Source organism: Dama dama, unplaced genomic scaffold (genome assembly GCF_033118175.1).
Source record: "Dama dama isolate Ldn47 unplaced genomic scaffold, ASM3311817v1 ptg000082l, whole genome shotgun sequence".
NCBI classification, from domain to species: Eukaryota; Metazoa; Chordata; class Mammalia; order Artiodactyla; family Cervidae; genus Dama; species Dama dama.
The window spans coordinates 2,052,943-2,120,824 of NW_026870900.1; positions in this window are offsets into that span (position 1 = coordinate 2,052,943).

The window sequence follows — 67,882 nt, forward strand, 5'->3', positions numbered from 1 at the left end:
GCCAGAAACCTCCTCTCCAAGGAGGCCTAAACCGAGGCCTAGGCCCAGGGGAAAGGCACCAGCGGGGATGAGCCTGGGGAGGCGCCCGGGCTTGTTTGGACCCAGTCCCCGCAGCCTGCCCCTTGGTGGGGCAGTACCCCCGGAGGCCAGGAAGGTCTGGGCAAGGCTGGCTAGGGGCAGGCGCCCTGCTGGGTCCTGCCCCTGGCCTCTGGGGCCTCTGAGCACAACCGGCCCTCTCCCACTGGAAGACCTCCCCGGCTCCCTCCAAAGGCCGGTTTGCAACACTCCCGCCCGCTGTTCCCGCCAGGCACGCACAATGCTTCCAAGCCCGGGAGAAAAGCGCTTCGGGGTGTTGCTCTCTCCCGGCCCTTGCCCCTGAGCCTGGGGGCCAGGCAGTGGGTTCTCACTCCCAGGCCACGGCAGAACCACATGCCCACGTCTGTTCCTGTCCCCTGCAGTGCCAGAGAGCTTGGGGGAGCCAGAGTCTGTCAGGCAGCTGCTGGGTTGGCCGCCTGTGTGGGAAGGGGCAGAGCCGCCCTAGGGGCAAGATGGGCCTCTTGCTCTCCCTGCTGCCCTGAGGCTGCTGGGCCAAAGACGTCTTGGGCATCCAGCCCCTTACTGGTCCCTTCCCTCTGACGAGGCCCTCTGAGCTCCAGCACCTTGCAGTGTGGAGACAGCCCCTGCCAGCAACCTCCTCTCCAAGGAGGCCTCAACCGAGGCCTAGGCCCAGGGGAAAGGCACCAGCGGGGATGAGCCAGGGGAGGCGCCCGAGCATGTCTGGACCCAGTCCCCGCAGCCTGCCCCTTGGTGGGGCAGTACCCCTGGAGGCCAGGAAGGTCTGGGCAAGGCTGGCCAGGGGCACGGGCCCTGCTGGGTCCGGCCCCTGGCCTGTGGGGCCTCTGAGCACATCCGGCCCTTTCCCGCTGGAAGACCTCCCTGGCTGCCTCCAAAGGCCGGTTTGCAAGCGCTCCCGCCCACTGTTCCCAGCAGGAGGGCACAATGCTCCCAAGCCCGGGAGAAAAGCACTTCGGGGTGGTGCTCTCACCGGGCCCTTGCCCCTGAGCCTGGGGGCCAGGCAGGGGGAACACACTCCCAGGCCAAGGCAGAACCACATGCACACCTCTGTTCCTGCCCCATGCACCGGCAGAGAGCTCAGGGGAGCCAGAGTCTGTCAGGCAGCTGCTGGGCTGGCCGCCTGTGTGGGAAGGGGCAGAGCCGACCTAGGGGCAAGTTGGGCCTCTTGCTCTCCCTGCTGCCCTGAGGCTGCTGGGCCAAAGAGGTCTTGGGCATCCAGCCCCTTGCTGGTCCCTTCCCTCTGACGAGGCCCTCTGAGCTCCAGCACCTTGCAGTGTGGAGACAGCCCCTGCCAGCAACCTCCTCTCCAAGGAGGCCTCAACCGAGGCCTAGGCCCAGGGGAAAGGCACCAGCGGGGATGAGACTGGGGAGGCGCCCGGGCATGTCTGGAGCCAGTCCCCGCAGCCTGCCCCTTGGTGGGGCTGTAACCCCGGAGGCAGGAAGGTCTAGGCAAGGCTGGCCAGGGGCAGGGGCCCTGCTGGGTCCTGCCCCTGGCCTGTGGGGCCTCTGAGCACAACCGGCCGTCTCCCACTGGAAGACCTACCCGGCTGCCTCCAAAGGCCGGTTTGCAAGCACTCCCGCACACTGTTCCCACCAAGCATGCAAAATGTTCCCAAGCCCGGGAGAAAAGCGCTTCGGGGTGGTGCTCTCTCCGGGCCCTTGCCCCTGAGCCTGGGGGCCAGGCAGGGGGAACACAATCCCAGGCCAAGGCAGAACGACATGCACACGTCTGTTCCTGCCCCCTACACTGGCAGAGAGCTCGGGGGAGCCAGAGACTGCCAGGCTGCTGCTGGGCTGGCTGCCTGTGTGGGACGGGGCAGAGCCGACCTAGGGGCAAGTTGGGCCTCTTGCTCTCCCTGCTGCCCTGAGCCTGCTGGGTCAAAGAGGTCTTGGGCATCCAGCCCTTTGCTGGTCCCTTCCCTCTGACGAGGCTCTCTGAGCTCCAGCACCTTGCAGTGTGGAGACAGCCCCTGCCAGCAACCTCCTCTCCAAGGAGGCCTCAACCGAGGCCTAGGCCCAGGGGAAAGGCACGAGCGGGGATGAGCCAGGGGAGGCGCCCGAGCATGTCTGGACCCAGTCCCCGCAGCCTGCCCCTTGGTGGGGCAGTACCCCCGGAGGCCAGGAAGGTCTGGGAAAGGCTGGCCAGGGGCACGGGCCCTGCTGCGTCCTGCCCCTGGCCTGTGGGGCCTCTGAGCACAACCGGCCCTCTCCCACTGGAAGACCTCCCCGGCTGCCTCCAAAGACCGGTTTGCAAGCACTCCCGCCCACTGTTCCCAGCAGGCGTGCACAATGCTCCCAAGCCCGGGAGAAAAGCGCTTCAGGGTGGTGCTCTCTCCGGGCTCTTGCCCCTGAGCCTGGGGGCATGGCATGGTGTCCACACTCCCAGGCCTAGGCAGAACCACATGCACACGTCTGATCTGCCCCCTGCACCGGCAGAGAGCTCGGCAGAGCCAGAGTCTGTCAGGCAGCTGCTGGGCTGGCCGCCTGTGTGGGAAGGGGCAGAGCCGACCTAGGGGCAAGTTGGGCCTCTTGCTCTCCCTGCTGCCCTGAGGCTGCTGGGCCAAAGAGGTCTTGGACATCCAGCCCCTTGCTGGTCCCTTCCCGCTGACGAGGCCCTCTGAGCTCCAGCACCTTGCAGTGTGGAGACAGACCCTGCCAGCAACCTCCTCTCCAAGGAGGCCTCAACCGAGGCCTAGGCCTAGGGGAAAGGCACCAACGGGGATGAGCCTGGGGAGGCGCCCGGCCATGTCTGGACCCAGTCCCCGCAGCCTGCCCCTTGGTGGGGCTGTACCCCCGGAGGCCAGGAAGGTCTGGGCAAGGCTGCCAGGGGCAGGGACACTGCTGGGTCCTGCCCCTGGCCTGTGGGGCCTCTGAGCACAACCGGCACTCTCCCGCTGGAAGACCTCCCCGGCTGCCTCCAAAGGCCGGTTTGCAAGCACTCCAGCCCGCTGTTCCCGCCAGGCCCGCACAATGCTCCCAAGCCCGGGAGAAAAGCGCTTCGGGCTGGTGCTCTCTCCGGGCCCTTGCCCCTGAGCCTGGGGGCCAGGCAGGGGGAACACACTCCCAGGCCAAGGCAGAACGACATGCACACGTCTGTTCCTGCCCCCTACTCCGGCAGAGAGCTCGGGGGAGCCAGAGACTGCCAGGCTCCTGCTGGGCTGGCTGCCTGTGTGGGACGGGGCAGAGCCGACCTAGGGGCAAGTTGGGCCTCTTGCTCTCCGTGCTGCCCTGAGGCTGCTGGGTCAAAGAGGTCTTGGGCATCCAGCCCTTTGCTGGTCCCTTCCCTCTGACGAGGCCCTCTGAGCTCCAGCACCTTGCAGTGTGGAGACAGCCCCTGCCAGCAACCTCCTCTCCAAAGAGGCCTAAACCGAGGCCTACGCCCAGGGGAAAGGCACCAGCGGGGATGATCCTGGGGAGGCGCACGGACATGTCTGGACCCAGTCCCCGCAGCCTGCCCCTTGGTGGGGCAGTACCCCCGGAGGCCAGGAAGGTCTGGGCAAGGCTGGCCAGGGGCAGGGGCCCTGCTGGGTCCTGCCCCTGGCCTGTGGGGCCTCTGAGCACAACCGGCCCTCTCCCACTGGAAGACCTCCCCGGCTGCCTCCAAAGTCCTGTTTGCAAACACTCCCGCCCGCTGTTCACGCCAGGCTCGCACAATGCTCCCAAGCCCGGGAGAAAAGCGCTTCGGGGTGGTGCTCTCTCCGGGCCCTTGCCCCTGAGCCTGGGGGCAAGGCAGGGGGAACACACTCCCAGGCCACGGCAGAACCACATGCCCACGTCTGTTCCTGTCACCTGCAGTGCCAGAGAGCTTGGGGGAGCCAGAGTCTGTCAGGCAGCTGCTGGGTTGGCCGCCTGTGTGGGAAGGGGCAGAGCCGACCTAGGGGCAAGTTGGGCCTCTTGCTCTCCCTGCTGCCCTGAGGCTGCTGGGCCAAAGAGGTCTTGGGCATTCAGCCCCTTGCGTGTCCCTTCCCTCTGATGAGGCCCTCTGAGCTCCAGCACCTTGCAGTGTGGAGACAGCCCCTGCCAGCAACCTCCTCTCCAAGGAGGCCTAATCCGAGGCCTAGGCCCAGGGGAAAGGCTCCAGCGGGGATGAGCCTGGGGAGGCGCCCGGGCATGTCTGGACCCAGTCCCCGCAGCCTGCCCCTTGGTGGGTCAGTACCCCCGGAGGCCAGGAAGGTCTGGGCAAGGCTGGCCAGGGGCACGGGCCCTGCTGGGTCTGGCCCCTGGCCTGTGGGGCCTCTGAGCACATCCGGCCCTCTCCCGCTGGAAGACCTCCCTGGCTGCCTCCAAAGGCCGGTTTGCAAGCGCTCCCGCCCACTGTTCCCAGCAGGCGCGCACAATGCTCCCAAGCCCGGGAGAAAAGCACTTCGGGGTGGTGCTCTCACCAGGCCCTTGCCCCTGAGCCTGGGGGCAATGCAGGGGGAACACACTCCCAGGCCAAGGCAGAACCACATGCACACGTCTGTTCCTGCCCCCTGCACCGGCAGAGAGCTCAGGGGAGCCAGAGTCTGTCAGGCAGCTGCTGGGCTGGCCGCCTGTGTGGGAAGGGGCAGAGCCGACCTAGGGGCAAGTTGGGCCTCTTGCTCTCCCTGCTGCCCTGAGGCTGCTGGGCCAAAGAGGTCTTGGGCATCCAGCCCCTTGCTGGTCCCTTCCCTCTGACGAGGCCCTCTGAGCTCCAGCACCTTGCAGTGTGGAGACGGCCCCTGCCAGCAACCTCCTCTCCAAGGAGGCCTCAACCGAGGCCTAGGCCCAGGGGAAAGGCACCAGCGGGGATGAGACTGGGGAGGCGCCCGGGCATGTCTGGACCCAGTCCCCGCAGCCTGCCCCTTGGTGGGGCTGTAACCCCGGAGGCAGGAAGGTCTGGGCAAGGCTGGCCAGGGGCAGGGGCCCTGCTGGGTCCTGCCCCTGGCCTGTGGGGCCTCTGAGCACAACCGGCCCTCTCCCACTGGAAGACCTCCCCGGCTGCCTCCAAAGGCCAGTTTGCAAGCACTCCCGCCCAGTGTTCCCACCAAGCACGCAAAATGTTCCCAAGCCCGGTAGAAAAGCGCTTCGGGGTGGTGCTCTCTCCGGGCCCTTGCCCCGGAGCCTGGGGGCCAGGCAGGGGGAACACACTCCCAGGCCAAGGCAGAACGACATGCACACGTCTGTTCCTGCCCCCTACACTGGCAGAGAGCTCGGGGGAGCCAGAGACTGCCAGGCTGCTGCTGGGCTGGATGCCTGTGTGGGACGGGGCAGAGCCGACCTAGGGGCAAGTTGGGCCTCTTGCTCTCCCTGCTGCCCTGAGGCTGCTGGGTCAATGAGGTCTTGGGCATCCAGCCCTTTGCTGGTCCCTTCCCTCTGACGAGGCCCTCTGAGCTCCAGCACCTTGCAGTGTGGAGACAGCCCCTGCCAGCAACCTCCTCTCCAAGGAGGCCTAAACTGAGGCCTAGGCCCAGGGGAAAGGCACCAGCGGGGATGAGCCTGGGGAGGCACCCGGGCATGTCTGGACCCAACCCCGCAGCCTGCCCCTTGGTGGGGCAGTACCCCCGGAGGCCAGGAAGGTCTGGGCAAGGCTGGCCAGGGGCAGGCGCCCTGCTGGGTCCTGCCCCTGGCCTCTGGGGCCTCTGAGCACAACCGGCCCTCTCCCACTGGAAGACATCCCCGGCTGCCTCCAAAGTCCTGTTTGCAAACACTCCCGCCCGCTGTTCACGCCAGGCTCGCACAATGCTCCCAAGCCCGGGAGAAAAGCGCTTCGGGGTGGTGTTCTCTCCGGGCCCTTGCCCCTGAGCCTGGGGGCAAGGCAGGGGGAACACACTCCCAGGCCACGGCAGAACCACATGCCCACGTTTGTTCCTGTACCCTGCACTGCCAGAGAGCTTGGGGGAGCCAGAGTCTGTCAGGCAGCTGCTGGGTTGGCCGCCTGTGTGGGAAGGGGCAGAGCCGCCCTAGGGGCAAGTTGGGCCTCTTGCTCTCCCTGCTGCCCTGAGGCTGCTAGGCCAAAGACGTCTTGGGCATCCAGCCCCTTACTGGTCCCTTCCCTCTGACGAGGCCCTCTGAGCTCCAGCACCTTGCAGTGTGGAGACAGCCCCTGCCAGCAACCTCCTCTCCAAGGAGGCCTCAACCGAGGCCTAGGCCCAGGGGAAAGGCACCAATGGGGATGAGCCTGGGGAGGCGCCCGGGCATGTCTGGACCCAGTCCCCGCAGCCTGCCCCTTGGTGGGGCTCTACGCCCGGAGGTATGATGGTCTGGGCAAGGCTGGCCAGGGGCAGGGGCCCTGCTAGGTCCTGCCCCTGGCCTGTGGGGCCTCTGAGCACAACCGGCCCTCTCCCACTGGAAGACTTCCCCGGCTGCCTCCAAAGGCCGGTTTGCAAGCACTCCTGCCCACTGTTCCCACCAGGCGCGCACAATGCTCCCAAGCCCGGGAGAAAAGCATTTTTGTGTGGTGCTCACTCCGGGCCCTTGGAAGACCTCCCTGGCTGCCTCCAATGCCGGTTTGCAAGCACTTCTGCCTGCTGTTCCCACCAGCCGCGCACAATGCTCCCTAGCCCGGGAGAAAAGCATTTTTGTGTGGTGCTCACTCCGGGCCCTTGGAAGACCTCCCTGGCTGCCTCCAATGCCGGTTTGCAAGCACTTCTGCCTGCTGTTCCCACCAGCCGCGCACAATGCTCCCTAGCCCGGGAGAAAAGCATTTTTGTGTGGTGCTCACTCCGGGCCCTTGGAAGACCTCCCTGGCTGCCTCCAAGCCCGGTTTGCAAGCACTTCTGCCTGCTGTTCCCGCCACACGCGCACAATGCTCCCAAGCCCGGGAGAAAAGCGTTTCGGGGTGGTGTTCTCTCTGGGCCCAAGAAAGACCTCCCGGGCTGCCCCCAAAGGCCGGTTTGCAAGCACTCCCACTCGCTGTTCCCGCCATCCGTGCAAATGCTCCAAGCCCAGGAGAAAAGCGCTTCGGGGTGGTGCTCTCTCCCGGCCCTTGGAAGACCTCCCCGGCTGCCTGCAAAGGCTGGTTTTCAAGAACTCCCTCCCTCTGTCCCGCCAGCCGCACACAATGCTCCCTATCACGGGAGAAAAGCGCTTCCGTGTGGTGATCTCTCCGGGCCCTTGGAAGACCTCCCCGGCTGCCTCCAAAGGCTGGTTTGCAAGCACTCATGCCCGCTGTTCCCGCCTGCCGCGCACAATGCTCCCAAGCCCGGGAGAAAAGCACTTCGGGGTGGTGCTCTCTCCCGGCCCTTGGAAGACCTCCCCGGCTGCCTGCAAAGGCTGGTTTTCAAGAACTCCCTCCCTCTGTCCCGCCAGCCGCACACAATGCTCCCTATCACGGGAGAAAAGCGCTTCGGTGTGGTGATCTCTCCGGGCCCTTGGAAGACCTCCCCGGCTGCCTCCAAAGGCCGGTTTGCAAGCACTCATGCCCGCTGTTCCCGCCCGCCGTGCACAATGCTCCCAAGCCCGGGAGAAAAGCGCTTCGGGGTGGTGCTCTCTCCCGGCCCTTGGAAGACCTCCCCGGCTGCCTCCAAAGGCTGGTTTTCAGGAACTCCCTCCTGCTGACCCGCCAGCTGCACACAATGCTCCCAAGCCCGGGAGAAAAGCATTTTGGGGTGGTGCTCTCTCCGGGCCCTTGGAAGACCTCCCCGGCTGCCTCCAAAGGCCGGTTTGCAAGCACTCATGTCCGCTGTTCCCGACAGCCGCGCACAATGCTCCCAATTCCGGGAGAAAAGTGCTTCGGGATGGTGCTCTCTCCGGGCCCTTGGAAGACCTCCCCCGCTGCCTCCAAAGCCCGGTTTGCAAGCACTCCCGCCCGCTGTTCCCGCCAGCCGCGCACAATGCTCCCAATTCCGGGAGAAAAGTGCTTCGGGGTGGTGCTCTCTCCGGGCCCTTGGAAGACCTCCCAGGCTGCCCCCAAAGGCCAGTTTGCAAGCACTCCCACTCGCTGTTCCCGCCAGCCACGCACAATCCTCCAAAACCCCGGAGAAAAGCGCTTCGGGGTGGTGTTCTCTCCGTGCCCATGGAAGACCTCCCGGGGTGCCCCCAAAGGCCGGTTTGGAAGCACTCCCACTCGCTGTTCCCGCCATCCGCGCAAATGTTCCAAGCCCGGGAGAAAAGCGCTTCTGGGTGGTGCTCTCTCCTGGCCCTTGGAAGACCTCCCCGGCTGCCTCCAAAGGCCGGTTTGCAAGCACTCCCGCCCGCTGTTCCCACCAGCCACGCACATTGCTCCCAAGCCCGGGAGAAAAGCATTTTGGGGTGGTGCTCACACAGGGCCCTGGAAGACCTCCCCGGCTGCCTCCAAAGGACGGTTTTCAAGCACTCCTGCCTGCTGTTCCCGCCACCCGCGCACAATGCTCCCAAGCCCGGGAGAAAAGCGCTTCGGGGTGGTGCTCTCTACAGGCACTTGGAAGACCTCCCCGGCTGCCTCCACAGGCCGGTTTGCAAGGACTCCTTCCTGCTGTTCCCGCCAGCCACGCACAATGCTCCCAAGCCCGGGAGAAAAGCATTTTGGGGTGGTGCTCACTCCGGGCCCTTGGAAGACCTCCCCGGCTGCCTCCAAAGGCCAGTTTGCAAGCACTCCTGCCTGCTGTTCCGCCAGCCGCGCACAATGCTCCCAAGCTGGGGAGAAAAGCGCTTCAGGGTGGTGCTCTCTCCGGGCACTTTCAAGACCTCCCCGGCTGCCTCCAAAGGTAGGTTTGTAAGTACTCATTCCCGCTGCTTCCGCCAGCCACGCACAATGCTCCCAAGCACGGGAGAAAAGCATTTTGGGGTGGTGATCAGTCCGGGCCCTTGGAAGACCTACCCGGCTGCCCCCAAAGGCCGGTTTGCAAGCACTCCCACTCGCTGTTCCCGCCAGCCACACACAATGTTTCAAAACCCCGGAGAAAAGCGCTTCGGGGTGGTGCTCTCTCCGGGCCCTTGGAAGACTTCTCTGGCTGCCTCCAAAGGCCGATTTGCAAGAATTCCCTCCCGCTGTTCCACCAGCCGCACACAATGCTCCAAAACCCGAGAGAAAAGCGCTTCGAGGTGGTGTTCTCTCCGGGCCCTTGGAAGACCTCCCCGGCTGCCTCCAAAGGCCGGTTTGCAAGCACTCCTGCCTGCTGTTCCCGCCACACGCGCACAATGCACCCAAGCCCGGGAGAAAAGCGCTTCGGGGTGGTGCTCTCTCCGGGCCTTTGGAAGACCTCCCCGGCTGCCTCCAAAGGCCGGTTTGCAAGGACTCCTTCCTGCTGTTCCCGCCAGCCACGCACAATGCTCCCAATCCCGGGAGAAAAGTGCTTCGGGATGGTGCTCTCTCCGGACCCTTGGAAGACCTCCCCGGCTACCTCCAAAGGAGGGTTTGCAAGTACTCATTCCCGCTGTTCCCGCCAGCTGCGCACAATGCTCCCAATCCCTGGAGAAAAGCATTTTGGGGTGGTGCTCTCTCCGGGCCCTTGGAAGACCACCCCGGCTGCCTCAAAAGGCCGGTTTGCAAGCACTCAGGCCCGCTGTTCCCGCCAGCCGCGGACAATGCTCCCTAGCCCGGGAGAAAAGCATTTTGGGGTGGTGCTCACTCCGGGCCCTTGAAAGACCTGCCCGGCTGCCTCCAAAGTCCGGTTTGCAAGAACTCATGCCCGCTGTTCCCGCCAGCCGCGCACAATGCTCCCAAGACCGGGAGAAATGCGCTTCGGGGTGGTGTTCTCTCCGTGCCCATGGAGGACCTCCCCGGCTGCCCCCAAAGGCCGGTTTGCAATCACTCCCACTCACTGTTCCGGCCAGCCACGCACATGCTCCAAAACACGGGAGAGAAGCGCTTTGGTGTGGTGCTCTCTACCGGCCCTTGGAAGACTTCCCCGGCTGCCTCCAAAGGCCGGTTTGCAAGAACTCCCTCCCGCTGTCCCACCAGCCGCACACAATGCTCCCAAGCCCGGGAGAAAAGCGCTTCGGGGTGGTGCTCTCACCGGGCCCTTGCCCCTGAGCCTGGGGGCAATGCAGGGGGAACACACTCCCAGGCCAAGGCAGAACCAAATGCACACGTCTGTTCCTGGCCCCTGCATCGGCAGAAAGCTCAGGGGAGCCAGAGTCTCTCAGGCAGCTGCTGGGTTGGCTGCCTGTGTGGGAAGGGGCAGAGCCGACCTAGGGGCAAGTTGGGCCTCTTGCTCTCCCTGCTGCCCTGAGGCTGCTGGGCCAAAGAGGTCTTGGGCATCCAGTCCCTTGCTGGTCCCTTCCCTCTGACGAGGCCCTCTGAGCTCAAGCACCTTGCAGTGTGGAGACAGCCCCTGCCAGCAACCACCTCTCCAAGGAGGCCTCAACCGAGGCCTAGGCCCAGGGGAAAGGCACCAGCGGGAATGAGCCAGGGGAGGCGCCCGGGCATGTTTGGACCCAGTCCCCGCAGCCTGCCCCTTTGTGGGGCTGTAACCCCGGAGGGAGGACGGTCTGGGCAAGGCTGGCCAGGGGCAGGGGCCCTCCTGGGTCCTGCCCCTGGCCTGTGGGGCCTCTGAGCACAACCGGCCCTCTCCCACTGGAAGAACTCCCCGGCTGCCTCCAAAGGCCGGTTTGCAAGCACTCCTGCCTACTGTTCCCACCAGGCGCGCACAATGCTCCCAAGCCCGGGAGAAAAGCGCTTCGGGGTGGTGCTCTCTCCGGGCCCTTGCCCCTGAGCCTGGGGGCCAGGCAGGGGGTCCACACTCCCAGACCAAGGCAGAACCACATGCACACGTCTGTTCCTGCACCCTGCACAGGCAGAGAGCTCGGGGGAGCCAGAGTCTGTCAGGCAGCTGCTGGGCTGGCCGCCTGTGTGGGAAGGGGCAGAGCCGACCTGGGGGCAAGTTGGGCCTCTTGCTCTCCCTGCTGCCCTGAGGCTGCTGGGCCAAAGAGGTCTTGGGCATCCAGCCCCTTGCTGGTCCCTTCCCTCTGACGAGGCCCTCTGAGCTCCAGCACCTTGCAGTGTGGAGACAGCCCCTGCCAGCAACCTCTCTCCAAGGAGGCCTCAACCGAGGCCTAGGCCCAGGGGAAAGGCACCAGCGGGGATGAGCCAGGGGAGGTGCTCGGACATGTCTGGACCCAGTCCCCGCAGCCTGCCCCTTGGTGGGGCAGTACCCCCGGAGGCGAGGAAGATCTGGGCAGGCTGGCCAGGGGCAGGGGCCCTGCTGGGTCCTGCCCCTGGCCTGTAGGGCCTCTGAGCACAACCGTCCCTCTCTCGCTGGAAGACCTCCCCGGCTGCCTCCAATGGCCAGTTTGCAAGCCCTCATGCCCGCTGTTCCCACCAGCCGCGCACAATGCTCCCTAGCCCGGGAGAAAAGCATTTTTGGGTGGTGCTCACTCCGGGCCCTTGGAAGACCTCCCTGGCTGCCTACAAGGCCGGTTTGCAAGCACTTCTGCCTGCTGTTCCCGCCACACGCGCACAATGCTCCCAAGCCCCCGAGAAAAGCGTTTCGGGGTGGTGTTCTCTCTGGGCCCAAGAAAGACCTCCCGGGCTGCCCCCAAAAGCCGGTTTGAAAGCACTCCCACTCGCTGTTCCCGCCATCCGTGCAAATGCTCCAAGCCCGGGAGAAAAGCGCTTCGGGGTGGTGCTCTCTCCCGGCCCTTGGAAGACCTCCCCGGCTGCCTCCAAAGGCCGGTTTGCAAGCACTCAATCCCGCTGGTCCCGCCAGCCGCGCACAATGCTCCCAAGCCCGGGAGAAAAGCGCTTCGGGGAGGTGCTCTCTCCCGGCCCTTGGAAGACCTCCCCGGCTGCCTCCAAAGGCTGGTTTTCAAGAACTCCCTCCCGCTGACCCGCCAGCCGCACACAATGCTCCCAAGCCCGGGAGAAAAGCATTTTGGGGTGGTGCTCTCTCCGGGCCCTTGGAAGACCTCCCCGGCTGCCTACAAAGGCCGGTTTGTAAGCACTCATGTCCGCTGTTCCCGACAGCCGCACACAATGCTCCCAAGCCCGGGAGAAAAGCAATTTGGGGTGGTGATCATTCCGGGCCCTTGGAAGACCTCCCCGGCTGCCTCCAAAGGACAGTTTGCAAGCACTCATGCCCGCTGTTCCCGCCAGCCGCGCACAATGCTCCCAAGACCTTGAGAAAAGCGCTTCGGGGTGGTGTTCTCTCCGGGACCATGGAGGACGTCCCTGGCTGCCCCCAAAGGCCGGTTTGCAAGCACTCCCACTCGCTGTTCCCGCCAGCCACACACAATGTTCCAAAACCCCGGAGAAAAGCGCTTCGGGGTGGTGCTCTCTCCGGGCCCTTGGAAGACTCCGGGCCCTTGGCTGCCTCCAAAGGCCGGTTTGCAAGAATTCCCTCCCGCTGTTCCACCAGCCGCACACAATGCTCCAAAACCCGAGAGAAAAGCGCTTCGAGGTGGTGTTCTCTCCGGGCCCTTGGAAGACCTCCCCGGCTGCCTCCAAAGGCCGGTTTGCAAGCACTCCTGCCTGCTGTTCCCGCCAGCCACACACAATGTTCCAAAACCCCGGAGAAAAGCGCTTCGGGGTGGTGCTCTCTCCGGGCCCTTGGAAGACTCCGGGCCCTTGGCTGCCTCCAAAGGCCGGTTTGCAAGAATTCCCTCCCGCTGTTCCACCAGCCGCACACAATGCTCCAAAACCCGAGAGAAAAGCGCTTCGAGGTGGTGTTCTCTCCGGGCCCTTGGAAGACCTCCCCGGCTGCCTCCAAAGGCCGGTTTGCAAGCACTCCTGCCTGCTGTTCCCGCCACACGCGCACAATGCACCCAAGCCCGGGAGAAAAGCGCTTCGGGGTGGTGCTCTCTCCGGGCCTTTGGAAGACCTCCCCGGCTGCCTCCAAAGGCCGGTTTGCAAGGACTCCTTCCTGCTGTTCCCGCCAGCCACGCACAATGCTCCCAATCCCGGGAGAAAAGTGCTTCGGGATGGTGCTCTCTCCGGACCCTTGGAAGACCTCCCCGGCTACCTCCAAAGGCGGGTTTGCAAGTACTCATTCCCGCTGTTCCCGCCAGCTGCGCACAATGCTCCCAAGCCCGGGAGAAAAGCATTTTGGGGTGGTGCTCTCTCCGGGCCCTTGGAAGACCACCCCGGCTGCCTCAAAAGGCCGGTTTGCAAGCACTCAGGCCCGCTGTTCCCGCCAGCCGCGTACAATGTTCCCTAGCCCGGGAGAAAAGCATTTTGGTTTGGTGCTCACTCCGGGCCCTTGAAAGACCTGCCCAGCTGCCTCCAAAGTCCGGTTTGCAAGAACTCATGCCCGCTGTTCCCGCCAGCCGCGCACAATGCTCCCAAGACCGGGAGAAATGCGCTTCGGGGTGGTGTTCTCTCCGTGCCCATGGAGGACCTCCCCGGCTGCCCCCAAAGGCCGGTTTGCAATCACTCCCACTCACTGTTCCGGCCAGCCACGCACATGCTCCAAAACACAGGAGAGAAGCGCTTTGGAGTGGTGCTCTCTCCCGGCCCTTGGAAGACTTCCCCGGCTGCCTCCAAAGGCCGGTTTGCAAGAACTCCCTCCCGCTGTCCCGCCAGCCGCACACAATGCTCCCAAGCCCGGGAGAAAAGCGCTTCGGGGTGGTGCTCTCTCAGGGCCCTTTGAAGACCTCCCTGGCTGCCTCCAATGGCCGGTATGCAAGCACTCATGCCCGCTGTTCCCACCAGCCGTGTACAATGCTCCCAAGCACGGGAGAAAAGCATTTTGGGGTGGTGCTCACTCCTTGCCCTTGGAAGACCTCCGCGCCTGCCTCCAAAGGCCGGTTTGCAAGCACTCCTGCCTGCTGTTCCCGCCACCCGCGCACACTGCTCCCAAGCCCCTGAGAAAAGCGCATCGGGGTGGTGTTCTCTCCGGGCCCATGGAGGACCTCCCCGGCTGCCCCCAAAGGCCGGTTTGCAAGCACTCCCGCCCACTGTTCCCACCAGGCGCGCACAATGCTCCCAAGCCCGGGAGAAAAGCGCTTCGGGGTGGTGCTCTCTCCGGGCCCTTGCCCCTGAGCCTGGGGGCCAGGCAGGTGATCCACACTCCCAGGCCAAGGCAGAACCACATGCACACGTCTGTTCCTGCTCCTTGCACCGGCAGAGAGCTCGCGGGAGACAGATTCTGTCAGGCAGGTGCTGGGCTGGCCGCCTGTGTGGGAAGGGGCAGAGCTGACCTAGGGGCAAGTTGGGCCTCTTGCTCTCCCTGCTGCCCTGAGGCTGCTGGGCCAAAGAGGTCTTGGGCATCCAGCCCCTTGCTGGTCCCTTCCCTCTGATGAGGCCCTCTGAGCTCCAGCACCTTGCAGTGTGGAGACAGCCCCTGCCAGCAACCTCTTCTCCAAGGAGGCCTCAACCGAGGCCTAGGCCTAGGGGAAAGGCACCAGCGGGGATGAGCCTGGGGAGGCGCCCTTCCATGTCTGGACCCAGTCCCCCCAACCTGCCCCTTGGTGGGGCAGTACCCCCGGAGGCCAGGAAGGTCTGGGCAAGGCTGCCAGGGGCAGGGACACTGCTGGGTCCTGCCCCTGGCCTGTGGGGCGTCTGAGCACAACCGGCACTCTCCCGCTGGAAGACCTCCCCGTCTGCCTCCAAAGGACGGTTTGCAAGCACTCCCACCTGCTGTTCCCGCCAGGCACGCACAATGCTCCCAAGCCCGGGAGAAAAGCGCTTCGGGCTGGTGCTCTCTCCGGGCCCTTGCCCCTGAGCCTGGGGGACAGGCAGGGGGAACACACTCCCAGGCCAAGGCAGAACGACATGCACACGTCTGTTCCTGCCCCCTACACCGGCAGAGAGCTCGGGGGAGCCAGAGACTGCTAGGCTGCTGCTGGGCTGGCTGCCTGTGTGGGACGGGGCAGAGCCGACCTAGGGGCAAGTTGGGCCTCTTGCTCTCCCTGCTGCCCTGAGGCTGCTGGGTCAAAGAGGTCTTGGGCATCCAGCCCTTTGCTGGTCCCTTCCCTCTGACGAGGCCCTCTGAGCTCCAGCACCTTGCAGTGTGGAGACAGCCCCTGCCAGCAACCTCCTCTCCAAAGAGGCCTAAACCGAGGCCTACGCCCAGGGGAAAGGCACCAGCGGGGATGAGCCTGGGGAGGCGCACGGACATGTCTGGACCCAGTCCCCGCAGCCTGCCCCTTGGTGGGGCAGTACCCCCGGAGGCCAGGAAGGTCTGGGCAAGGCTGGCCAGGGGCAGGGGACCTGCAGGGTCCTGCCCCTGGCCTGTGGGGCCTCTGAGCACATACGGCCCTCTCCCGCTGGAAGACCTCTCCGGCTGCCTCCAAAGGCCGGTTTGCCAACACTCCCATCCACTGTTCCCACCAGGCGCGCACAATGCTCCCAAGCCCGGAAGAAAAGCGCTTCGGGGTGGTGCATCCACCGGGCCCTTGCCCCTGAGCCTGGGGGCAATGCAGGTATTCCACACTCCCAGACCAAGGCAGAACCACATGCACACGTCTGTTCCTGACCCCTGCACCGGGAGAGAGCTCGCGGGAACCAGATTCTGTCAGGCAGCTGCTGGGCTGGCCGCCTGTGTGGGAAGGGGCAGAGCTGACCTAGGGGCAAGTTGGGCCTCTTGCTCTCCCTGCTGCCCTGAGGCTGCTGGGCCAAAGAGGTCTTGGGCATCCAGCCCCTTGCTGGTCCCATCCCTCTGACCAGGCCCTCTGAGCTCCAGCATTTTGCAGTGTGGAGACAGCCCCTGCCAGCAACCTCCTCTCCAAGGAGGCCTCAACCAAGGCCTAGTCCCAGGGAAAGGCACCAGCGGGGATGAACCTGGGGAGGCGCCCGGAAATGTCTGGACCCAGTCCCTGCAGCCTGCCCCTTGGTGGAGCAGTACCCCCGGAGGCCAGGAAGGTCTGGGCAAGGCTGGCCAGGGGCAGGGGCCCTGCTGGGTCCTGCCCCTGGCCTGTGGGGCCTCTGACCACATCCGGCCCTCTCCCGCTGGAAGACCTCCCCAACTGCCTTCAAAGGCCGGTTTGCCAACACTCGCGCCCGCTGTTCCCGCCAGGCACGCACAATGCTCCCAAGCCCGGGAAAAAAGCGCTTCGGGCTGGTGCTCTCTCCGGGCCCTTGCCCCTGAGCCTGGGGGCAATGCAGGGGGAACACACTCCCAGGCCAAGGCAGAACCACATGCACACGTCTGTTCCTGTCCCCTGCACCGGCAGAAAGCTAGGGGAGCCAGAGTCTGTCAGGCAGCTGCTGGGCTGGCCGCCTGTGTGGGAAGGGGCAGAGCCGACCTAGGGGCAAGTTGGGCCTCTTGCTCTCCCTGCTGCCCTGAGGCTGCTGGGCCAAAGAGGTCTTGGGCATCCAGCCCTTTGCTGGTCCCTTCCCTCTGACGAGGCCCTCTGAGCTCCAGCACCTTGCAGTGTGGAGACAGCCCCTGCCAGCAACCTCCTCTCCAAGGAGGCCTAAACCGAGGCCTAGGCCCAGGGGAAAGGCACCAGCGGGGATGAGCCTGGGGAGGCGCACGGACATGTCTGGACCCAGTCCCCGCAGCCTGCCCCTTGGTGGGTCAGTACCCCCGGAGGCCAGGAAGGTCTGGGCAAGGCTGGCCAGGGGCAGGGGCCCTGCTGGGTCCTGCCCCTGGCCTGTGGGGCCTCTGAGCACAACCGGCCCTCTCCCACTGGAAGACCTCCCCGGCTGCCTCCAAAGTCCTGTTTGCAAACACTCCCGCTTGCTGTTCACGCCAGGCTCGCACAATGCTCCCAAGCCCGGGAGAAAAGTGCTTTGGAGTGATGCTCTCACCGGGCCCTTGCCCCTGAGCCTGGGGGCAAGGCAGGGGGAACACACTCCCAGGCCAAGGCAGAACCACATGCCCACGTCTCGTCCTGTCCCCTGCACCGGCAGAGAGCTTGGGGGAGCCAGAGTCTGTCAGGAAGCTGCTGGGTTGGCCGCCTGTGTGGGAAGGGGCAGAGCCGCCCTAGGGGCAAGTTGGGCCTCTTGCTCTCCCTGCTGCCCTGAGGCTGCTGGGCCAAAGACGTCTTGGGCATCCAGCCCCTTGCTGGTCCCTTCCCTCTGACGAGGCCCTCTGAGCTCCAGCACCTTGCAGTGTGGAGACAGCCCCTGCCAGCAACCTCCTCTCCAAAGAGGCCTAAACCGAGGCCTTCGCCCAGGGGAAAGGCACCAGCGGGGATGATCCTGGGGAGGCGCACGGACATGTCTGGACGCAGTCCCCGCAGCCTGCCCCTTGGTGGGGCAGTACCCCCGGAGGCCAGGAAGGTCTGGGCAAGGCTGGCCAGGGGCACGGGCCCTGCTGGGTCCTGCCCCTGGCCTGTGGGCCCTCTGAGCACAACCGGCCCTCTCCCACTGGAAGACCTCCCCGGCTGCCTCCAAAGGCCGGTTTGCAAGCGCTCCCTCCCACTGTTCCCAGCAGGCGTGCACAATGCTCCCAAGCCCGGGAGAAAAGCGCTTCAGGGTGGTGCTCTCTCCGGGCCCTGGCCTCTGAGCCTGGGGGCAAGGCAGGGTGTCCACACTCCCAGGCCAAGGCAGAACCACATGCACACGTCTGATCTGCCGCCTGCACCGGCAGAGAGTTCGGCAGAGCCAGAGTCTGTCAGGCAGCTGCTGGGCTGGCCCCCTGTGTGGGAAGGGGCAGAGCCGACCTAGGGGCAAGTTGGGCCTCTTGCTCTCCCTGCTGCCCTGAGGCTGCTGGGTCAAAGAGGTCTTGGGCATCCAGCCCCTTGCTGGTCCCTTCCCTCTGACGAGGCCCTCTGAGCTCCAGCACCTTGCAGTGTGGAGACAGCCCCTGCCAGCAACCTCCTCTCCAAGGAGGCCTAAACCGAGGCCTTGGCCCAAGGGAAAGGCACCAGCGGGGATGAGCCTGGGGAGGCGCCCGGGCATGTCTGGACCCAGTCCCCGCAGCCTGCCCCTTGGTGGGGCAGTACCCCCGGAGGCCAGGAAGGACTGGGAAAGGCTGGCCAGGGGCAGGGGAACTGCAGGGTCCTGCCCCTGGCCTGTGGGGCCTCTGAGCACATCCGGCCCTCTCCCGCTGGAAGACCTCTCCGGCTGCCTCCAAAGGCCGGTTTGCCAACACTCCCGCCCACTGTTCCCACCAGGCGCGCACAACGCTCCCAAGCCCGGGAGAAAAGCGCTTCGGGGTGGTGCTCCCACCGGGCCCTTGCCCCTGAGCCTGGGGGCAATGCAGGGATTCCACACTCCCAGGCCAAGGCAGAACCACATGCACACGTCTGTTCCTGCCCCCTGCACCAGCAGAGAGCTCAGGGGAGCCAGAGTCTGTCAGGCAGCTGCTGGGCTGGCCGCCTGTGTGGGAAGGGGCAGAGCCGACCTAGGGGCAAGTTGGGCCTCTTGCTCTCCCTGCTGCCCTGAGGCTGCTGGGCCAAAGAGGTCTTGGGCATCCAGCCCCTTGCTGGTCGCTTCCCTCTGACGAAGCCCTGTGAGCTCCAGCACCTTGCAGTGTGGAGACAGCCCCTGCCAGCAACCTCCTCTCCAAGAGGCCTCAACCGAGGCCTAGGCCCAGGGGAAAGGCACCAGCGGGGATGAGCCTGGGGAGGCGCCCGGGCATGTCTGGACCCAGTCCCCGCAGCCTGCCCCTTGGTGGGGCAGTACCCCCGGAGGCCAGGAAGGTCTGGGCAAGGCTGGCCAGGGGCAGGCGCCCTACTGGGTCCTGCCCCTGGCTTCTGGGGCCTCTGAGCACAACCGGCACTCTCCCACTGGAAGACCTCCCCGGCTGCCTCCAAAGGCCGGTTTGCAACACTCCCGCCCGCTGTTCCCGCCATGCACGCACAATGCTCCCAAGCCCGGGAGAAAAGCGCTTCGGGCTGGTGCTCTCTCCGGGCCCTTGCCCCTGAGCCTGGGGGCCAGGCAGGGGGAACACACTCCCAGGACAAGGCAGAACGACATGCACACGTCTGTCCCTGCCCCCTACACCGGCATAGTGCTCGGGGGAGCCAGAGACTGCCAGGCTGCTGCTGGGCTGGCTGCCTGTGTGGGACGGGGCAGAGCCGACCTAGGGGCAAGTTCGGCCTCTTGCTCTCCCTGCTGCCCTGAGGCTGCTGGGTCAAAGAGGTCTTGGGCATCCAGCCCTTTGCTGGTCCCTTCCCTCTGACGAGGCCCTCTGAGCTCCAGCACCTTGCAGTGTGGAGACAGCCCCTGCCAGTAACCTCCTCTCCAAGGAGGCCTAAACCGAGGCCTAGATCCAGGGGAAAGGCACCAGCGGGGATGAGCCTGGGGAGGCGCCCGTGCATGTCTGGACCCAGGCCCCGCAGCCTGCCCCTTGGTGGGGCAGTACCCCCGGAGGCCAGGAAGGTCTGGGCAAGCCAGGGGCAGGGGCCCTGCTGGCGTCCTGCCCCTGGCCTGTGGGGCCTCTGAGCACAACCGGCCCTCTCCCACTGGAAGACCTCCCCGGCTGCCTCCAAAGGCCGATTTGCAACGCTCCCGCCCACTGTTCCCACCAGGCGTGCACAATGCTCCCAAGTCCCGGGAGAAAAGCGCTTCAGGGGTGGTGCTCTCACCGGGCCCTTGCCCCTGAGCCTGGGGGCAATGCAGGGGTTCCACACTCCCAGGCCAAGGCAGAACCACATGCACACGTCTGATCCTGCCCCCTGCTACCGGCAGAGAGCTCGGGGAGCCAGAGTCTGTCAGGCAGCTGCTGGGCTGGCCTCCTGTGTGGGAAGGGGCAGAGCCGACCTAGGGGCAAGTTGGGCCTCTTGCTCTCCCTGCTGCCCTGAGGCTGCTGGGCCAAAGAGGTCTTGGGCATCCAGCCCCTTACTGGGCCCTTCCCTCTGACGAGGCCCTCTGAACTCCAGCACCTTGCAGTGTGGAGACAGCCCCTGCCAGCAACCTCCTCTCCAAGGAGGCCTCAACCGAGGCCTAGGCCCAGGGGAAAGGCACCAGCGGGGATGAGCCAGGGGAGGCGCCCGAGCATGTCTGGACCCAGTCCCCGCAGCCTGCCCCTTGGTGGGGCAGTACCCCCCGGAGGCCAGGAAGGTCTGGGCAAGGCTGGCCAGGGGCACGGGCCCTGCTGCGTCCTGCCCCTGGCCTGTGGGGCCTCTGAGCACAACCGGCCCTCTCCCACTGGAAGACCTCCCCGGCTGCCTCCAAAGGCCGGTTTGCAAGCGCTCCCTCCCACTGTTCCCAGCAGGCGTGCACAATGCTCCCAAGCCCGGGAGAAAAGCGCTTCAGGGTGGTGCTCTCTCCGGGCCCTTGCCCCTGAGCCTGGGGGCAAGGCAGGGTGTCCACACTCCCAGGCCTAGGTAGAACCACATGCACACGTCTGATCTGCCCCCTGCACCGGCAGAGAGCTCGGCAGAACCAGAGTCTGTCAGGCAGCTGCTGGGCTGGCCGCCTGTGTGGGAAGGGGCAGAGCCGACCTAGGGGCAAGTTGGGCCTCTTGCTCTCCCTGCTGCCCTGAGGCTGCTGGGCCAAAGAGGTCTTGGGCATCCAGCCCCTTGCTGGTCCCTTCCCTCTGACGAGGCCCTCTGAGCTCCAGCACCTTGCAGTGTGGAGACAGCCCCTGCCAGCAACCTCCTCTCCAAGGAGGCCTAAACCGAGGCCTAGGCCCAGGGGAAAGGCACCAGCGGGGATGAGCCTGGGGAGGCGCCCGGGCATGTCTGGACCCAGTCCCCGCAGCCTGCCCCTTGGTGGGGCAGTACCCCCCGGAGGCCAGGAAGGACTGGGAAAGGCTGGCCAGGGGCAGGGGCCCTGCTGGGTCCTGCCCCTGGCCTGTGGGGCTTCTGAGCATGACCGGGCCTCTCCCGCTGGAGACCTCCCCGACTGCCTCCAAAGGCCGGTTTGCCAACACTCGCGCCCGCTGTTCCCGCCAGGCACGCACAATGCTCCCAAGCCCGGGAAAAAAGCGCTTCGTGGTGGTGCTCTCTCCGGGCCCTTGCCCCTGAGCCTGGGGGCAATGCAGGGGGAACACACTCCCAGGCCAAGGCAGAACCACATGCACACGTCTGTTCCTGCCCCCTGCACCGGCAGAGAGCTCGGGGGAGCCAGAGTCTGCCAGGCAGCTGCTGGGCTGGCGGCCTGTGTGGGAAGGGGCAGAACCGACCTAGGGGCAAGTTGGGCCTCTTGCTCTCCCTGCTGCCCTGAGGCTGCTGGGCCAAAGACGTCTTGGGCATCCAGCCCCTTGCTGGTCCCTTACCTCTGACGAGGCCCTCTGAGCTCCAGCACCTTGCAGTGTGGAGACAGCCCCTGCCAGCAACCTCCTCTCCAAGGAGGCCTCAACCGAGGCCTAGGCCCAGGGGAAAGGCACCAGCGGGGATGAGCCTGGGGAGGCGCCCGGGCATGTCTGGACCCAGTCCCCTCAGCCTGCCCCTTGGTGGGGCAGTACCCCCGGAGGCCAGGAAGGTCTGGGAAAGGCTGGCCAGGGGCAGGCGCTCTGCTGGGTCCTGCCCCTGGCCTCTGGGGCCTCTGAGCACAACAGGCCCTCTCCCACTGGAAGACCTCCCCGGCTGCCTCCAAAGGCCGGTTTGCAAGCACTCCCGCATGCTGTTCCCGCCAGGCACGCACAATGCTCCCAAGACCGGGAGAAAAGCACTTCTGGGTGTTGCTCTCTCCGGGCCCTTGCCCCTGAGCCTGGGGGCCAGGCAGTGGGTCCACACTCCCAGGCCAAGGCAGAACCACATGCACACGTCTGTTCCTGCCCCCTGCACCGGCAGACAGCTCAGGGGAGCCAGAGTCTGTCAGGCAGCTGCTGGGCTGGCCGCCTGTGTGGGAAGGGGCAGAGCCGACCTAGGGGCAAGTTGGGCCTCTTGCTCTCCCTGCTGCCCTGAGGCTGCTGGGCCAAAGAGGTCTTGGGCATCCAGCCCCTTGCTGGTCCCTTCCCTCTGACGAGGCCCTCTGAGCTCCAGCACCTTGCAGTGTGGAGACAGCCCCTGCCAGCACCCACCTCTCCAAGGAGGCCTCAACCGAGGCCTAGGCCCAGGGGAAAGGCACAAGCGGGGATGAGACTGGGGAGGCGGCCGAGCATGTCTGGACCCAGTCCCTGCAGCCTGCCCCTTGGTGGGGCTGTAACCACGGAGGCAGGAAAGTCTGGGCAAGGCTGGCCAGGGGCCGGGGCCCTGCTGGGTCCTGCCCCTGGCCTGTGGGGCCTCTGAGCACAACCGGCCCTCTCCCACTGGAAGGACCTCCCCGGCTGCCTCCAAAGGCCGGTTTGCAAGCACTCCCGCCCACTGTTCCCACCAAGCACGGAAAATGCTCCCAAGCCCGGGAAAAAGCGGTTCGGGGTGGTGCTCTCTCCGGGCCCTTGCCCCTGAGCCTGGGGGCCAGGCAGGGGGAACACACTCCCAGGCCAAGGCAGAACGACATGCACACGTCTGTTCCTGCCCCCTACACCGGCAGAGAGCTCGGGGGGAGCCAGAGACTGCCAGGCTGCTGCTGGGCTGGCTGCCTGTGTGGGACGGGGCAGAGCCGACCTAGGGGCAAGTTGGGCCTCTTTCTCTCCCTGCTGCCCTGAGGCTGCTGGGTCAAAGAGGTCTTGGGCATCCAGCCCTTTGCTGGTCCCTTCCCTCTGACGAGGCCCTCTGAGCTCCAGCACCTTGCAGTGTGGAGACAGCCCCTGCCAGAAACCTCCTCTCCAAGGAGGCCTAAACCGAGGCCTAGGCCCAGGGGAAAGGCACCAGCGGGGATGAGCCTGGGGAGGCGCCCGGGCTTGTTTGGACCCAGTCCCCGCAGCCTGCCCCTTGGTGGGGCAGTACCCCCGGAGGCCAGGAAGGTCTGGGCAAGGCTGGCCAGGGGCAGGCGCCCTGCTGGGTCCTGCCCCTGGCCTCTGGGGCCTCTGAGCACAACCGGCCCTCTCCCACTGGAAGACCTCCCCGGCTCCCTCCAAAGGCCGGTTTGCAACACTCCCGCCCGCTGTTCCCGCCAGGCACGCACAATGCTTCCAAGCCCGGGAGAAAAGCGCTTCGGGGTGTTGCTCTCTCCCGGCCCTTGCCCCTGAGCCTGGGGGCCAGGCAGTGGGTTCTCACTCCCAGGCCACGGCAGAACCACATGCCCACGTCTGTTCCTGTCCCCTGCAGTGCCAGAGAGCTTGGGGGAGCCAGAGTCTGTCAGGCAGCTGCTGGGTTGGCCGCCTGTGTGGGAAGGGGCAGAGCCGCCCTAGGGGAAAGATGGGCCTCTTGCTCTCCCTGCTGCCCTGAGGCTGCTGGGCCAAAGACGTCTTGGGCATCCAGCCCCTTGCTGGTCCCTTCCCTCTGACGAGGCCCTCTGAGCTCCAGCACCTTGCAGTGTGGAGACAGCCCCTGCCAGCAACCTCCTCTCCAAGGAGGCCTCAACCGAGGCCTAGGCCCAGGGGAAAGGCACCAGCGGGGATGAGCCAGGGGAGGCGCCCGAGCATGTCTGGACCCAGTCCCCGCAGCCTGCCCCTTGGTGGGGCAGTACCCCTGGAGGCCAGGAAGGTCTGGGCAAGGCTGGCCAGGGGCACGGGCCCTGCTGGGTCCGGCCCCTGGCCTGTGGGGCCTCTGAGCACATCCGGCCCTTTCCCGCTGGAAGACCTCCCTGGCTGCCTCCAAAGGCCGGTTTGCAAGCGCTCCCGCCCACTGTTCCCAGCAGGAGGGCACAATGCTCCCAAGCCCGGGAGAAAAGCACTTCGGGGTGGTGCTCTCACCGGGCCCTTGCCCCTGAGCCTGGGGGCCAGGCAGGGGGAACACACTCCCAGGCCAAGGCAGAACGACATGCACACGTCTGTTCCTGCCCCCTACTCCGGCAGAGAGCTCGGGGGAGCCAGAGACTGCCAGGCTCCTGCTGGGCTGGCTGCCTGTGTGGGACGGGGCAGAGCCGACCTAGGGGCAAGTTGGGCCTCTTGCTCTCCGTGCTGCCCTGAGGCTGCTGGGTCAAAGAGGTCTTGGGCATCCAGCCCTTTGCTGGTCCCTTCCCTCTGACGAGGCCCTCTGAGCTCCAACACCTTGCAGTGTGGAGACAGCCCCTGCCAGCAACCTCCTCTCCAAAGAGGCCTAAACCGAGGCCTACGCCCAGGGGAAAGGCACCAGCGGGGATGATCCTGGGGAGGCGCACGGACATGTCTGGACCCAGTCCCCGCAGCCTGCCCCTTGGTGGGGCAGTACCCCCGGAGGCCAGGAAGGTCTGGGCAAGGCTGGCCAGGGGCAGGGGCCCTGCTGGGTCCTGCCCCTGGCCTGTGGGGCCTCTGAGCACAACCGGCCCTCTCCCACTGGAAGACCTCCCCGGCTGCCTCCAAAGTCCTGTTTGCAAACACTCCCGCCCGCTGTTCACCCAGGCTCGCACAATGCTCCCAAGCCCGGGAGAAAAGCGCTTCGGGGTGGTGCTCTCTCCGGGCCCTTGCCCCTGAGCCTGGGGGCAAGGCAGGGGGAACACACTCCCAGGCCACGGCAGAACCACATGCCCACGTCTGTTCCTGTACCCTGCACTGCCAGAGAGCTTGGGGGAGCCAGAGTCTGTCAGGCAGCTGCTGGGTTGGCCGCCTGTGTGGGAAGGGGCAGAGCCGACCTAGGGGCAAGTTGGGCCTCTTGCTCTCCCTGCTGCCCTGAGGCTGCTGGGCCAAAGACGTCTTGGGCATCCAGCCCCTTACTGGTCCCTTCCCTCTGACGAGGCCCTCTGAGCTCCAGCACCTTGCAGTGTGGAGACAGCCCCTGCCAGCAACCTCCTCTCCAAGGAGGCCTCAACCGAGGCCTAGGCCCAGGGGAAAGGCACGAGCGGGGATGAGCCAGGGGAGGCGCCCGAGCATGTCTGGACCCAGTCCCCGCAGCCTGCCCCTTGGTGGGTCAGTACCCCCGGAGGCCAGGAAGGTCTGGGAAAGGCTGGCCAGGGGCACGGGCCCTGCTGCGTCCTGCCCCTGGCTTGTGGGGCCTCTGAGCACAACCGTCCCTCTCCCACTGGAACACCTCCCCGGCTGCCTCCAAAGGCCGGTTTGCAAGCACTCCCGCCCACTGTTCCCAGCAGGCGTGCACAATGCTCCCAAGCCCGGGAGAAAAGCGCTTCAGGGTGGTGCTCTCTCCGGGCTCTTGCCCCTGAGCCTGGGGGCATGGCAGGTTGTCCACAATCCCAGGCCAAGGCAGAACCACATGCACACGTCTGATCTGCCCCCTGCACCGGCAGAGAGCTCGGCAGAGCCAGAGTCTGTCTGGCAGCTGCTGGGCTGGCCGCCTGTGTGGGAAGGGGCAGAGCCGACCTAGGGGCAAGTTGGGCCTCTTGCTCTCCCTGTTGCCCTGAGGCTGCTGGGCCAAAGAGGTCTTGGGCATCCAGCCTCTTGCTGGTCCCTTCCTTCTGACGAGGCCCTCTGAGCTCCAGCACCTTGCAGTGTGGAGACAGCCCCTGCCAGCAACCTCCTCTCCAAGGAGGCCTCAACCGAGGCCTAGGCCCAGGGGAAAGGCACCAGCGGGGATGAGCCTGGGGAGGCGCCCGGGCATGTCTGGACCCAGTCCCCGCAGCCTGCCCCTTGGTGGGGCAGTACCCCCGGAGGCCAGGAAGGACTGGGAAAGGCTGGCCAGGGGCAGGGGACCTGCTGGGTCCTGCCCCTGGCCTGTGGGGCCTCTGAGCACATCCGGCCCTCTCCCGCTGGAAGACCTCCCCGGCTGCCTCCAAAGGCCGGTTTGCCAACACTCCCGCCCACTGTTCCCACCAGGCGCGCACAATGCTCCCAAGCCCGGGAGAAAAGCACTTCGGGGTGGTGCTCTCACCGGGCCCTTGCCCATGAGCCTGGGGGTAATGCAGGGGTTCCACACTCCCAGGCCAAGGCAGAACGACATGCACACGTCTGTTCCTGCCCCCTACACCGGCAGAGAGCTCGGGGGAGCTAGAGACTGCCAGGCTGCTGCTGGGCTGGCTGCCTGTGTGGGACGGGGCAGAGCCGACCTAGGGGCAAGTTCGGCCTCTTGCTCTCCCTGCTGCCCTGAGGCTGCTGGGTCAAAGAGGTCTTGGGCATCCAGCCCTTTGCTGGTCCCTTCCCTCTGACGAGGCCCTCTGAGCTCCAGCACCTTGCAGTGTGGAGACAGCCCCTGCCAGCAACCTCCTCTCCAAGGAGGCCTAAACCGAGGCATAGGCCCAGGGGAAAGGCACGAGCGGGGATGAGCATGTGGAGGCGCCCGGGCATGTCTGGACCCAGTCCCCGCAGCCTGCCCCTTGGTGGGGCAGTACCCCCGGAGGCCAGGAAGGTCTGGGCAAGTCTGGCCAGGGGCACGGGCCCTGCTGCGTCCTGCCCCTGGCCTGTGGGGCCTCTGAGCACAACCGGCCCTCTCCCACTGGAAGACCTCCCCGGCTGCCTCCAAAGGCCGGTTTGCAAGCACTCCCTCCCACTGTTCCCAGCAGGCGTGCACAATGCTCCCAAGCCCGGGAGAAAAGCGCTTCAGGGTGGTGCTCTCTCCGGGCCCTTGCCCCTGAGCCTGGGGGCAAGGCAGGGTGTCCACACTCCCAGGCCAAGGTAGAACCACATGCACACGTCTGATCTGCCCCCTGCACCGGCAGAGAGCTCTGCAGAACCAGATTCTGTCAGGCAGCTGCTGGGCTGGCCGCCTGTGTGGGAAGGGGCAGAGCCGACCTAGGGGCAAGTTGGGCCTCTTGCTCTCCCTGCTGCCCTGAGGCTGCTGGGCCAAAGAGGTCTTGGGCATCCAGCCCCTTGCTGGTCCCTTCCCTCTGACGAGGCCCTCTGAGCTCCAGCACCTTGCAGTGTGGAGACGGCCCCTGCCAGCAACCTCCTCTCCAAGGAGGCCTCAACCGAGGCCTAGGCCCAGGGGAAAGGCACCAGCGGGGATGAGACTGGGGAGGCGCCCGGGCATGTCTGGACCCAGTCCCCGCAGCCTGCCCCTTGGTGGGGCTGTAACCCCGGAGGCAGGAAGGTCTGGGCAAGGCTGGCCAGGGGCAGGGGCCCTGCTGGGTCCTGCCCCTGGCCTGTGGGGCCTCTGAGCACAACCGGCCCTCTCCCACTGGAAGACCTCCCCGGCTGCCTCCAAAGGCCGGTTTGCAAGCACTCCCGCCCAGTGTTCCCACCAAGCACGCAAAATGTTCCCAAGCCCGGTAGAAAAGCGCTTCGGGGTGGTGCTCTCTCCGGGCCCTTGCCCCTGAGCCTGGGGGCCAGGCAGGGGGAACACACTCCCAGGCCAAGGCAGAACGACATGCACACGTCTGTTCCTGCCCCCTACACTGGCAGAGAGCTCGGGGGAGCCAGAGACTGCCAGGCTGCTGCTGGGCTGGATGCCTGTGTGGGACGGGGCAGAGCCGACCTAGGGGCAAGTTGGGCCTCTTGCTCTCCCTGCTGCCCTGAGGCTGCTGGGTCATTTAGGTCTTGGGCATCCAGCCCTTTGCTGGTCCCTTCCCTCTGACGAGGCCCTCTGAGCTCCAGCACCTTGCAGTGTGGAGACAGCCCCTGCCAGCAACCTCCTCTCCAAGGAGGCCTAAACTGAGGCCTAGGCCCAGGGGAAAGGCACCAGCGGGGATGAGCCTGGGGAGGCACCCGGGCATGTCTGGACCCAACCCCGCAGCCTGCCCCTTGGTGGGGCAGTACCCCCGGAGGCCAGGAAGGTCTGGGCAAGGCTGGCCAGGGGCAGGCGCCCTGCTGGGTCCTGCCCCTGGCCTCTGGGGCCTCTGAGCACAACCGGCCCTCTCCCACTGGAAGACATCCCCGGCTGCCTCCAAAGTCCTGTTTGCAAACACTCCCGCCCGCTGTTCACGCCAGGCTCGCACAATGCTCCCAAGCCCGGGAGAAAAGCGCTTCGGGGTGGTGTTCTCTCCGGGCCCTTGCCCCTGAGCCTGGGGGCAAGGCAGGGGGAACACACTCCCAGGCCACGGCAGAACCACATGCCCACGTCTGTTCCTGTACCCTGCACTGCCAGAGAGCTTGGGGGAGCCAGAGTCTGTCAGGCAGCTGCTGGGTTGGCCGCCTGTGTGGGAAGGGGCAGAGCCGCCCTAGGGGCAAGTTGGGCCTCTTGCTCTCCCTGCTGCCCTGAGGCTGCTGGGCCAAAGACGTCTTGGGCATCCAGCCCCTTACTGGTCCCTTCCCTCTGACGAGGCCCTCTGAGCTCCAGCACCTTGCAGTGTGGAGACAGCCCCTGCCAGCAACCTCCTCTCCAAGGAGGCCTCAACCGAGGCCTAGGCCCAGGGGAAAGGCACCAATGGGGATGAGCCTGGGGAGGCGCCCGGGCATGTCTGGACCCAGTCCCCGCAGCCTGCCCCTTGGTGGGGCTCTACGCCCGGAGGTATGATGGTCTGGGCAAGGCTGGCCAGGGGCAGGGGCCCTGCTAGGTCCTGCCCCTGGCCTGTGGGGCCTCTGAGCACAACCGGCCCTCTCCCACTGGAAGACTTCCCCGGCTGCCTCCAAAGGCCGGTTTGCAAGCACTCCTGCCCACTGTTCCCACCAGGCGCGCACAATGCTCCCAAGCCCGGGAGAAAAGCATTTTTGTGTGGTGCTCACTCCGGGCCCTTGGAAGACCTCCCTGGCTGCCTCCAATGCCGGTTTGCAAGCACTTCTGCCTGCTGTTCCCACCAGCCGCGCACAATGCTCCCTAGCCCGGGAGAAAAGCATTTTTGTGTGGTGCTCACTCCGGGCCCTTGGAAGACCTCCCTGGCTGCCTCCAATGCCGGTTTGCAAGCACTTCTGCCTGCTGTTCCCACCAGCCGCGCACAATGCTCCCTAGCCCGGGAGAAAAGCATTTTTGTGTGGTGCTCACTCCGGGCCCTTGGAAGACCTCCCTGGCTGCCTCCAAGCCCGGTTTGCAAGCACTTCTGCCTGCTGTTCCCGCCACACGCGCACAATGCTCCCAAGCCCGGGAGAAAAGCGTTTCGGGGTGGTGTTCTCTCTGGGCCCAAGAAAGACCTCCCGGGCTGCCCCCAAAGGCCGGTTTGCAAGCACTCCCACTCGCTGTTCCCGCCATCCGTGCAAATGCTCCAAGCCCAGGAGAAAAGCGCTTTGGGGTGGTGCTCTCTCCCGGCCCTTGGAAGACCTCCCCGGCTGCCTGCAAAGGCTGGTTTTCAAGAACTCCCTCCCTCTGTCCCGCCAGCCGCACACAATGCTCCCTATCACGGGAGAAAAGCGCTTCCGTGTGGTGATCTCTCCGGGCCCTTGGAAGACCTCCCCGGCTGCCTCCAAAGGCTGGTTTGCAAGCACTCATGCCCGCTGTTCCCGCCTGCCGCGCACAATGCTCCCAAGCCCGGGAGAAAAGCACTTCGGGGTGGTGCTCTCTCCCGGCCCTTGGAAGACCTCCCCGGCTGCCTGCAAAGGCTGGTTTTCAAGAACTCCCTCCCTCTGTCCCGCCAGCCGCACACAATGCTCCCTATCACGGGAGAAAAGCGCTTCGGTGTGGTGATCTCTCCGGGCCCTTGGAAGACCTCCCCGGCTGCCTCCAAAGGCCGGTTTGCAAGCACTCATGCCCGCTGTTCCCGCCCGCCGTGCACAATGCTCCCAAGCCCGGGAGAAAAGCGCTTCGGGGTGGTGCTCTCTCCCGGCCCTTGGAAGACCTCCCCGGCTGCCTCCAAAGGCTGGTTTTCAGGAACTCCCTCCTGCTGACCCGCCAGCTGCACACAATGCTCCCAAGCCCGGGAGAAAAGCATTTTGGGGTGGTGCTCTCTCCGGGCCCTTGGAAGACCTCCCCGGCTGCCTCCAAAGGCCGGTTTGCAAGCACTCATGTCCGCTGTTCCCGACAGCCGCGCACAATGCTCCCAATTCCGGGAGAAAAGTGCTTCGGGATGGTGCTCTCTCCGGGCCCTTGGAAGACCTCCCCCGCTGCCTCCAAAGCCCGGTTTGCAAGCACTCCCGCCCGCTGTTCCCGCCAGCCGCGCACAATGCTCCCAATTCCGGGAGAAAAGTGCTTCGGGGTGGTGCTCTCTCCGGGCCCTTGGAAGACCTCCCAGGCTGCCCCCAAAGGCCGGTTTGCAAGCACTCCCACTCGCTGTTCCCGCCAGCCACGCACAATCCTCCAAAACCCCGGAGAAAAGCGCTTCGGGGTGGTGTTCTCTCCGTGCCCATGGAAGACCTCCCGGGGTGCCCCCAAAGGCCGGTTTGGAAGCACTCCCACTCGCTGTTCCCGCCATCCGCGCAAATGTTCCAAGCCCGGGAGAAAAGCGCTTCTGGGTGGTGCTCTCTCCTGGCCCTTGGAAGACCTCCCCGGCTGCCTCCAAAGGCCGGTTTGCAAGCACTCCCGCCCGCTGTTCCCACCAGCCACGCACATTGCTCCCAAGCCCGGGAGAAAAGCATTTTGGGGTGGTGCTCACACAGGGCCCTGGAAGACCTCCCCGGCTGCCTCCAAAGGACGGTTTTCAAGCACTCCTGCCTGCTGTTCCCGCCACCCGCGCACAATGCTCCCAAGCCCGGGAGAAAAGCGCTTCGGGGTGGTGCTCTCTACAGGCACTTGGAAGACCTCCCCGGCTGCCTCCACAGGCCGGTTTGCAAGGACTCCTTCCTGCTGTTCCCGCCAGCCACGCACAATGCTCCCAAGCCCGGGAGAAAAGCATTTTGGGGTGGTGCTCACTCCGGGCCCTTGGAAGACCTCCCCGGCTGCCTCCAAAGGCCAGTTTGCAAGCACTCCTGCCTGCTGTTCCGCCAGCCGCGCACAATGCTCCCAAGCTGGGGAGAAAAGCGCTTCAGGGTGGTGCTCTCTCCGGGCACTTTCAAGACCTCCCCGGCTGCCTCCAAAGGTAGGTTTGTAAGTACTCATTCCCGCTGCTTCCGCCAGCCACGCACAATGCTCCCAAGCACGGGAGAAAAGCATTTTGGGGTGGTGATCAGTCCGGGCCCTTGGAAGACCTACCCGGCTGCCCCCAAAGGCCGGTTTGCAAGCACTCCCACTCGCTGTTCCCGCCAGCCACACACAATGTTTCAAAACCCCGGAGAAAAGCGCTTCGGGGTGGTGCTCTCTCCGGGCCCTTGGAAGACTTCTCTGGCTGCCTCCAAAGGCCGATTTGCAAGAATTCCCTCCCGCTGTTCCACCAGCCGCACACAATGCTCCAAAACCCGAGAGAAAAGCGCTTCGAGGTGGTGTTCTCTCCGGGCCCTTGGAAGACCTCCCCGGCTGCCTCCAAAGGCCGGTTTGCAAGCACTCCTGCCTGCTGTTCCCGCCACACGCGCACAATGCACCCAAGCCCGGGAGAAAAGCGCTTCGGGGTGGTGCTCTCTCCGGGCCTTTGGAAGACCTCCCCGGCTGCCTCCAAAGGCCGGTTTGCAAGGACTCCTTCCTGCTGTTCCCGCCAGCCACGCACAATGCTCCCAATCCCGGGAGAAAAGTGCTTCGGGATGGTGCTCTCTCCGGACCCTTGGAAGACCTCCCCGGCTACCTCCAAAGGCGGGTTTGCAAGTACTCATTCCCGCTGTTCCCGCCAGCTGCGCACAATGCTCCCAAGCCCTGGAGAAAAGCATTTTGGGGTGGTGCTCTCTCCGGGCCCTTGGAAGACCACCCCGGCTGCCTCAAAAGGCCGGTTTGCAAGCACTCAGGCCCGCTGTTCCCGCCAGCCGCGGACAATGCTCCCTAGCCCGGGAGAAAAGCATTTTGGGGTGGTGCTCACTCCGGGCCCTTGAAAGACCTGCCCGGCTGCCTCCAAAGTCCGGTTTGCAAGAACTCATGCCCGCTGTTCCCGCCAGCCGCGCACAATGCTCCCAAGACCGGGAGAAATGCGCTTCGGGGTGGTGTTCTCTCCGTGCCCATGGAGGACCTCCCCGGCTGCCCCCAAAGGCCGGTTTGCAATCACTCCCACTCACTGTTCCGGCCAGCCACGCACATGCTCCAAAACACGGGAGAGAAGCGCTTTGGTGTGGTGCTCTCTACCGGCCCTTGGAAGACTTCCCCGGCTGCCTCCAAAGGCCGGTTTGCAAGAACTCCCTCCCGCTGTCCCGCCAGCCGCACACAATGCTCCCAAGCCCGGGAGAAAAGCGCTTCGGGGTGGTGCTCTCACCGGGCCCTTGCCCCTGAGCCTGGGGGCAATGCAGGGGGAACACACTCCCAGGCCAAGGCAGAACCAAATGCACACGTCTGTTCCTGGCCCCTGCATCGGCAGAAAGCTCAGGGGAGCCAGAGTCTCTCAGGCAGCTGCTGGGTTGGCTGCCTGTGTGGGAAGGGGCAGAGCCGACCTAGGGGCAAGTTGGGCCTCTTGCTCTCCCTGCTGCCCTGAGGCTGCTGGGCCAAAGAGGTCTTGGGCATCCAGTCCCTTGCTGGTCCCTTCCCTCTGACGAGGCCCTCTGAGCTCAAGCACCTTGCAGTGTGGAGACAGCCCCTGCCAGCAACCACCTCTCCAAGGAGGCCTCAACCGAGGCCTAGGCCCAGGGGAAAGGCACCAGCGGGAATGAGCCAGGGGAGGCGCCCGGGCATGTTTGGACCCAGTCCCCGCAGCCTGCCCCTTTGTGGGGCTGTAACCCCGGAGGCAGGACGGTCTGGGCAAGGCTGGCCAGGGGCAGGGGCCCTCCTGGGTCCTGCCCCTGGCCTGTGGGGCCTCTGAGCACAACCGGCCCTCTCCCACTGGAAGAACTCCCCGGCTGCCTCCAAAGGCCGGTTTGCAAGCACTCCTGCCTACTGTTCCCACCAGGCGCGCACAATGCTCCCAAGCCCGGGAGAAAAGCGCTTCGGGGTGGTGCTCTCTCCGGGCCCTTGCCCCTGAGCCTGGGGGCCAGGCAGGGGGTCCACACTCCCAGACCAAGGCAGAACCACATGCACACGTCTGTTCCTGCACCCTGCACAGGCAGAGAGCTCGGGGGAGCCAGAGTCTGTCAGGCAGCTGCTGGGCTGGCCGCCTGTGTGGGAAGGGGCAGAGCCGACCTGGGGGCAAGTTGGGCCTCTTGCTCTCCCTGCTGCCCTGAGGCTGCTGGGCCAAAGAGGTCTTGGGCATCCAGCCCCTTGCTGGTCCCTTCCCTCTGACGAGGCCCTCTGAGCTCCAGCACCTTGCAGTGTGGAGACAGCCCCTGCCAGCAACCTCTCTCCAAGGAGGCCTCAACCGAGGCCTAGGCCCAGGGGAAAGGCACCAGCGGGGATGAGCCAGGGGAGGTGCTCGGACATGTCTGGACCCAGTCCCCGCAGCCTGCCCCTTGGTGGGGCAGTACCCCCGGAGGCGAGGAAGATCTGGGCAGGCTGGCCAGGGGCAGGGGCCCTGCTGGGTCCTGCCCCTGGCCTGTAGGGCCTCTGAGCACAACCGGCCCTCTCTCGCTGGAAGACCTCCCCGGCTGCCTCCAATGGCCAGTTTGCAAGCCCTCATGCCCGCTGTTCCCACCAGCCGCGCACAATGCTCCCTAGCCCGGGAGAAAAGCATTTTTGGGTGGTGCTCACTCCGGGCCCTTGGAAGACCTCCCTGGCTGCCTACAAGGCCGGTTTGCAAGCACTTCTGCCTGCTGTTCCCGCCACACGCGCACAATGCTCCCAAGCCCGCGAGAAAAGCGTTTCGGGGTGGTGTTCTCTCTGGGCCCAAGAAAGACCTCCCGGGCTGCCCCCAAAAGCCGGTTTGAAAGCACTCCCACTCGCTGTTCCCGCCATCCGTGCAAATGCTCCAAGCCCGGGAGAAAAGCGCTTCGGGGTGGTGCTCTCTCCCGGCCCTTGGAAGACCTCCCCGGCTGCCTCCAAAGGCCGGTTTGCAAGCACTCAATCCCGCTGGTCCCGCCAGCCGCGCACAATGCTCCCAAGCCCGGGAGAAAAGCGCTTCGGGGAGGTGCTCTCTCCCGGCCCTTGGAAGACCTCCCCGGCTGCCTCCAAAGGCTGGTTTTCAAGAACTCCCTCCCGCTGACCCGCCAGCCGCACACAATGCTCCCAAGCCCGGGAGAAAAGCATTTTGGGGTGGTGCTCTCTCCGGGCCCTTGGAAGACCTCCCCGGCTGCCTCCAAAGGCCGGTTTGCAAGCACTCATGTCCGCTGTTCCCGACAGCCGCGCACAATGCTCCCAATTCCGGGAGAAAAGCATTTTGGGGTGGCGCTCTCTCCGGGCCCTTGGAAGACCTCCCCGGCTGCCTCCAAAGGTCGGTTTGCATGCAGTCCCGCCCGCTGTTCCCGCCAGCCTCGCACAATGCTTCCAAGACCGGGAGAAAAGTGCTTCGGGGTGGTGCTCACTCCGGGCCCTTGGAAGACCTCCCAGGCTGCCCCCAAAGGCCGGTTTGCAAGCACTCCCACTCGCTGTTCCCGCCAGCCTCGCACAATCCTCCAAAACCCCGGAGAAAAGCGCTTCGGGGTGGTGTTCTCTCCGTGCCCATGGAAGACCTCCCCGGCTGCCTCCAAAGGCCGGTTTGCAAGCACTCCTGCCTGCTGTTCCCGCCACACGCACACAATGCACCCAAGCCCGGGAGAAAAGCGCTTCGGGGTGGTGCTCTCTCCGGGCCTTTGGAAGACCTCCCCGGCTGCCTCCAAAGGCCGGTTTGCAAGGACTCCTTCCTGCTGTTCCCGCCAGCCACGCACAATGCTCCCAATCCCGGGAGAAAAGTGCTTCGGGATGGTGCTCTCTCCGGACCCTTGGAAGACCTCCCCGGCTACCTCCAAAGGCGGGTTTGCAAGTACTCATTCCCGCTGTTCCCGCCAGCTGCGCACAATGCTCCCAAGCCCGGGAGAAAAGCATTTTGGGGTGGTGCTCTCTCCGGGCCCTTGGAAGACCACCCCGGCTGCCTCAAAAGGCCGGTTTGCAAGCACTCAGGCCCGCTGTTCCCGCCAGCCGCGGACAATGCTCCCTAGCCCGGGAGAAAAGCATTTTGGGGTGGTGCTCACTCCGGGCCCTTGAAAGACCTGCCCGGCTGCCTCCAAAGTCCGGTTTGCAAGAACTCATGCCCGCTGTTCCCGCCAGCCGCGCACAATGCTCCCAAGACCGGGAGAAATGCGCTTCGGGGTGGTGTTCTCTCCGTGCCCATGGAGGACCTCCCCGGCTGCCCCCAAAGGCCGGTTTGCAATCACTCCCACTCACTCTTCCGGCCAGCCACGCACATGCTCCAAAACACGGGAGAGAAGCGCTTTGGTGTGGTGCTCTCTCCCGGCCCTTGGAAGACTTCCCCGGCTGCCTCCAAAGGCCGGTTTGCAAGAACTCCCTCCCGCTGTCCCGCCAGCCGCACACAATGCTCCCAATCACGGGAGAAAAGCGCTTCGGGGTGGTGCTCTCTCAGGGCCCTTTGAAGACCTCCCCGGCTGCCTCCAATGGCCGGTATGCAAGCACTCATGCCCGCTGTTCCCACCAGCCGTGTACAATGCTCCCAAGCACGGGAGAAAAGCATTTTGGGGTGGTGCTCACTCCTTGCCCTTGGAAGACCTCCGCGCCTGCCTCCAAAGGCCGGTTTGCAAGCACTCCTGCCTGCTGTTCCCGCCACCCGCGCACACTGCTCCCAAGCCCGGGAGAAAAGCGCATCGGGGTGGTGTTCTCTCCGGGCCCATGGAGGACCTCCCCGGCTGCCCCAAAAGGCCGGTTTGCAAGCATTCCCACTAGCTGTTCCCGCCAGCCATGCAAATGCTCCCAAGACGGGCGGAAAAGCATTTTGGGGTGGTGCTCTGTCCCGGCGTTGCACCTGTGCCTGGGGGCCAGGCAGGGGGTCCACACTCCCAGGCCAAGTCAGAACCACATGCACACGTCTGTTCCTGCCCCCTGCACCGGCAGAGAGCTCGGGGGAGCCAGAGTCTGCCAGGCAGCTGCTGGGCTGGCTGCCTGTGTGGGAAGGGGCAGAGCCGACCTAGGGGCAAGTTGGGCCTCTTGCTCTCCCTGCTGCCCTGAGGCTGCTGGGCCAAAGAAGTCTTGAGCATCCAGCCCCATGCTGGTCCTTTCCCTCTGACGAGGCCCTCTGAGCTCCAGCATCTCGCAGTGTGGAGACAGCCCCTGCCAGCAACCTCCTCTCCAAGGAGGCCTCAACCGAGGCCTAGGCCCAGGGGAAAGGCACCAGCGGGAATGAGCCTGGGGAGGCGCCCGAGCATGTCTGGACCCAGTCCCCGCAGCCTGCCCCTTGGTGGGGCAGTACCCCCGGAGACCAGGAAGGTCTGGGCAAGGCTGGCCAGGGGCAGGGGCCCTGCCGGGTCCTGCCCCTGGCCTGTGGGGCCTCTGAGCACGCCCGGCCCTCTCCCACTGGAAGACCTCCCCGGCTGCCTCCAAGGCTGGTTTGCAAGCCCTCCCGCAAACGGTTCCCACCAGGCGCGCACAATGCTCCCAAGCCTGCGAGAAAAGCGCTTCGGGGTGGTGCTCTCTCCAGGCCCTTGCCCCTGAGCCTGGGGGCCAGGCAGGGGGTCCACACTCCCAGGCCAAGGCAGAACGACATGCACACGTCTGTTCCTGCCCCCTGCACCGGCAGAGAGCTCGGGGGAGCCAGAGTCTGTCAGGCAGCTGCTGGGCTGGCGGCCTGTGTGGGTAGGGGCAGAGCCGACCTAGGGGCAAGTTGGGCCTCTTGCTCTCCCTGCTGCCCTGAGGCTGCTGGGCCAAAGAGGTCTTGGGAATCCAGCCCCTTGCTGGTCCCTTCCCTCTGACGAGGCCCTCTGAGCTCCAGCACCTTGCAGTGTGGAGACAGCCCCTGCCAGCAACCTCCTCTCCAAGGAGGCCACAACCGAGGCCTAGTCCCAGGGAAAGGCACCAGCGGGGATGAACCTGGGGAGGCGCCCGGGAATGTCTGGACCCAGTCCCCGCAGCCTGCCCCTTGGTGGGGCAGTACCCCCGGAGGCCAGGAAGGTCTGGGCAAGGCTGGCCAGGGGCAGGGGCCCTGCTGGGTCCTGCCCCTGGCCTGTGGGGCCTCTGAGCATGACCGGCCCTCTCCCGCTGGAGACCTCCCCAACTGCCTCCAAAGGCCGGTTTGCCAACACTCCCGCCCGCTGTTCCCGCCAGGCCCGCACAATGCTCCCAAGCCCGGGAAAAAAGCGCTTCGGGGTCGTGCTCTCTCCGGGCCCTTGCCCCTGAGCCTGGGGGCAATGCAGGGGGAACACACTCCCAGGCCAAGGCAGAACCACATGCACACGTCTGTTGCTGCCCCCTGCACCGGCAGACAGCTCAGGGGAGCCAGAGTCTGTCAGGCAGCTGCTGGGCTGGCCGCCTGTGTGGGAAGGGGCAGAGCCGACCTAGGGGCAAGTTGGGCCTCTTGCTCTCCCTGCTGCCCTGAGGCTGCTGGGCCAAAGACGTCTTGGGCATCCAGCCCCTTGCTGGTCCCTTCCCTCTGACGAGGCCCTCTGAGCTCCAGCACCTTGCAGTGTGGAGACAGCCCCTGGCAGCAACCTCCTCTCCAAGGAGGCCTCAACCGAGGCTTAGGCCCAGGGGAAAGGCACCAGCGGGGATGAGCCTGGGGAGGCGCCCGGGCATGTCTGGACCCAGTCCCCGCAGCCTGCCCCTTGGTGGGGCAGTACCCCCGGAGGCCAGGAAGGTCTGGGCAAGGCTGGCCAGTGGCAGGGGCCCTGCTGGGTCCTGCCCCTGGCCTGTGGGGCCTCTGAGCACAACCGGCCCTCTCCCACTGGGAGGCTTCCCCGGCTGCCTCCAAAGGCCGGTTTGCAACACTCCCGCCCGCTGTTCCTGCCAGGCACGCACAATGCTCCCAAGCCCGGGAGAAAAGCGCTTCGGGGTGGTGCTCTCTCCGGGCCCTTGCCCCTGAGCCTGGGGGCAAGGCAGGGGGAACACACTCCCAGGCCAAGGCAGAACCACATGCCCACGTCTGTTCCTGTCCCCTGCACTGCCAGAGAGCTTGGGGGAGCCAGAGTCTGTCAGGCAGCTGCTGGGTTGGCCGCCTGTGTGGGAAGGGGCAGAGCCGCCCTAGGGGCAAGTTGGACCTCTTGCTCTCCCTGCTGCCCTGAGGCTGCTGGGCCAAAGAGGTCTTGGGCATCCAGCCCCTTGCTGGTCCCTTCCCTCTGACGAGGCCCTCTGAGCTCCATCAACTTGCAGTGTGGACACAGCCTCTGCCAGCAACCTCCTCTCCAAGGAGGCCTCAACCGAGGCCTAGGCCCAGGGGAAAGGCACCAGCGGGGATGAGCCAGGGAAGGCGCCCGAGCATGTCTGGACCCAGTCCCGCAGCGTGCCCCTTGGTGGGGCAGTACCCCCGGAGGCCAGGAAGGTCTGGGCAAGGCTGGCCAGGGGCACGGGCCCTGCTGCGTCCTGCACCTGGCCTGTGGGGCCTCTGAGCACAACCGGCCCTCTCCCACTGAAAGACCTCCCCAGGTGCCTCCAAAGGCCGGTCTGCAAGCGCTCCCTCCCACTGTTCCCCCCAGGCGTGCACAGTGATCCCAAGCCCGGGAGAAAAGCGCTTCAGGGTGGTGCTCTCTCCGGGCCCTTGCCCCTGAGCCTGGGGGCAAGGCAGGGTGTCCACACTCCCAGGCCAAGGCAGAACCACATGCACACGTCTGTTCCTGCCCCCTGCACCGGCAGAGAGCTCGGGGGAGCCAGAGTCTGTCAGGCAGCTGCTGGGCTGGCCGCCTGTGTGGGAAGGGGCAGAGCCAACCTAGGGGCAAGTTGGGCCTCTTGCTCTCCCTGCTGCCCTGAGGCTGCTGGGCCAAAGAGGTCTTGGGCTTCCAGCCCCTTGCTGGTCCCTTCCCTCTGACGAGGCCCTCTGAGCTCCAGCACCTTGCAGTGTGGAGACAGCCCCTGCCAGCAACCTCCTCTCCAAGGAGGCCTCAACCGAGGCCTAGGCCCAGGTGAAAGGCACCAGCGGGGATGAGCCTGGGGAGGCGCCCGGGCATGTCTGGAACCAGTTCCCACAGTCTGCCCCTTGGTGGGGCAGTACCCCCGGAGGCCAGGAAGGTCTGGGCAAGGCTGGCTAGTGGCAGGGGACCTGCTGGGTCCTGCCCCTGGCCTGTGGGGCCTTTGAGCACATCCAGCCCTCTCCCGCTGGAAGACCTCCCCGGCTGCCTCCAAAGGCCAGTTTGCAAGCACTTCTGCCTGCTGTTCCCGCCACACGCGCACAATGCTCCCAAGCCCGCGAGAAAAGCGTTTCGGGGTGGTGTTCTCTCTGGGCCCAAGAAAGACCTCCCGGGCTGCCCCCAAAGCCGGATTGCAAGCACTCCCACTCGCTGTTCCCGCCATCCGTGCAAATGCTCCAAGCCCAGGAGAAAAGCGCTTCGGGGTGGTGCTCTCTCCCGGCCCTTGGAAGACCTCCCCGGCTGCCTCCAAAGGCCGGTTTGCAAGCACTCAATCCCGCTGTTCCCGCCAGCCGCGCACAATGCTCCCAAGCCCGGGAGAAAAGCGCTTCGGGGTGGTGCTCTCTCCCGGCCCTTGGAAGACCTCCCCGGCTGCCTCCAAAGGCTGGTTTTCAAGAACTCCCTCCCGCTGACCCGCCAGCCGCACACAATGCTCCCAAGCCCGGGAGAAAAGCATTTTGGGGTGGTGCTCTCTCCGGGCCCTTGGAAGACCTCCCCGGCTGCCTACAAAGGCCGGTTTGCAAGCACTCATGTCCGCTGTTCCCGACAGCCGCGCACAATGCTCCCAATTCCGGGAGAAAAGCATTTTGGGGTGGTGTTCTCTCCGTGCCCATGGAAGACCTCCCCGGCTGCCTCCAAAGGCCGGTTTGCAAGCACTCCTGCCTGCTGTTCCCCCCACACGCACACAATGCACCCAAGCCCGGGAGAAAAGCGCTTCGGGGTGGTGCTCTCTCCGGGCCTTTGGAAGACCTCCCCGGCTGCCTCCAAAGGCCGGTTTGCAAGGACTCCTTCCTGCTGTTCCCACCAGCCACGCACAATGCTCCCAATTCCGGGAGAAAAGTGCTTCGGGATGGTGTTCTCTCCGGGCCCTTGGAAGACCTCCCCGGCTGCCTCCAAATGCCGGTTTGCAAGCACTCAGGCCCGCTGTTCCCGCCAGCCGCGTACAATGCTCCCTAGCCCGGGAGAAAAGCATTTTGGGGTGGTGCTCACTCCGGGCCCTTGAAAGACCTGCCCGGGTGCCTCCAAAGTCCGGTTTGCAAGAACTCATGCCCGCTGTTCCCGCCAGCCGCGCACAATGCTCCCAAGACCGGGAGAAATGCGCTTCGGGGTGGTGTTCTCTCCGTGCCCATGGAGGACCTCCCCGGCTGCCCCCAAAGGCCGGTTTGCAATCACTCCCACTCACTGTTCCGGCAAGCCACGCACATGCTCCAAAACACGGGAGAGAAGCGCTTTGGTGTGGTGCTCTCTCCCGGCCCTTGGAAGACTTCCCCGGCTGCCTCCAAAGGCCGGTTTGCAAGAACTCCCTCCCGCTGTCCCGCCAGCCGCACACAATGCTCCCAATCACGGGAGAAAAGCGCTTCGGGGTGGTGCTCTCTCAGGGCCCTTTGAAGACCTCCCCGGCTGCCTCCAATGGCCGGTATGCAAGCACTCATGCCCGCTGTTCCCACCAGCCGTGTACAATGCTCCCAAGCACGGGAGAAAAGCATTTTGGGGTGGTGCTCACTCCTTGCCCTTGGAAGACCTCCGCGCCTGCCTCCAAAGGCCGGTTTGCAAGGACTCCTGCCTGCTGTTCCCGCCACCCGCGCACACTGCTCCCAAGCCCGGGAGAAAAGCGCATCGGGGTGGTGTTCTCTCCGGGCCCATGGAGTACCTCCCCGGCTGCCTCCAAAGGCCGGTTTGAAAGCACTCCTGCCTGCTGTTCCCGCCACCCGCGCACACTGCTCCCAAGCCCGGGACAAAAGCGCTTCGGGGTGGTGCTCTCACCGGGCCCTTGCCCCTGAGCCAGGGGGCAATGCAGGGGGAACACACTCGCAGGCCAAGGCAGAACCACATGCACACGTCTGTTCCTGCCCCCTGCACCGGCAGAGAGCTCAGGGGAGCCAGAGTCTGTCAGGCAGCTGCTGGGCTGGCCGCCTGTGTGGGAAGGGGCAGAGCTGACCTAGGGGCAAGTTGGGCCTCTTGCTCTCCCTGCTGCCCTGAGGCTGCTGGGCCAAAGAGGTCTTGGGCATCCAGCCCCTTGCTGGTCCCTTCCCTCTGACGAGGCCCTCTGAGCTCCAGCACCTTGCAGTGTGGAGACAGCCCCTGCCAGCAACCTCCTCTCCAAGGAGGCCTCAACCGAGGCCTAGGCCCAGGGGAAAGGCACCAGCGGGGATGAGACTGGGGAGGCGCCCGGGCATGTCTGGACCCAGTCCCTGCAGCCTGCCCCTTGGTGGGGCTGTAACCCCGGAGACAGGAAGGTCTGGGCAAGGCTGGCCAGGGGCAGGGGCCCTGCTGGGTCCTGCCCCTGGCCTGTGGGGCCTCTGAGCACAACCTGCCCTCTCCCACTGGAAGACCTCCCCGGCTGCCTCCAAAGGCCGGTTTGCAAGCACTCCCGCCCACTGTTCCCACCAAGCACGCACAATGCTCCCAAGCCCGGGAGAAAAGCGCTTCGGGGTGGTGCTCTCTCCGGGCCCTTGCCCCTGAGCCTGGGGGCAAGGCAGGGGGAACACACTCCCAGGCCAAGGCAGAACCACATGCCCACGTCTGTTCCTGTCCCCTGCACTGCCAGAGAGCTTGGGGGAGCCAGAGTCTGTCAGGCAGCTGCTGGGTTGGCCGCCTGTGTGGGAAGGGGCAGAGCCGCCCTAGGGGCAAGTTGGACCTCTTGCTCTCCCTGCTGCCCTGAGGCTGCTGGGCCAAAGAGGTCTTGGGCATCCAGCCCCTTGCTGGTCCCTTCCCTCTGACGAGGCCCTCTGAGCTCCAGCAACTTGCAGTGTGGACACAGCCTCTGCCAGCAACCTCCTCTCCAAGGAGGCCTCAACCGAGGCCTAGGCCCAGGGGAAAGGCACCAGCGGGGATGAGCCAGGGAAGGCGCCCGAGCATGTCTGGACCCAGTCCCGCAGCCTGCCCCTTGGTGGGGCAGTACCCCCGGAGGCCAGGAAGGTCTGGGCAAGGCTGGCCAGGGGCACGGGCCCTGCTGCGTCCTGCACATGGCCTGTGGGGCCTCTGAGCACAACCGGCCCTCTCCCACTGAAAGACTTCCCCAGGTGCCTCCAAAGGCCGGTCTGCAAGCGCTCCCTCCCACTGTTCCCCCCAGGCGTGCACAGTGATCCCAAGCCCGGGAGAAAAGCGCTTCAGGGTGGTGCTCTCTCCGGGCCCTTGCCCCTGAGCCTGGGGGCAAGGCAGGGTGTCCACACTCCCAGGCCAAGGCAGAACCACATGCACACGTCTGTTCCTGCCCCCTGCACCGGCAGAGAGCTCGGGGGAGCCAGAGTCTGTCAGGCAGCTGCTGGGCTGGCCGCCTGTGTGGGAAGGGGCAGAGCCAACCTAGGGGCAAGTTGGGCCTCTTGCTCTCCCTGCTGCCCTGAGGCTGCTGGGCCAAAGAGGTCTTGGGCTTCCAGCCCCTTGCTGGTCCCTTCCCTCTGACGAGGCCCTCTGAGCTCCAGCACCTTGCAGTGTGGAGACAGCCCCTGCCAGCAACCTCCTCTCCAAGGAGGCCTCAACCGAGGCCTAGGCCCAGGTGAAAGGCACCAGCGGGGATGAGCCTGGGGAGGCGCCCGGGCATGTCTGGAACCAGTTCCCACAGTCTGCCCCTTGGTGGGGCAGTACCCCCGGAGGCCAGGAAGGTCTGGGCAAGGCTGGCTAGTGGCAGGGGACCTGCTGGGTCCTGCCCCTGGCCTGTGGGGCCTTTGAGCACATCCGGCCCTCTCCCGCTGGAAGACCTCCCCGGCTGCCTCCAAAGGCCAGTTTGCAAGCACTTCTGCCTGCTGTTCCCGCGACACGCGCACAATGCTCCCAAGCCCGCGAGAAAAGCGTTTCGGGGTGGTGTTCTCTCTGGGCCCAAGAAAGACCTCCCGGGCTGCCCCCAAAGCCGGATTGCAAGCACTCCCACTCGCTGTTCCCGCCATCCGTGCAAATGCTCCAAGCCCAGGAGAAAAGCGCTTCGGGGTGGTGCTCTCTCCCGGCCCTTGGAAGACCTCCCCGGCTGCCTCCAAAGGCCGGTTTGCAAGCACTCAATCCCGCTGTTCCCGCCAGCCGCGCACAATGCTCCCAAGCCCGGGAGAAAAGCGCTTCGGGGTGGTGCTCTCTCCCGGCCCTTGGAAGACCTCCCCGGCTGCCTCCAAAGGCTGGTTTTCAAGAACTCCCTCCCGCTGACCCGCCAGCCACACACAATGCTCCCAAGCCCGGGAGAAAAGCATTTTGGGGTGGTGCTCTCTCCGGGCCCTTGGAAGACCTCCCCGGCTGCCTACAAAGGCCGGTTTGCAAGCACTCATGTCCGCTGTTCCCGACAGCCGCGCACAATGCTCCCAATTCCGGGAGAAAAGCATTTTGGGGTGGTGTTCTCTCCGTGCCCATGGAAGACCTCCCCGGCTGCCTCCAAAGGCCGGTTTGCAAGCACTCCTGCCTGCTGTTCCCGCCACACGCGCACAATGCACCCAAGCCCGGGAGAAAAGCGCTTCGGGGTGGTGCTCTCTCCGGGCCTTTGGAAGACCTCCCCGGCTGCCTCCAAAGGCCGGTTTGCAAGGACTCCTTCCTGCTGTTCCCACCAGCCACGCACAATGCTCCCAATTCCGGGAGAAAAGTGCTTCGGGATGGTGTTCTCTCCGGGCCCTTGGAAGACCTCCCCGGCTGCCTCCAAAGGCCGGTTTGCAAGCACTCAGGCCCGCTGTTCCCGCCAGCCGCGTACAATGCTCCCTAGCCCGGGAGAAAAGCATTTTGGGGTGGTGCTCACTCCGGGCCCTTGAAAGACCTGCCCGGGTGCCTCCAAAGTCCGGTTTGCAAGAACTCATGCCCGCTGTTCCCGCCAGCCGCGCACAATGCTCCCAAGACCGGGAGAAATGCGCTTCGGGGTGGTGTTCTCTCCGTGCCCATGGAGGACCTCCCCGGCTGCCCCCAAAGGCCGGTTTGCAATCACTCCCACTCACTGTTCCGGCAAGCCACGCACATGCTCCAAAACACGGGAGAGAAGCGCTTTGGTGTGGTGCTCTCTCCCGGCCCTTGGAAGACTTCCCCGGCTGCCTCCAAAGGCCGGTTTGCAAGAACTCCCTCCCGCTGTCCCGCCAGCCGCACACAATGCTCCCAATCACGGGAGAAAAGCGCTTCGGGGTGGTGCTCTCTCAGGGCCCTTTGAAGACCTCCCCGGCTGCCTCCAATGGCCGGTATGCAAGCACTCATGCCCGCTGTTCCCACCAGCCGTGTACAATGCTCCCAAGCACGGGAGAAAAGCATTTTGGGGTGGTGCTCACTCCTTGCCCTTGGAAGACCTCCGCGCCTGCCTCCAAAGGCCGGTTTGCAAGGACTCCTGCCTGCTGTTCCCGCCACCCGCGCACACTGCTCCCAAGCCCGGGAGAAAAGCGCATCGGGGTGGTGTTCTCTCCGGGCCCATGGAGTACCTCCCCGGCTGCCTCCAAAGGCCGGTTTGAAAGCACTCCTGCCTGCTGTTCCCGCCACCCGCGCACACTGCTCCCAAGCCCGGGACAAAAGCGCTTCGGGGTGGTGCTCTCACCGGGCCCTTGCCCCTGAGCCAGGGGGCAATGCAGGGGGAACACACTCGCAGGCCAAGGCAGAACCACATGCACACGTCTGTTCCTGCCCCCTGCACCGGCAGAGAGCTCAGGGGAGCCAGAGTCTGTCAGGCAGCTGCTGGGCTGGCCGCCTGTGTGGGAAGGGGCAGAGCTGACCTAGGGGCAAGTTGGGCCTCTTGCTCTCCCTGCTGCCCTGAGGCTGCTGGGCCAAAGAGGTCTTGGGCATCCAGCCCCTTGCTGGTCCCTTCCCTCTGACGAGGCCCTCTGAGCTCCAGCACCTTGCAGTGTGGAGACAGCCCCTGCCAGCAACCTCCTCTCCAAGGAGGCCTCAACCGAGGCCTAGGCCCAGGGGAAAGGCACCAGCGGGGATGAGACTGGGGAGGCGCCCGGGCATGTCTGGACCCAGTCCCTGCAGCCTGCCCCTTGGTGGGGCTGTAACCCCGGAGACAGGAAGGTCTGGGCAAGGCTGGCCAGGGGCAGGGGCCCTGCTGGGTCCTGCCCCTGGCCTGTGGGGCCTCTGAGCACAACCTGCCCTCTCCCACTGGAAGACCTCCCCGGCTGCCTCCAAAGGCCGGTTTGCAAGCACTCCCGCCCACTGTTCCCACCAAGCACGCACAATGCTCCCAAGCCCGGGAGAAAAGCGCTTCGGGGTGGTGCTCTCTCCGGGCCCTTTCTCCTGAGCCTAGGGCAAGGCAGGGGGAACACACTCCCAGGCCAAGGCAGAACCACATGCCCACGTCTGTTCCTGTCCCCTGCACCGGCAGAGAGCTTGGGGGAGCCAGAGTCTGTCAGGCAGCTGCTGGGTTGGCCGCCTGTGTGGGAAGGGGCAGAGCCGCCCTAGGGGCAAGATGGGCCTCTTGCTCTCCCTGCTGCCCTGAGGCTGCTGGGCCAAAGACGCCTTGGGCATCCAGCCCCTTACTGGTCCCTTCCCTCTGACGAGGCCCTCTGAGCTCCAGCACCTTGCAGTGTGGAGACAGCCCCTGCCAGCAACCTCCTCTCCAAGGAGGCCTCAACCGAGGCCTAGGCCCAGGGGAAAGGCGCCAGCGGGGATGAGCCAGGGGAGGCGCCCGGGCATGTCTGGACCCAGTCCCCGCAGCCTGCCCCTTGGTGGGGTAGTACCCCCGGAGGCCAGGAAGGTCTGGGCTATTCTGGCCAGGGGCAGGGGCCCTGCTGGGTCCTGCCCCTGGCCTGTGGGGCCTCTGAGCACATCCGGCCCTCTCCCACTGGAAGACCTCCCCGGCTGCCTCCAAACGCCGGTTTGCAAGCACTCCCGCCCACTGTTCCCCCAGGCGTGCACAATGCTCCCAAGCCCGGGAGAAAAGCGCTTCAGGGTGGTGCTCTCTCCGGGCCCTTGCCCCTGAGCCTGGGGGCAAGGCAGGGTGTCCACAATCCCAGGCCAAGGCAGAACCACATGCACACGTCTGATCTGCCCCCTGCATCGGCAGAGAGCTCGGGGGAGCCAGAGTCTGTCAGGCAGCTGCTGGGTTGGCCGCCTGTGTGGGAAGGGGCAGAGCCGACCTAGGGGCAAGTTGGGCCTCTTGCTCTCCCTGCTGCCCTGAGGCTGCTGGGCCAAAGAGGTCTTGGGCATCCAGCCCCTTGCTGGTCCCTTCCCTCTGACAAGGCCCTCTGAGCTCCAGCACCTTGCAGTGTGGAGACAGCCCCTGCCAGCAACCTCCTCTCCAAGGAGGCCTCAACCGAGGCCTAGGCCCAGGGGAAAGGCACCAGCGGGGATGAGCCCGGCGAGGCGCCCCGGCATGTCTGTACCCAGTCCCCTCAGCCTGCCCCTTGGTGGGGCAGTACCCCCGGAGGCCAGGAAGGTCTGGGCAAGGCTGGCCAGGGGCAGGGGCCCTGCTGGGTCCTGCCCCTGGCCTGTGGGGCCTCTGAGCACAACCGGCCCTCTCCCACTGGAAGACCTCCCCGGCTGCCTCCAAAGGCCGGTTTGCAACACTCCCGCCCGCTGTTCCCGCCAGGCGCGCACAATGCTCCCAAGCCCGGGAGAAAAGCACTTCGGGGTGTTGCTCTCTCCGGCCCTTGCCCCTGAGCCTGGGGGCCAGGCAGTGGGTCCACACTCCCAGACCAAGGCAGAACCACATGCACACGTCTGTTCCTGACCCTTGCACCGGCAGAGAGCTCGGGGGAGCCAGAGTCTGTCAGGCTGCTGCTTGTCTGGCGGCCTTGTGAGCAGGGGCAGAGCCGACCTAGGGGCAAGTTGGGCCTCTTGCACTCCCTGCTGCCCTGAGGCTGCTGGGCCAAAGAGGACTTGGGCATCCAGCCCCTTGCTGGTCCCTTCCCTCTGACGAGGCCCTCTGAGCTCCAGCACCTTGCAGTGTGGAGACAGCCCCTGCCAGCAACCTCCTCTCCAAGGAGGCCTCAACCGAGGCCTAGGCCCAGGGGAAAGGCACCAGCGGGGATGAGCCAGGGGAGGCGCCCGGGCATGTCTGGACCCAGTCCCCGCAGCCTGCCCCTTGGTGGCGCAGTACCCCTGGAGGCCAGGAAGGTCTGGGCAAGGCTGGCCAGGGGAAGGGGCCCTGCTGGGTCCTGCTCCTAGCCTACGGGGCCTCTGAGCACAACCGTCCCTCTCCCAATGGAAGACCTCCCCGGCTGCCTCCAAAAGCCGGTTTGCAAGCACTCCTGCCCGCTGTTCCCGCCAGGCACTCAATGCTTCCAAACCCGGGAGAAAAGCGCTTCGGGGTGGTGCTCTTTCCGGGCCCTTGCCCCTGAGCCTGGGGGCCAGGCAGGGGTTCCACAATCCCAGGCCAAGTCAGAACCACATGCACACGTCTGTTCCTGCCCCCTGCACCGGCAGAGAGCTCGGGGGAGCCAGAGTCTGCCAGGCAGCTGCTGGGCTGGCCGCCTGTGTGGGAAGGGGCAGAGACGACCTAGGGGCAAGTTGGGCCTCTTGCTCTCCCTGCTGCCCTGAGGCTGCTGGGCCAAAGAGGTCTTGGGCATCCAGCCCCTTGCTGGTCCCTTCCCTCTAACGAGGCCCTCTGAGCTCCAGCACCTCACAGTGTGGAGACAGCCCCTGCCAGCAACCTCCTCTCCAAGGAGGCCTCACTGAGGCCTAGGCCCAGGGGAAAGGCACCAGCGGGGATGAGCCTGGGGAGGCGCCCGGGAATGTCTGGACCCAGTCCCCTCAGCCTGCGCCTTGGTGGCTCAGGACCCCTGGAGGCCAGGAAGGCTGGGCAAGGCTGGCCAGGTGCAGGCGCCCTGCTGGTTCCTGCCCCTGGCCTGTGGGGCCTCTGAGCACGACCGGCCCTCTCCCGCTGAAAGACCTCCCCGACTGCCTCCAAAGGCCGGTTTGCAAGCACTCCCGCACGCTGTTCCCGCCAGGCACGCACAATGCTCCCAAGCTCGGGAGAAAAGCGCTTCGGGGTGGTGCTCTCACCGGGCCCTTGCCCCTGAGCCTCGGGTCAATGCAGGGGGAACACACTCCCAGGCCAAGGCAGAACCACATGCACACGTCTGTTCCTGCCCCCTGCACCGGCAGAGAGCTCGGGGGAGCCAGAGTCTGTCAGGCAGCTGCTGGGCTGGCGGCCTGTGTGGGAACGGGCAGAGCCGACCTAGGGGCAAGTTGGGCCTCTTGCTCTCCCTGCTGCCCTGAGGCTGCTGGGCCAAAGAGGTCTTGGGCATCCAGCCCCTTGCTGGTCCCTTCCCTCTGACGAGGCCCTCTGAGCTCCAGCACCTTGCAGTGTGGAGACAGCCCCTGCCAGCAACCTCCTCTCCAAGGAGGCCTCAACCGAGGCCTAGGTCCAGGGGAAAGGCACCAGCGGGGATGAGCCTGGGGAGGCGCCCGGGCATGTCTGGACCCAGTCCCCGCAGCCTGCCCCTTGGTGGGGCAGTATCGCCGGAGGCCAGGAAGATCTGGGCAAGGCTGGCCAGGGGCAGGGGCCCTGCTGGGTCCTGCCCCTGGACTGTGGGGTCTCTGAGCACAACCGGCCCTCTCTCGCTGGAAGACCTCCCCGGCTGCCTCCAATGGCCTGTTTGCAAGCCCTCATGCCCGCTGTTCCCACCAGCCGCGCACAATGCTCCCAAGCCCGGGAGAAAAGCATTTTTGGGTGGTGCTCACTCCGGGCCCTTGGAAGACCTCCCCGGCTGCCTCCAAGGCCGGTTTGCAAGCACTTCTGCCTGCTGTTCCCGCCACCCATGGACAATGCTCCCAAGCCCGGGAGAAAAGCGTTTCGGGGTGGTGTTCTCTCTGGGCCCAAGAAAGACCTCCCGGGCTGCCCCCAAAGGCCGGTTTGCAAGCACTCCCAATCGCTGTTCCCGCCATCCGTGCAAATGCTCCAAGCCCAGGAGAAAAGCGCTTCGGGGTGGTGCTCTCTCCTGGCCCTTGGAAGACCTCCCAGGCTGCCTCCAAAGGCTGGTTTTCAAGAACTCCCTCCCGCTGTTCCCGCCAGCCGCGCACAATGCTCCCAAGCCCGGGAAAAAAGCGCTTCGGGGTGGTGCTCTCTCCGGGCCCTTACCCCTGAGCCTGGGGGCCAGGCAGGGGGTCCACACTCCCAGACCAAGGCAGAACCACATGCTCACGTCTGTTCCTGCACCCTGCACAGGCAGAGAGCTCGGGGGAGCCAGAGTCTGTCAGGCAGCTGCTGGGCTGGCCGCCTGTGTGGGAAGGGGCAGAGCCGACCTGGGGGCAAGTTGGGCCTCTTGCTCTCCCTGCTGCCCTGAGGCTGCTGGGCCAAAGACGTCTTGGGCATCCAGCCCCTTGCTGGTCCCTTCCCTCTGACGAGGCCCTCTGAGCTCCAGCACCTTGCAGTGTGGAGAGAGCCCCTGCAAACAACCTCCTCTCCAAGGAGGCCTCAACCGAGGCCTAGGCCCAGGGGAAAGGCACCAGCGCGGATGAGCCTGGGGAGGCGCCCGGGCATGTCTGGAACCAGTTCCCACAGCCTGCCCCTTGGTGGGGCAGTACCCCCGGAGGCCAGGAAGGTCTGGGCAAGGCTGGCTAGTGGCAGGGGACCTGCTGGGTCCTGCCCCTGGCCTGTTGGGCCTTTGAGCACATCCGGCCCTCTCCCGCTGGAAGACCTCCCCGGCTGCCTCCAAAGGCCGGTTTGCCAACACTCCCGCCCGCTGTTCCCGCCAGGCGCGCACAATGCTCCCAAGCCCGGGAGAAAAGCGCTTCGGAGTGGTGCTCTCTCCGGGCCCTTGCCCCTGAGCCTGGGGGCCAGGCAGGGGGTCCACACTCCCAGACCAAGGCAGAACCACATGCACACGTCTGTTCCTGCACCCTGCACAGGCAGAGAGCTCGGGGGAGCCAGAGTCTGTCAGGCAGCTGCTGGGCTGGCCGCCTGTGTGGGAAGGGGCAGAGCCGACCTGGGGGCAAGTTGGGCCTCTTGCTCTCCCTGCTGCCCTGAGGCTACTGGGCCAAAGACGTCTTGGGCATCCAGCCCCTTGCTGGTCCCTTCCCTCTGACGAGGCCCTCTGAGCTCCAGCACCTTGCAGTGTGGAGACAGCCCCTGCCAGCAACCTCTCTCCAAGGAGGCCTCAACCGAGGCCTAGGCCCAGGGGAAAGGCACCAGCGGGGATGAGCCAGGGGAAGCGCTCGGGCATGTCTGGACCCAGTCCCCGCAGCCTGCCCCTTGGTGGGGCAGTACCCCCGGAGGCGAGGAAGATCTGGGCAGGCTGGCCAGGGGCAGGGGCCCTGCTGGGTCCTGCCCCTGGCCTGTAGGGCCTCTGAGCAAAACCGTCCCTCTCTCGCTGGAAGACGTCCCCGGATGCCTCCAATGGCCAGTTTGCAAGCCCTCATGCCCGCTGTTCCCACCAGCCGCGCACAATGCTCCCTAGCCCGGGAGAAAAGCATTTTTGGGTGGTGCTCACTCCGGGCCCTTGGAAGACCTCCCTGGCTGCCTACAAGGCCGGTTTGCAAGCACTTCTGCCTGCTGTTCCCGCCACACGCGCACAATGCTCCCAAGCCCGCGAGAAAAGCGTTTCGGGGTGGTGTTCTCTCTGGGCCCAAGAAAGACCTCCCGGGCTGCCCCCAAAGGCCGGTTTGCAAGCACTCCCACTCGCTGTTCCCGCCATCCGTGCAAATGCTCCAAGCCCGGGAGAAAAGCGCTTCGGGGTGGTGCTCTCTCCCGGCCATTGGAAGACCTCCCCGGCTGCCTCCAAAGGCCGGTTTGCAAGCACTCAATCCCGCTGTTCCCGCCAGCCGCGCACAATGCTCCCAAGCCCGGGAGAAAAGCGCTTCGGGGTGGTGCTCTCTCCCGGCCCTTGGAAGACCTCCCCGGCTGCCTCCAAAGGCTGGTTTTCAAGAACTCCCTCCCGCTGACCCGCCAGCCGCACACAATGCTCCCAAGCCCGGGAGAAAAGCATTTTGGGGTGGTGCTCTCTCCGGGCCCTTGGAAGACCTCCCCGGCTGCCTACAAAGGCCGGTTTGCAAGCACTCATGTCCGCTGTTCCCGACAGCCGCGCACAATGCTCCCAATTCCGGGAGAAAAGCATTTTGGGGTGGTGCTCTCTCCGGGCCCTTGGAAGACCTCCCCGGCTGCCTCCAAAGGCCGGTGTGCAAGCACTCCCGCCCGCTGTTCCCGCCAGCCTCGCACAATGCTTCCAAGACCGGGAGAAAAGTGCTTCGGGGTGGTGCTCTCTCCGGGCCCTTGGAAGACCTCCCCGGCTGCCTACAAAGGCCGGTTTGCAAGCACTCATGTCCGCTGTTCCCGACAGCCGCGCACAATGCTCCCAATTCCGGGAGAAAAGCATTTTGGGGTGGTGTTCTCTCCGTGCCCATGGAAGACCTCCCCGGCTGCCTCCAAAGGCCGGTTTGCAAGCACTCCTGCCTGCTGTTCCCGCCACACGCGCACAATGCACCCAAGCCCGGGAGAAAAGCGCTTCGGGGTGGTGCTCTCTCCGGGCCTTTGGAAGACCTCCCCGGCTGCCTCCAAAGGCCGGTTTGCAAGGCTCCTTCCTGCTGTTCCCACCAGCCACGCACAATGCTCCCAATTCCGGGAGAAAAGTGCTTCGGGATGGTGTTCTCTCCGGGCCCTTGGAAGACCTCCCCGGCTGCCTCCAAAGGCCGGTTTGCAAGCACTCAGGCCCGCTGTTCCCGCCAGCCGCGTACAATGCTCCCTAGCCCGGGAGAAAAGCATTTTGGGGTGGTGCTCACTCCGGGCCCTTGAAAGACCTGCCCGGGTGCCTCCAAAGTCCGGTTTGCAAGAACTCATGCCCGCTGTTCCCGCCAGCCGCGCACAATGCTCCCAAGACCGGGAGAAATGCGCTTCGGGGTGGTGTTCTCTCCGTGCCCATGGAGGACCTCCCCGGCTGCCCCCAAAGGCCGGTTTGCCATCACTCCCACTCACTGTTCCGGCAAGCCACACACATGCTCCAAAACACGGGAGAGAAGCGCTTTGGTGTGGTGCTCTCTCCCGGCCCTTGGAAGACTTCCCCGGCTGCCTCCAAAGGCCGGTTTGCAAGAACTCCCTCCCGCTGTCCCGCCAGCCGCACACAATGCTCCCAATCACGGGAGAAAAGCGCTTCGGGGTGGTGCTCTCTCCGGGCCCTTGCCCCTGAGCCTGGGTGCCAGGCAGGGGGTCCACACTCCCAGGCCAATGCAGAACCACATGCACACGTCTGTTCCTGACCCCTGCACCGGCAGAAAGCTCGGGGGAGCCAGAGTCTGCCAGGCAGCTGCTGGGCTGGCCGCCTGTGTGGGAAGGGGCAGAGCCGACCTAGGGGCAAGTTGGGCCTCTTGCTCTCCCTGCTGCCCTGAGGCTACTGGGCCAAAGAGGTCTTGGGTATCCAGCCCCTTGCTGGTCCCTTCCCTCTGACGAGGCCCTCTGAGCTCCAGCACCTTGCAGTGTGGAGACAGCCCCTGCCAGCAACCTCCTCTCCAAGGAGGCCTCAACCGAGGCCTAGGCCCAGGGGAAAGGCACCAGCGGGGATGAGACAGGGGAGGCGCCCGGGCATGTCTGGACCCAGGCCCCGCAGGCTGCCCCTTGGTGAGGCAGTACCCCCGGAGGCCAGGAAGGTCTGGGCAAGGCTGGCCAGGGGCAGAGGCCCTGCTGGGTCCTGCCCCTGGCCTGTGGGGCCTCTGAGCATGACCGGTCCTCTCCCGCTGGAGACCTCCCCGACTGCCTCCAAAGGCCGGTTTGCCAACACTCGCGCACGCTGTTCCCACCAGGCACGCACAATGCTCCCAAGCCCGGGAAAAAAGCGCTTCAGGGTGGTGCTCTCTCCGGGCCCTTGCCCCTGAGCCTGGCGGCAATGCAGGGGGAACACACTCCCAGGTCAAGGTAGAACCACATGCACACGTCTGTTCCTACCCCCTGCACCGGCAGAGAGCTCGGGGGAGCCAGAGTCTGCCAGGCAGGTGCTGGGATGGCGGCCTGTGTGGGAAGGGGCAGAGCCGACCTAGGGGCAAGTTGGGCCTCTTGCTCTCCCTGCTGCCCTGAGGCTGCTGGGCTAAAGAGGTCTTTGGCATCCAGCCCCTTGCTGGTCCCTTCCCTCTGATGAGGCCCTCTGAGCTCCAGCACCTTGCAGTGTGGAGACAGCCCCTGCCAGCAACCTCCTCTCCAAGGAGGCCTCAACCGAGGCCTAGGCCCTGGGGAAAGGCACCAGCGGGGATGAGCCTGGGGAGGCGCCCGGCCATGTCTGGACTCAGTCCCCCCAACCTGCCCCTTGGTGGCGCAGTACCCCCGGAGGCCAGGAAGGTCTGGGCAAGGCTGCCAGGGGCAGTGACACTGCTGGGTCCTGCCCCTGGCCTGTGGGGCGTCTGAGCACAACCGGCACTCTCCCGCTGGAAGACCTCCCCGTCTGCCTCCAAAGGACGGTTTGCAAGCACTCCCACCAACTGTTCCCGCCAGGCACGCACAATGCTCCCAAGCCCGGGAGAAAAGCGCTTCGGGCTGGTGCTCTCTCCGGGCCCTTGCCCCTGAGCCTGGGGGCCAGGCAGGGGGAACACACTCCCAGGCCAAGGCAGAACGACATGCACACGTCTGTTCCTGCCCCCTGCACCGGCAGAGAGCTCGGGGGAGCCAGAGACTGCCAGGCTGCTGCTGGGCTGGCTGCCTGTGTGGGACGGGGCAGAGCCGACCTAGGGGCAAGTTGGGCCTCTTGCTCTCCCTGCTGCCCTGAGGCTGCTGGGTCAAAGAGGTCTTGGGAATCCAGCCCTTTGCTGGTCGCTTTCCTCTGACGAGGCCCTCTGAGCTCCAGCACCTTTCAGTGTGGAGACAGCCCCTGCCAGCAACCTCCTCTCCAAAGAGGCCTCAACCGAGGCCTACGCCCAGGGGAAAGGCACCAGCGGGGATGAGCCAGGGGAGGTGCCCGAGCATGTCTGGACCCAGTCCCCGCAGCCTGCCCCTTCGTGGGGCAGTACCCCCGGAGGCCAGGAAGGTCTGGGCAAGGCTGGCCAGGGGCAGAGGCCCTGCTGGGTCCTGCCCCTGGCCTGTGGGGCCTCTGAGCACAACCGGCCCTCTCCCACTGGAAGACCTCCCCGGGTGCCTCCAAAGTCCTGTTTGCAAACACTCCCGACCGCTGTTCACGCCAGGCTCGCACAATGCTCCCAAGCCCGGGAGAAAAGTGCTTTGGAGTGATGCTCTCTGCGGGCCCTTGCCCTTGAGCCTGGGTGCAAGGCAGGGGGAACACACTCCCAGGCCAAGGCAGAACCACATGCCCACGTCTGTTCCTCTCCCCTGCACCGGCAGAGAGCTTGGGGGAGCCAGAGTCTGTCAGGCAGCTGCTGGGTTGGCCGCCTGTGTGGGAAGGGGCAGAGCCGCCCTAGGGGCAAGTTGGGCCTCTTGCTCTCCCTGCTGCCCTTAGGCTGCTGGGCCATAGAGGTCTTGGGCATCCAGCCCCTTACTGGTCCCTTCCCTCTGACGAGGCCCTCTGAGCTCCAGCACCTTGCAGTGTGGAGACAGCCCCTGCCAGCAACCTCCTCTCCAAGGAGGCCTCAACCGAGGCCTAGGCCCAGGGGAAAGGCACCAGCGGGGATGAGCCAGGGGAGGCGTCCGAGCATGTCTGGACCCAGCCCCGCATCCTGCCCCTTGGTGGGGCAGTACCCCCGGAGGCCAGGAAGGTCTGGGCAAGGCTGGCCAGGGGCAGAGGCCCTGCTGGGTCCTGCCCCTGGCCTGTGGGGCCTCTGAGCACAACCGGCCCTCTCCCACTGGAAGACCTCCCCGGCTGCCGTCAAAGGCCGGTTTGCAAGCGCTCCCGCCCACTGTTCCCAGCAGGCGCGCACAATGCTCCCAGGCCCGGGAGAAAAGCGCTTCGGGGTGGTGGTCTCGCCGGGCCCTTGCCCCTGAGCCTGGGGGCAATGCAGGGGGAACACACTCCCAGGCCAAGGCAGAACCACATGCACACGTCTGTTCCTGCCCCTGCACCGGCAGAGAGCTCAGGGGAGCCAGAATCTGTCAGGCAGCTGCTGGGCTGGCCGCCTGTGTGGGAAGAGGCAGAGCCGACCTAGGGGCAAGTTGGGCCTCTTGCTCTCCCTGCTGCCCTGAGGCTGCTGGGCCAAAGAGGTCTTGGGCATCCAGCCCCTTGCTGGTCCCTTCCCTCTGACGAGGCCCTCTGAGCTCCAGCACCTTGCAGTGTAGAGACAGACCCTGCCAGCAACCTCCTCTCCAAGGAGGCCTCAACCGAGGCCTAGGCCCAGGGGAAAGGCACCAGCGGGGATGAGCCTGCGGAGGCGCCCGGGCATGTCTGGACCCAGTCCCCTCAGCCTGCCCCTTGGTGGGGCAGTACCCCCGGAGGCCAGGAAGGTCTGGGCAAGGCTGGCCAGGGGCAGGCGCCCTGCTGGGTCCTGCCCCTGGCCTCTGGGGCCTCTGAGCACAACCGGCCCTCTCCCACTGGAAGACCTCCCCGGGTGCCTCCAAAGGCCGGTTTGCAAGCACTCCCGCCCGCTGTTCCCGCCAGGCATGCACAATGCTCCCAAGCCGGGAGAAAAGCACTTCGGGGTGTTGCTCTCTCCGGGCCCTTGCCCCTGAGCCTGGGGGCCAGGCAGTGGGTCCACACTCCCAGGCCAAGGCAGAACCACATGCACACGTCTGTTCCTGACCCCTGCACCGGCAGAGAGCTCGGGGGAGCCAGAGTCTGTCAGGCAGCTGCTGGGCTGGCCGCCTGTGTGGGAAGGGGCAGAGCCGACCTGGGGGCAAGTTGGGCCTCTTGCTCTCCCTGCTTCCCTGAGGCTGCTGGGCCAAAGAGGTCTTGGGCATCCAGCCCCTTGCTGGTCCCTTCCCGCTGACGAGGCCCTCTGAGCTCCAGCACCTTGCAGTGTGGAGACAGCCCCTGCCAGCAACCTCCTCTCCAAGGAGGCCTCAACCGAGGCCTAGTCCCAGGGAAAGGCACCAGCGGGGATGAACCTGGGGAGGCGCCCGGGAATGTCTGGACCCAGTCCCCGCAGCCTGCCCCTTGGTGGGGCAGTACCCCCGGAGGCCAGGAAGGTCTGGGCAAGGCTGGCCAGGGGCAGGGGCCCTGCTGGGTCCTGACCCTGGCCAGTGGGGCCTCTGAGCACAACCGGCCCTCTTCCACTGGAAGACCTCCCCGGCTGCCTCCAAAGGCCGGTTTGCAAGCGCTCCTGCGCACTGTTCCCAGCAGGCGCGCACAATGCTCCCAAGCCCGGGAGAAAAGCGCTTCGGGGTGGTGCTCTCACCGGGCCCTTGCCCCTGAGCCTGGGGGCCAGGCAGGGGGAACACACTCCCAGGCCAAGGCAGAACCACATGCACACGTCTGTTCCTGCCCCCTACACCGGCAGAGAGCTCGGGGGAGCCAGAGACTGCCAGGCTGCTGCTGGGCTGGCTGCCTGTGTGGGACGGGGCAGAGCCGACCTAGGGGCAAGTTGGGCCTCTTGCTCTCCCTGCTGCCCTGAGGCTGCTGGGTCAAAGAGGTCTTGGGCATCCAGCCCTTTGCTGGTCCCTTCCCTCTGACGAGGCCCTCTGAGCTCCAGCACCTTGCAGTGTGGAGACAGCCCCTGCCAGCAACCTCCTCTCCAAAGAGGCCTCAACCGAGGCCTACGCCCAGGGGAAAGGTACCAGCGGGGATGATCCTGGGGAGGCGCACGGACATGTCTGGACCCAGTCCCCGCAGCCTGCCCCTTGGTGGGGCAGTACCCCCGGAGGCCAGGAAGGTCTGGGCAAGGCTGGCCAGGGGCAGGGGCCCTGCTGGGTCCTGACCCTGGCCTGTCGGGCCTCTGAGCACAACCGGCCCTCTCCCACTGGAAGACCTCCCCGGCTGCCTCCAAAGTCCTGTTTGCAAACACTCCCGCCCGCTGTTCACGCCAGGCTCGCACAATGCTCCCAATCCCGGGAGAAAAGTGCTTCGGGATGGTGCTCTCTCCGGGCCCTTGGAAGACCTCCCCGGCTACCTCCAAAGGCGGGTTTGCAAGTACTCATTCCCGCTGTTCCCGCCAGCTGCGCACAATGCTCCCAAGCCCGGGAGAAAAGCATTTTGGGGTGGTGCTCTCTCCGGGCCCTTGGAAGACCACCCCGGCTGCCTCAAAAGGCCGGTTTGCAAGCACTCAGGCCCGCTGTTCCCGCCAGCCGCGCACAATGCTCCCTAGCCCGGGAGAAAAGCATTTTGGGGTGGTGCTCACTCCGGGCCCTTGAAAGACCTGCCCGGCTGCCTCCAAAGTCCAGTTTGCAAGAACTCATGCCCGCTGTTCCCGCCAGCCGCGCACAATGCTCCCAAGACCGGGAGAAATGCGCTTCGGGGTGGTGTTCTCTCCGTGCCCATGGAGGACCTCCCCGGCTGCCCCCAAAGGCCGGTTTGCAATCACTCCCACTCACTGTTCCGGCCAGCCACGCACATGCTCCAAAACACGGGAGAGAAGCGCTTTGGGGTGGTGCTCTCTCCCGGCCCTTGGAAGACTTCCCTGGCTGCCTCCAAAGGCCGGTTTGCAAGAACTCCCTCCCGCTGTCCCGCCAGCCGCACACAATGCTCCCAAGCCCGGGAGAAAAGCGCTTCGGGGTGGTGCTCTCTCAGGGCCCTTTGAAGACCTCCCCAGTCGCCTCCAATGGCCGGTATGCAAGCACTCATGCCCGCTGTTCCCACCAGCCGTGTACAATGCTCCCCAGCCCGGGAGAAAAGCATTTTGGGGTGGTGATCAGTCCGGGCCCTTGGAAGACCTCCCCGGCTGCCTCCAAAGGACAGTTTGCAAGCACTCATGACCGCTGTTCCCGCCAGCCGCGCACAATTCTCCCAAGACCGTGAGAAAAGCGCGTCGGGGTGGTGTTCTCTCCGGGACCATGGAGGACGTCCCCGGCTGCCCCCAAAGCCGGTTTGCAAGCACTCCCACTCGCTGTTCCCGCCAGCCACACACAATGTTCCAAAACCCCGGAGAAAAGCGCTTCGGGGTGGTGCTCTCTCCGGGCCCTTGGAAGACTTCTCTGGCTGCCTCCTAAGGCCGGTTTGCAAGAACTCCCTCCCGCTGTCCCGCCAGCCGCACACAATGCTCCCAATCACGGGAGAAAAGCGCTTCGGGGTGGTGCTCTCTCAGTGCCCTTTGAAGACCTCCCCGGCTGCCTCCAATGGCAGGTATGCAAGCACTCATGCCCGCTGTTCCCACCAGCAGTGGACAATGCTCCCAAGCACGGGAGAAAAGCATTTTGGGGTGGTGCTCACTCCTTGCCCTTGGAAGACCTCCGCGCCTGCCTCCAAAGGCCGGTTTGCAAGCACTCCCAACCGCTGTTCCCGCCAGCCATGCAAATGCTCCCAAGCAGGGGAGAAAAGCATTTTCGGGTGGTGCTCTCTCCGGGCCCTTGCCCCTGTGCCTGGGGGCCAGGCAGGGGGTCCACATTCCCAGGCAAAGGCAGAACCACATGCACACGTCTGTTCCTGCCCCCTGCACCGGCAGAGATCTCGGGGGAGCCAGAGTCTGTCAGGCAGCTGCTGGGCTGGGGGCCTGTGTGGGAAGGGGTAGAGCCGACCTAGGGACAAGTTGGGCCTCTTGCTCTCCCTGCTGCCCTGAGGCTGCTGGGCCAAAGAGGGCTTGGACATCCAGCCCCTTGCTGGTCCCTTCCCTCTGACGAGGCCCTCTGAGCTCCAGCACCTTGCAGGGTGGAGACAGACCCTGCCATCAACCTCCTCTCCAAGGAGGCCTCATCGAGGCCTAGTCCCAGGGAAAGGCACCAGCGGGGATGAACCTGCGGAGGCGCCCGGGAATGTCTGGACCCATTCCCCGCAGCCTGCCCCTTGGTGGGGCAGTACCCCCGGAGGCCAGGAAGGTCTGGGCAAGGCGGCCAGGGGCAGGGGCCCTGCTGGGTCCTGCCCCTGGCCTGTGGGGCCTCTGAGCATGACCGGCCCTCTCCCGCTGGAAGACCTCCCCGACTGCCTCCAAAGGCCGGTTTGCCAACACTCGCGCCCGCTGTTCCCGCCAGGCACGCACAATGCTCCCATGCCCGGAAAAAAGCGCTTCGGGGTGGTGCTCTCTCCGGGCCCTTGTCCCTGAGACATGGGGCAATGCAGGGGGAACACACTCCCAGGCCAAGGCAGAACCACATGCACACGTCTGTTCTGCCCCCTGCACCGGCAGAGAGCTCGGGGGAGCCAGAGTCTGTCAGGCAGCTGCTGGGCTGGCCTCCTGTGTGGGAAGGGGCAGAGCCGACCTAGGGGCAAGTTGGGCCTCTTGCTCTCCCTGCTGCCCTGAGGCTGCTGGGCCAAAGAGGTCTTGGACATCCAGCTCCTTGCTGGTCCCTTCCCTCTGACGAGGCCCTCTGAGCTCCAGCACCTTGCAGTGTGGAGACAGCCCCTGCCAGCAACCTCCTCTGCAACGAGGCCTCAACCGAGGCCTAGTCCCAGGGAAAGGCACCAGCGGGGATGAACCTGCGGAGGCGCCCGGGAATGTCTGGACCCAGTCCCCGCAGCCTGCCCCTTGGTGGGGCAGTACCCCCGGAGGCCAGGAAGGTCTGGGCAAGGCTGGCCAGGGGCAGGGGCCCTGCTGGGTCCTGCCCCTGGCCTGTGGGTCCTCTGAGCATGACCGTCCCTCTCCCGCTGGAAGACCTCCCCGACTGCCTCCAAAGGCCGGTTTGCCAACACTCGCGCCCGCTGTTCCCGCCTGGCACGCACAATGCTCCCAAGCCCGGGAAAAAAGCGCTTCGGGGTGGTGCTCTCTCCGGGCCCTTGCCCCTGAGCCTGGGGGCAATGCAGGGGGAACACACTCCCAGGCCAAGGCAGAACCACATGCACACGTCTGTTCCTGGCCCCTGCACCGGCAGAGAGCTCGGGGGAGCCAGAGTCTGCCAGGCAGCTGCTGGGCTGGCGGGCTGTGTGGGAAGGGGCAGAGCCGACCTAGGAGCAAGTTGGGCCTCTTGCTCTCCCTGCCTCCCTGAGGCTGCTGGGCCAAAGAGGTCTTGGACATCCAGCCCCTTGCTGATCCCTTCCCTCTGACGAGGCCCTCTGAGCTCCAGCACCTTGCAGTGTGGAGACAGCCCCTGCCAGCAACCTCCTCTCCAAGGAGGCCTCAACCGAGGCCTCGGCCCAGGGGAAAGGCACCATCGGGGATGAGCCTGGGGAGGCGCCCGGCCATGTCTGGGCCCAGTCCCCGCAGCCTGACCCTTGGTGGGGCAGTACCTCCGGAGGCCAGGAAGGTCTGGGCAAGGCTCCCAGGGGCAGGGACTCTGCTGGGTCCTGCCCCTGGCCTGTGGGGCCTCTGAGCAAAACCGGCACTCTCCCACTGGAAGACCTCCCCGTCTGCCTCCAAAGGCCGGTTTGCAAGCACTCCCGCCCGCTGTTCCCGCCAGGCACGCACAATGCTCCCAAGCCCGGGAGAAAAGCGCTTCGGGGTGGTGCTCTCTCCGGGCCCTTGCCCCTGAGCCTGGGGGCCAGGCAGGGGGAACACACTTCCAGGCCAAGGCAGAACCACATGCACACGTCTGTTCCTGCCCCCTACACCGGCAGAGAGCTCGGGGGAGCCAGAGACTACCAGGCTGCTGCTGGGCTGACTGCCTGTGTGGGACGGGGCAGAGCCGAACTAGGGGCAAGTTGGGCCTCTTGCTCTCCCTGCTGCCCTGAGGCTGCTGGGTCAAAGAGGTCTTGGGCATCCAGCCCCTTGCTGGTCCCTTCCCTCTGAAGAGGCCCTCTGAGGTCGAGCACCTTGCAGTGTGGAGACAGCCCCTGCTAGCAACCTCCTCTCCAAGGAGGCCTCAACCGAGGCCTAGGACCAGGGGAAAGGCACCAGCGGGGATGAGCCTGGGGAGGCGCCCGGGAATGTCTGGACCCAGTCCCCGCAGCCTGCCCCTTGGTGGGGCAGTACCCCCGGAGGCCAGGAAGGTCTGGGCAAGGATGGCCAGGGGCAGGGGCCCTGCTGGGTCCTACCCCTGGCCTGTGGGGCCTCTGAGCACAACCGGCCCTCTCCCACTGGAAGACCTCCCTGGCTCCATCCAAAGGCCGGTTTGCAAGCACTCCCGCCCACTGTTCCCACCAGGCGTGCACAATGCACCCAATCCCGGGAGAAAAGCGCTTCGGTGTGGTGCTCTCTCCGGACTCTTGCCCCTGAGCCTGGGGGCCAGGCAGGGGGTCCACACTCCCAGGCGAAGGCAGAACCATATGCACACGTCTGTTCCTGCCCCTTGCACCAGCAGAGAGCTCAGGGGAGCCCGAGTCTGTCAGGCAACTGCTGGGCTGGCCGCTTGTGTGGGAAGGGGCAGAGCCGACCTAGGGGCAAGTTGGGCCTCTTGCTCTCCCTGCTGCCCTGAGGCTGCTAGGCCAAAGAGGTCTTGGGCATCCAGCCCCTTGCTGGTCCCTTCCCTCTGACGAGGCCCTCTGAGCTCCAGCACCTTGCAGTGTGGAGACAGCCCCTGCCAGCAACCTCCTCACCAAGGAGGCCTGAACCGAGGCCTAGGCCCAGGGGAAAGGCACCAGCGGGGATGAGACTGGGGAGGCGCCCGGGCATGTCTTGACCCAGACCCCGCAGCCTGCCCCTTGGTGGCACAGTACCTCCGGAGGCCAGGAAGGTCTGGGCAAGGCTGGTCAGGGGCAGAGGCCCTGCTGGGTCCTGTCCCTGGCCTGTGGGGCCTCTGAGCACAACCAGCCCTCTCCCACTGGAAGACCTCCCCGGCTGCCTCCAAAGGCCGGTTTGCAAGCACTCCCGCCCACTGTTCCCGCCAGACACGCACAATGCTCCCAAGCCCGGGAGAAAAGCGCTTCGGGGTGGTGCTCTCTCCGTGCCCTTTCCCCAGAGCCTGGGGGCGAGGCAGGGGTTCCACAATCCCAGGCCAAGTCAGAACCACATGCACACGTCTGTTCCTGCCCCCTGCACCGGCAGAGAGCTCTGGGGAGCCAGAGTCTGCCAGGCAGCTGCTGGGCTGGCTGCCTGTGTGGGAAGGGGCAGAGCCGACCTAGGGGCAAGTTGGGCCTCTTGCTCTCCCTGCTGCCCTGAGGCTGCTGGGCCAAAGAGGTCTTGGGCATCCAGCCCCTTGCTGGTCCCTTCCCTCTGACGAGGCCCTCTGAGATCCAGCACCTCGCAGTGTGGAGACAGCCCCTGCCAGCATCCTCCTCTGCAACGAGGCCTCAACCGAGGCCTAGGCCCAGGGGAAAGGCACAAGCGGGGATGAGCCAGGGGAGGCGCCCGGGCATGTCTGGACCCTGTCCCCGCAGCCTGCCCCTTGGTGGGGCAGTACCCCCGGAGGCCAGGAAGGTCTGGGCAAGGCTGGCCATGGGCAGGGGCCCTGGGGGTCCTGCCCCTGGCCTGTGGGGCCTCTGAGCACAACCGGCCCTCTCCAACTGGAAGACCTCCCCGGCTGTATCCAAAGGCCAGTTTGCAAGCACTCCCGCCCACTGTTTCCGCCAGGTGCGCACAATGCTCCCAAGCCCGGGAGAAAAGTATTTTTGTGTGGTGCTCACTCCGGGCCCTTGGAAGACCTCCCTGGCTGCCTCCAAGGCCGGTTTGCAAGCACTTCTGCCTGCTGTTCCCACCAGCCGGGCACAATGCTCCCTAGCCCGGGAGAAAAGCATTTTTGGGTGGTGCTCACTCCGGGCCCTTGGAAGACCTCCCTGGCTGCCTACAAGGCCGGTTTGCAAGCACTTCTGCCTGCTGTTCCCGCCACACGCGCACAATGCTCCCAAGCCCGGGAGAAAAGCGTTTCGGGGTGGTGTTCTCTCTGGGCCCAAGAAAGACCTCCCGGGCTGCCCCCAAAGGCCGGTTTGCAAGCACTCCCACTCGCTGTTCCCGCCATCCGTGCAAATGCTCCAAGCCCAGGAGAAAAGCGCTTCGGGGTGGTGCTCTCTCCCGGCCCTTGGAAGACCTCCCCGGCTGCCTCCAAAGGCTGGTTTTCAAGGACTCCCCCCGCTGTCCCGCCAGCCGCACACAATGCTCCCAATCACGGGAGAAAAGCGCTTCGGGGTGGTGATCTCTCCGGGCCCTTGGAAGACCTCCCCGGCTGCCTCCAAAGGCCGGTTTGCAAGCACTCAATCCCGCTGTTCCCGCCCGCCGCGCACAATGCTCCCAAGCCCGGGAGAAAAGCGCTTCGGGGTGGTGCTCTCTCCCGGCCCTTGGAAGACCTCCCCGGCTGCCTCCAAAGGCCGGTTTGCAAGCACTCAATGCCGCTGTTCCCGCCAGCCGCGCACAATGATCCCAAGCCCGGGAGAAAAGCGCTTCGGGGTGGTGCTCTCTCCGGGCCTTTGGAAGACCTCCCCGGCTGCCTCCAAAGGCCGGTTTGCAAGGACTCCTTCCTGCTGTTCCCACCAGCCACGCACAATGCTCCCAATTCCGGGAGAAAAGTGCTTCGGGATGGTGTTCTCTCCGGGCCCTTGGAAGACCTCCCCGGCTGCCTCCAAAGGCCGGTTTGCAAGCACTCAGGCCCGCTGTTCCCGCCAGCCGCGTACAATGCTCCCTAGCCCGGGAGAAAAGCATTTTGGGGTGGTGCTCACTCCGGGCCCTTGAAAGACCTGCCCGGGTGCCTCCAAAGTCCGGTTTGCAAGAACTCATGCCCGCTGTTCCCGCCAGCCGCGCACAATGCTCCCAAGACCGGGAGAAATGCGCTTCGGGGTGGTGTTCTCTCCGTGCCCATGGAGGACCTCCCCGGCTGCCCCCAAAGGCCGGTTTGCAATCACTCCCACTCACTGTTCCGGCAAGCCACGCACATGCTCCAAAACACGGGAGAGAAGCGCTTTGGTGTGGTGCTCTCTCCCGGCCCTTGGAAGACTTCCCCGGCTGCCTCCAAAGGCCGGTTTGCAAGAACTCCCTCCCGCTGTCCCGCCAGCCGCACACAATGCTCCCAATCACGGGAGAAAAGCGCTTCGGGGTGGTGCTCTCTCAGGGCCCTTTGAAGACCTCCCCGGCTGCCTCCAATGGCCGGTATGCAAGCACTCATGCCCGCTGTTCCCACCAGCCGTGTACAATGCTCCCAAGCACGGGAGAAAAGCATTTTGGGGTGGTGCTCACTCCTTGCCCTTGGAAGACCTCCGCGCCTGCCTCCAAAGGCCGGTTTGCAAGGACTCCTGCCTGCTGTTCCCGCCACCCGCGCACACTGCTCCCAAGCCCGGGAGAAAAGCGCATCGGGGTGGTGTTCTCTCCGGGCCCATGGAGTACCTCCCCGGCTGCCTCCAAAGGCCGGTTTGAAAGCACTCCTGCCTGCTGTTCCCGCCACCCGCGCACACTGCTCCCAAGCCCGGGACAAAAGCGCTTCGGGGTGGTGCTCTCACCGGGCCCTTGCCCCTGAGCCAGGGGGCAATGCAGGGGGAACACACTCGCAGGCCAAGGCAGAACCACATGCACACGTCTGTTCCTGCCCCCTGCACCGGCAGAGAGCTCAGGGGAGCCAGAGTCTGTCAGGCAGCTGCTGGGCTGGCCGCCTGTGTGGGAAGGGGCAGAGCTGACCTAGGGGCAAGTTGGGCCTCTTGCTCTCCCTGCTGCCCTGAGGCTGCTGGGCCAAAGAGGTCTTGGGCATCCAGCCCCTTGCTGGTCCCTTCCCTCTGACGAGGCCCTCTGAGCTCCAGCACCTTGCAGTGTGGAGACAGCCCCTGCCAGCAACCTCCTCTCCAAGGAGGCCTCAACCGAGGCCTAGGCCCAGGGGAAAGGCACCAGCGGGGATGAGACTGGGGAGGCGCCCGGGCATGTCTGGACCCAGTCCCTGCAGCCTGCCCCTTGGTGGGGCTGTAACCCCGGAGACAGGAAGGTCTGGGCAAGGCTGGCCAGGGGCAGGGGCTCTGCTGGGTCCTGCCCCTGGCCTGTGGGGCCTCTGAGCACAACCTGCCCTCTCCCACTGGAAGACCTCCCCGGCTGCCTCCAAAGGCCGGTTTGCAAGCACTCCCGCCCACTGTTCCCACCAAGCACGCACAATGCTCCCAAGCCCGGGAGAAAAGCGCTTCGGGGTGGTGCTCTCTCCGGGCCCTTTCTCCTGAGCCTAGGGCAAGGCAGGGGGAACACACTCCCAGGCCAAGGCAGAACCACATGCCCACGTCTGTTCCTGTCCCCTGCACCGGCAGAGAGCTTGGGGGAGCCAGAGTCTGTCAGGCAGCTGCTGGGTTGGCCGCCTGTGTGGGAAGGGGCAGAGCCGCCCTAGGGGCAAGATGGGCCTCTTGCTCTCCCTGCTGCCCTGAGGCTGCTGGGCCAAAGACGCCTTGGGCATCCAGCCCCTTACTGGTCCCTTCCCTCTGACGAGGCCCTCTGAGCTCCAGCACCTTGCAGTGTGGAGACAGCCCCTGCCAGCAACCTCCTCTCCAAGGAGGCCTCAACCGAGGCCTAGGCCCAGGGGAAAGGCGCCAGCGGGGATGAGCCAGGGGAGGCGCCCGGGCATGTCTGGACCCAGTCCCCGCAGCCTGCCCCTTGGTGGGGTAGTACCCCCGGAGGCCAGGAAGGTCTGGGCTATTCTGGCCAGGGGCAGGGGCCCTGCTGGGTCCTGCCCCTGGCCTGTGGGGCCTCTGAGCACATCCGGCCCTCTCCCACTGGAAGACCTCCCCGGCTGCCTCCAAACGCCGGTTTGCAAGCACTCCCGCCCACTGTTCCCCCAGGCGTGCACAATGCTCCCAAGCCCGGGAGAAAAGCGCTTCAGGGTGGTGCTCTCTCCGGGCCCTTGCCCCTGAGCCTGGGGGCAAGGCAGGGTGTCCACAATCCCAGGCCAAGGCAGAACCACATGCACACGTCTGATCTGCCCCCTGCATCGGCAGAGAGCTCGGGGGAGCCAGAGTCTGTCAGGCAGCTGCTGGGTTGGCCGCCTGTGTGGGAAGGGGCAGAGCCGACCTAGGGGCAAGTTGGGCCTCTTGCTCTCCCTGCTGCCCTGAGGCTGCTGGGCCAAAGAGGTCTTGGGCATCCAGCCCCTTGCTGGTCCCTTCCCTCTGACAAGGCCCTCTGAGCTCCAGCACCTTGCAGTGTGGAGACAGCCCCTGCCAGCAACCTCCTCTCCAAGGAGGCCTCAACCGAGGCCTAGGCCCAGGGGAAAGGCACCAGCGGGGATGAGCCCGGCGAGGCGCCCCGGCATGTCTGTACCCAGTCCCCTCAGCCTGCCCCTTGGTGGGGCAGTACCCCCGGAGGCCAGGAAGGTCTGGGCAAGGCTGGCCAGGGGCAGGGGCCCTGCTGGGTCCTGCCCCTGGCCTGTGGGGCCTCTGAGCACAACCGGCCCTCTCCCACTGGAAGACCTCCCCGGCTGCCTCCAAAGGCCGGTTTGCAACACTCCCGCCCGCTGTTCCCGCCAGGCGCGCACAATGCTCCCAAGCCCGGGAGAAAAGCACTTCGGGGTGTTGCTCTCTCCGGCCCTTGCCCCTGAGCCTGGGGGCCAGGCAGTGGGTCCACACTCCCAGACCAAGGCAGAACCACATGCACACGTCTGTTCCTGACCCTTGCACCGGCAGAGAGCTCGGGGGAGCCAGAGTCTGTCAGGCTGCTGCTTGTCTGGCGGCCTTGTGAGCAGGGGCAGAGCCGACCTAGGGGCAAGTTGGGCCTCTTGCACTCCCTGCTGCCCTGAGGCTGCTGGGCCAAAGAGGACTTGGGCATCCAGCCCCTTGCTGGTCCCTTCCCTCTGACGAGGCCCTCTGAGCTCCAGCACCTTGCAGTGTGGAGACAGCCCCTGCCAGCAACCTCCTCTCCAAGGAGGCCTCAACCGAGGCCTAGGCCCAGGGGAAAGGCACCAGCGGGGATGAGCCAGGGGAGGCGCCCGGGCATGTCTGGACCCAGTCCCCGCAGCCTGCCCCTTGGTGGCGCAGTACCCCTGGAGGCCAGGAAGGTCTGGGCAAGGCTGGCCAGGGGAAGGGGCCCTGCTGGGTCCTGCTCCTAGCCTACGGGGCCTCTGAGCACAACCGTCCCTCTCCCAATGGAAGACCTCCCCGGCTGCCTCCAAAAGACGGTTTGCAAGCACTCCTGCCCGCTGTTCCCGCCAGGCACTCAATGCTTCCAAACCCGGGAGAAAAGCGCTTCGGGGTGGTGCTCTTTCCGGGCCCTTGCCCCTGAGCCTGGGGGCCAGGCAGGGGTTCCACAATCCCAGGCCAAGTCAGAACCACATGCACACGTCTGTTCCTGCCCCCTGCACCGGCAGAGAGCTCGGGGGAGCCAGAGTCTGCCAGGCAGCTGCTGGGCTGGCCGCCTGTGTGGGAAGGGGCAGAGACGACCTAGGGGCAAGTTGGGCCTCTTGCTCTCCCTGCTGCCCTGAGGCTGCTGGGCCAAAGAGGTCTTGGGCATCCAGCCCCTTGCTGGTCCCTTCCCTCTAACGAGGCCCTCTGAGCTCCAGCACCTCGCAGTGTGGAGACAGCCCCTGCCAGCAACCTCCTCTCCAAGGAGGCCTCACTGAGGCCTAGGCCCAGGGGAAAGGCACCAGCGGGGATGAGCCTGGGGAGGCGCCCGGGAATGTCTGGACCCAGTCCCCTCAGCCTGCGCCTTGGTGGCTCAGGACCCCTGGAGGCCAGGAAGGCTGGGCAAGGCTGGCCAGGTGCAGGCGCCCTGCTGGTTCCTGCCCCTGGCCTGTGGGGCCTCTGAGCACGACCGGCCCTCTCCCGCTGAAAGACCTCCCCGACTGCCTCCAAAGGCCGGTTTGCAAGCACTCCCGCACGCTGTTCCCGCCAGGCACGCACAATGCTCCCAAGCTCGGGAGAAAAGCGCTTCGGGGTGGTGCTCTCACCGGGCCCTTGCCCCTGAGCCTCGGGTCAATGCAGGGGGAACACACTCCCAGGCCAAGGCAGAACCACATGCACACGTCTGTTCCTGCCCCCTGCACCGGCAGAGAGCTCGGGGGAGCCAGAGTCTGTCAGGCAGCTGCTGGGCTGGCGGCCTGTGTGGGAACGGGCAGAGCCGACCTAGGGGCAAGTTGGGCCTCTTGCTCTCCCTGCTGCCCTGAGGCTGCTGGGCCAAAGAGGTCTTGGGCATCCAGCCCCTTGCTGGTCCCTTCCCTCTGACGAGGCCCTCTGAGCTCCAGCACCTTGCAGTGTGGAGACAGCCCCTGCCAGCAACCTCCTCTCCAAGGAGGCCTCAACCGAGGCCTAGGTCCAGGGGAAAGGCACCAGCGGGGATGAGCCTGGGGAGGCGCCCGGGCATGTCTGGACCCAGTCCCCGCAGCCTGCCCCTTGGTGGGGCAGTATCGCCGGAGGCCAGGAAGATCTGGGCAAGGCTGGCCAGGGGCAGGGGCCCTGCTGGGTCCTGCCCCTGGACTGTGGGGTCTCTGAGCACAACCGGCCCTCTCTCGCTGGAAGACCTCCCCGGCTGCCTCCAATGGCCTGTTTGCAAGCCCTCATGCCCGCTGTTCCCACCAGCCGCGCACAATGCTCCCAAGCCCGGGAGAAAAGCATTTTTGGGTGGTGCTCACTCCGGGCCCTTGGAAGACCTCCCCGGCTGCCTCCAAGGCCGGTTTGCAAGCACTTCTGCCTGCTGTTCCCGCCACCCATGGACAATGCTCCCAAGCCCGGGAGAAAAGCGTTTCGGGGTGGTGTTCTCTCTGGGCCCAAGAAAGACCTCCCGGGCTG